The sequence below is a fragment of the Juglans microcarpa x Juglans regia genome, chromosome 8S (assembly GCF_004785595.1).
Source record: "Juglans microcarpa x Juglans regia isolate MS1-56 chromosome 8S, Jm3101_v1.0, whole genome shotgun sequence".
In the NCBI taxonomy this organism is placed as follows: Eukaryota; Viridiplantae; Streptophyta; class Magnoliopsida; order Fagales; family Juglandaceae; genus Juglans; species Juglans microcarpa x Juglans regia.
Window position 1 is genome coordinate 14,360,267 of NC_054609.1, and position 62,490 is coordinate 14,422,756.

General features: G+C 32.7%; 5 protein-coding genes across 6 annotated transcripts in view; 2 read left to right on the forward strand and 3 right to left on the reverse strand.

The window, feature by feature from the left end:
* LOC121245106 (synaptotagmin-5-like) overlaps positions 1–10,729 on the reverse strand; it is an 11,305-nt gene extending 576 nt beyond the window's left edge. The window contains exons 1-13 of the mRNA XM_041143419.1: positions 10,227–10,729; positions 8,158–8,232; positions 7,955–8,062; positions 7,287–7,319; positions 7,096–7,185; positions 5,791–5,916; positions 5,001–5,144; positions 3,850–4,269; positions 3,280–3,414; positions 2,386–2,604; positions 1,996–2,268; positions 1,070–1,204; positions 337–639 (exon numbers count right to left, since the gene is read on the reverse strand). Coding sequence (XP_040999353.1) covers positions 337–639; positions 1,070–1,204; positions 1,996–2,268; positions 2,386–2,604; positions 3,280–3,414; positions 3,850–4,269; positions 5,001–5,144; positions 5,791–5,916; positions 7,096–7,185; positions 7,287–7,319; positions 7,955–8,062; positions 8,158–8,232; positions 10,227–10,415 — 2,250 coding nt within the window. The 5' untranslated portion in view covers positions 10,416–10,729. The remainder of the gene's footprint in view (positions 1–336; positions 640–1,069; positions 1,205–1,995; positions 2,269–2,385; positions 2,605–3,279; positions 3,415–3,849; positions 4,270–5,000; positions 5,145–5,790; positions 5,917–7,095; positions 7,186–7,286; positions 7,320–7,954; positions 8,063–8,157; positions 8,233–10,226) is intronic.
* A 14,316-nt stretch (positions 10,730–25,045) lies between these two features.
* LOC121244245 (VQ motif-containing protein 20-like) lies at positions 25,046–25,519 on the forward strand. The gene has a single exon (XM_041142262.1). The coding sequence runs from the start codon at positions 25,046–25,048 to the stop codon at positions 25,517–25,519; it is 474 nt and encodes a 157-aa protein (XP_040998196.1).
* Positions 25,520–29,240: 3,721 nt separating this feature from the next.
* On the reverse strand, positions 29,241–36,277 carry LOC121245108. 2 transcript variants are annotated; one of them, XM_041143421.1, is made up of 11 exons: positions 35,877–36,277; positions 35,295–35,559; positions 34,955–35,202; positions 34,554–34,788; positions 33,832–34,001; positions 32,629–32,771; positions 32,234–32,411; positions 31,498–32,077; positions 30,994–31,106; positions 29,785–30,028; positions 29,241–29,575 (listed from the first exon to the last, which is right to left on the reverse strand). In XM_041143421.1, exons 3-11 carry the CDS (start codon positions 35,143–35,145, stop codon positions 29,348–29,350), a joined length of 2,082 nt encoding a protein of 693 aa, XP_040999355.1. In that variant the 5' UTR covers positions 35,146–35,202; positions 35,295–35,559; positions 35,877–36,277; the 3' UTR covers positions 29,241–29,347. The 2 variants fall into 2 exon arrangements, with proteins under 2 accessions (XP_040999355.1, XP_040999354.1); XM_041143420.1 differs by lacking the exon at positions 35,295–35,559.
* A 6,034-nt stretch (positions 36,278–42,311) lies between these two features.
* LOC121245109 (transcription factor BEE 3-like) lies at positions 42,312–44,147 on the reverse strand. Its single transcript, XM_041143422.1, has 6 exons — positions 43,674–44,147; positions 43,425–43,547; positions 43,254–43,319; positions 43,068–43,136; positions 42,893–42,970; positions 42,312–42,611 (listed from the first exon to the last, which is right to left on the reverse strand). The coding sequence occupies exons 1-6, from the start codon at positions 44,067–44,069 to the stop codon at positions 42,594–42,596; spliced, it is 750 nt and encodes a 249-aa protein (XP_040999356.1). The 5' UTR covers positions 44,070–44,147; the 3' UTR covers positions 42,312–42,593.
* Positions 44,148–59,072: 14,925 nt separating this feature from the next.
* LOC121245110 (myb-related protein 305-like) lies at positions 59,073–60,583 on the forward strand. Its single transcript, XM_041143423.1, has 3 exons — positions 59,073–59,331; positions 59,456–59,585; positions 59,882–60,583. The coding sequence occupies exons 1-3, from the start codon at positions 59,178–59,180 to the stop codon at positions 60,540–60,542; spliced, it is 945 nt and encodes a 314-aa protein (XP_040999357.1). The 5' UTR covers positions 59,073–59,177; the 3' UTR covers positions 60,543–60,583.
* Positions 60,584–62,490: the final 1,907 nt, after the last annotated feature.

Consider the following 62,490-nt stretch of genomic DNA (forward strand, 5'->3'; position numbering starts at 1 on the left):
GGTAAGAAAATACATAGGATATCAAGATTAAATTACTGAACCAGAACAATGAAATTTGATATATCTTAGGCCAACTTAGAAAATCTCGAGTATGAATCTCAGTGAAGTGTGATTTAAGTTGCACAAATTGTAAAGGCTCAAGTCCAGGAAGCTTCAGTAGATCAAGTAGATTGATTTCTATCAGATAAGCTTATAAGAGAATTTCAAACCAAGTCAAAACTTCATTTGTTCAAAGTGACTCAAGTACTCTAGGCTCATCTGATCATTGATGCATGCTAGAAAGTAAAACAAATGGCCAAGGAAGAACCAAATAAAATGAAACAAAACCACAATCACCTGGCTAGAAATTTGATGTGCTCGAGTCAAGGATGGTTCAGAATCTAAACTACGTTTCTTTTCAAGCTCTGGAACTTTTCTTGTAACTTGAATGTGAATCTCTCCCCTTTTCACCCCTTGGAGGGGTATCCACTTGTCAGACATCTGATTTGGAGGCAATCTTTGATATTCTACAACACAATCACCTATACTCGAAGTAGGCAGTACAGCGTTGTGGTCTTTAACGTGCAGAACCAGGGGGCTGCCATCATCAGGGAACTCTAAGGTCTGATTCCATCGGGGATTAAGAGTTTTGTACATAACCTGTAAGGTGAGAAATGGCAAAGCAGGTACGGATTGAGAGGGTCAGCTCCCCAAAGACAACATGCAAGTGCAAATCCTCAAACTTGCAGGACAGATGGTGGACATAAAATTACAGAACTAATAACAAATTCAGTTTTTCCCTGGACAAATGAAACTAACATTTGTTTAAAGAAATGAAGACAATAACAAAGTGAAGAAGGGGTGACCAGCTAGAATGTTTAAGAACGCATGCTTGTGGGAAGATGCTAAAATACAAGTACAGCAGAGAGGAATGTCCTCTGACTTCATATATCACAAACAGATAAAACTCTCTTTCCATATATCCGAACTATACTATTTCAAAAAATGATCACAAATGGTGTGAATAAAAACATCTGAACTAAAAAATATCTAGCGGGATCATAAATTTGAAGTGGTGGTTGTCTCAAACCTTTGTTCTTTTCTTCAAGTTTCCATATTGTACCCTCACATAAGGATCACTTGTTCCTCTGAGATCAGCGGCAACAAGGTCTTTCGCTTCAATGAGAACAAGTTCAATCCAGCCACTGCCAGAACCAACTGAACCCTGAACTTATACAACCAATAAAAAGAAGAGGACAGAAGAATATCAGAGTAGACACTTTGAATCTTAAATAAACTTTAGGGGTGGCATCATGTTAAAGAATTGGCAAGTTAAGCCCGATTAATACAAAGAAATTCTGACCAAACTAACTCGGAAACCTAATTTCAATGCTTGCCCTTTACATTGAGCAGGCTGAGTAGGCCAGACCTACAATTGAAACACCTGGTTCATACATGCAAAAAGTAACATATAGATGCATAGACAAACTGACCAATAGCCGAACAAGCTGATCTACCCAATGGCAGAGCCACAATAAGACCTTGGAAGCCATATACCCCCAAATTTTCTGCAATTGTTTTATCCCCTGAGTGATCTAATGACATTAGCAAGTCATCCTAAGAGAAATTAATACTTGGATCCCTCTAAATATTCTAAATTCTCCTTACAAATCTAAGCATGCTTATGAACAATGCCTAAAAATTTTTCATGGCCCTTAAATTGCAGAAGTGGTGATATATATATATATGTAATCTTTACACATCATATAGAAAAGTATTCCATAGGTCATAAATTAACGTGATTGAATTCACAAGGGTTATATATATTTGTTCAGTATTAACCACGACTTCCACAAACAAAAGTTTTTGGCTCTTCCCTTGACCATACGCATACTGAATCCTAGATGAAGAATTAAGATAGCCTAAAACTTTTCATTCGCTTAGTAGTTTTTTCTTTTCCATATTTTGATATTAAATTAATGGGAGAGACTAATCTTTTCATTCTAGAAAAAATACCCTTGATTCTTCATGGTCATCAACTCTGACTGCTTCTATTTGAAGCCTTAGCTCTCCTGAATTCACTTGTTCAAGGGGGACCCATACATCCCTGAGCGACCCTTCCACCAATCCTTCCAAATTCACTCGTGCAAAACCAATGTTGTCATCTCCAAAGGTTTCTTCATTGCAGCATTTAATTTTAAGATACTCACCATCTCCTATCTCATCGAATTCAAACTTCTGATTCCAGATAGGAAATGAAGTATGAGCAGTCCTTGTTCTATGGACGGCCTGAAAGGAAGGTTCAAAGACATATAAAATGTCACCATCAATAATGCTCGAATTGTAAATATATTTAAGGCCTTAGATAATCTATCACATAATGTTTTGAAAAAAATTCAAACCTACTTTTCCATAATGCAATTTTACATATGGGTCACACTTTCCAGATTTGTCTTTTGCAATAAGATCCTTTCCTTCCATAACAGTTATACTGATTTTCCTCCCAGTTCTTGACAGAGAAGTGGATGACCCATACAATGATTGACGTGAGCTAAGATGATAGCTGCTCAAGGTGTGTGAACCATCGGAGAATTGCCATTCTTTTAACACCAGCCTCACTGTCAACTGTGAAGTTTATTCAAATGAGGGAGAAAAGACTAAAAAATATAAAATACCCCTTAAGTTAAAGGTGCATACCTGACTAAAGCAGGCTACAGAAATTAATTAGCATCCATCTTAATATTATATAAAGTAAAATGAGCAAAAAAGAGGCATAATACCAGTTAAATTGAGTTTTGCAGCTCTGTTCAATTTTCAAGGTTTAATTAAACTTATTATTGGCCAAATAGCCAGTCAAAAACATTAAATATGTTTGGAGGAAAAGTGTTATAACTCGTCCAAAATGTGATAAAACATCAATTAAAAGCCAATTGATTTATCGGCTATTGCATGTATTACTCACAAGAAAGCCAATTAGAATGCTACTGATTCATCTAACAAATTATTAAATATATTACAGCCTTACAAAGTTAGAAGTTGGTTTTTTCTTAAACTGAATAATATCACCAACTAAAATATAATTCATCTCATTAAGCACAGAGGACGATCAGATGAATTCATTCAAAAACCATTTCAATGAGTATTCATATCTCGGTTTGGGCAATGATTTTGAAACCATTTTGTTTTCAAAACTGCTGATGTAGAAGGAAGGAAGAAAATAAAAAACCATGGGAGACTAGGATACAACAATCATAATATACGTAGAGAAATTCCTTGTTGTGAAACTAATTAAGATTTTACCTCCCCTGAATTGACCCCCTCAAATGGAATAACCATTTCAACTTCTTGCCCACAAACTTCAGTGTGCTTGGCTATCACACCAGAGTCAAGTCCAATTGCCCAAAATGTTGTGGAATCATCCGCTACATACTTCATCTGCTCAAAGGACACAAGAAATTAACTTAGCTGACACTACAATGAAGTAATGATATGCAAAGAACACATGATGAAGTAACGATATCAGATTTAGCTGACACACAACACATTGACATAGCCAACAGTAATGGCCTACCAGTTGATAAATGTGTTTGTTTCCTTCTTTAATTTGTGATTTGAATAAGTTCTCATAATTGCTTATGAGATAGCACTATCAGTGATTATCGGTTATCAACCAAAGCTAGCCATTTGTTGATGTCATGCCACTACTGATTAAAGAAAAAATGTATTATGTTACAAAATTTCATGATTTGATTTTTGGCTGCTGACTCAAGCATGTCAAAATGCATTTCAACTGCAGAAACTAACTATTTCATACAATGAACAGTAATGGCCCATGGCTTTATAGTTTGAGGCAACATTAGCAGATAGTACCTTAATTTCGCAGCTTGCTAGATAGTCATACTTCACATTGCTTGGGGTACACTCATAAAGATGGAATCTAATCGTTCCTGTCTCTTCATGTAAAACCATATTGAACGTTGAATTCCATGTGGGACCTGAGCCAGATCTCACATCTGTCCTCCTAGTCAGCTCTTCAAGTTCAACTTCCACAAATGTCTGAAGATCTTTAACAACAATCTGCTCTTCTGAAGTACCATTTACAGAACAATTTTGCTGTCTTCTTGATGAGTTTCCTTTCAAGCTACTTCTAGAAAGTTTGTTTGCCGAAAGGACTGTCACATGTATAACACCGCCAACTGCCTTCTTCCTTAGGTCTACAGCTGGCAAAGAATAACAACGCTGACGAGGTTCAACCATCGTCTTAACTAACGTGTCAGTGAGAATCTTAACCTGCATGAAAAGAAAATATTATTTAGAATAAACTACTATGCTTTGTAAAAAGTGTAGCTAGATGTCTCGTAGGACGATTTTCTAAAATATCATCAGACACAAAGTTTGCTAGTCGAAAGCAAGTCTGAAAAAAGAGCATTCACCAATTTCAGTGAGGAATGTATCATTACAACTGTGTGTTTGGCAAGTGAGAGTACTTGAGGTACTCTCACTACTATTCTTTACTTTATTATTACTTTTCACCTACTTTTCTACTATTCATTACTTTTCACCTACTTTTTACTACTATTCAATATTTTATTATTACTTTTTCATTACTTTTTTACTTCTATTCATAAATATTCTCAACACTTCTCAGGTATTTTCACTACCCAAACCATTAAATACCAATATCATGGAACAAATGAGATAACTATACATCTTAAAACCAGCATAATTTCCAGAAAACTGGTTTCATGAAAAGTAGTAAGCAATCTCCACCGTGAAAATTTCTAAATTAAATTCAGAAATTTTCAGTAATCAGGCCCCAAACATTAACTGGATCTTCCAGAACGATTTCTTTGAAAAAAAATAAAGAAACTTATTAATATAGAATCTGTGGCAGAACAACTCAATAAACCATTCAAAGAGGCAGATACCAAATCAAGATGAACTGAAGCCGGCTCTACATAACGCGATTCAGTCTATATCAATTGTTTTTGTGCTTGAGTTCAATCAGTTAAGAAACCCACCAGCCAAGAAGAAACGCCTGGCAATTCTGTTGCAGGCAGTGATTGGCTCCCACCACTTCCAAAGGCAACTCCAATTCTCACTTCAGGAATTGAAACAAATGAATACAAAACTTCCTTCCCATCCAGAACCGGAGTCAGTAGAAGCTGTAAAATGTAACTCAGTGAATGAATAACAACTAAAAGCACTGAAACTGCTTTCAGAATGATACAAAACAATCAGTGCCATCAGAAACTGTCAGACAGACTTTAGGAAAAAAAAATACCATCAACTATAAAATGAGGGCAAACCATTCTTTGTAAGAGCACGAACCACCAATTTACCATTAAAAAGAGACAAAACTAGAACTAATATGCATAGACGCTATGGCCCTTCAATGTTTTCCCAGGATTTGTGTAAAAGATGGAACCTACTCTCAACTTTAGAATACAGGAAACTTGACGCATGTTTCATCAGTAAAACCTTAAGAAGTGGAACAAACTGGGGAAAGCAACTCCAACTTTATTTATAATTGAAAATATTCATTCTATGATCAGTGCATGATGTAAACATAATAACTTCATTAGTTGACTTGCATTAATCTCTAATTCTGCCCTCAATGGGCATCTCGTGGTTTGTGGAAGATGCCTCGAAGGTTCCTTCCAATAAAATCCTTGGAACTCCTTTTGACCAAAATGCACGCACTATGAAGCTTATAAAATCATATCTACCATCCAGTTTCTTTTGGTGTCATAATACGTGATTTGAGCCATCATTTTCAAAACATTAGGGAAAGAGAGCAACTGTACTTACATCACCCTTGATATGAAGACTATTTATAACAATCCGTGCAGTCCCCATAAATGGCTTGGCAATCTTAGCAAGCAACAAGATACTCATATCAGTTGTGTCCCAGTCAAAACCCAATCGCATAATTCTCTGTCAACAGAAAGATACTTTGTGAAGATTGCAGGAATTTCTAACAAAATTTGACCACTTGTCTGACAGAAGATAAACCATTTTAGTGAATAGAAAAAACAGTAATAAAAATAAACCACACAAGCTGTAAGTATGAATATGCTGACAAGTTTTAAATTATTGTCATACTTGATTGGGCAGTCTGCTGGTTCTTTAGTCCCTATTGTTCTTATGTCATAACCAAAGCCAGAGTCTTGTGTATAACAAGGTCATTATTTCTTTGAGGCCACAAAATCAGACTATTTTCACCTGAATACTACAATTTTAGCATCCCAGCCAACTACAAAGGTTTATTTTTACCTTTTTTCAAACTTATAAATTTTGCTTTTACCTTTTTTCAAGTGCAAAATGATCGTATCTTAAGTTCCATTAAAGCACATTCTTTTGTACTTTGGTTATAAGTTATAACCTGATTCCTACACCTTACTTTCCCTTTATGGTATATTATTTGAACACTTTTCTTAATCAACACACACACAGTTAGAGAGAGAGAGAGATAAATATTTGCCAACATCTTTAAGATTACTGAAGTTGTTGTGAAGGATAATACTCAGTGACAGGACCAACATAAGTCAAAAGGTTAATAGTACATCCTAAAAAATCTATTGAAGCAACTATTCGTATGGATAACTCAGATAAAACTTTCTAAGAAGGCAATTGACAATTTACTTACTCGGTACTTTGTATTGGTAGAAATTGTTAAAAAGTTGTAGTTATTTCAGAGCTAACAAGGCATTGTGGTATAAACTCCACTTGGAACCCAGTGTTGACTCCTATCAATACTGAAAAATTATTCGACAAATATTATAAAGTTTTCTTTGGATAACACTAACATGCACCCACCCACCCACACACACAATACTGGCTGAGTATCTGACAAATAATTGGGGAAATTCTCCGTTCATTTGAAAATCCAACATACACCTTAAAAATGGACAAAATGCATGTTTCTATAATGATGACATAATGGTAAATTCCAGGTTCAGTAAACGTGGAAGTCGATCAATACCGGTATATAACTGTTCCAACTCAGGACAACCTTTCTAACAATAAAAACAAGTAAAGAGCATGAAGTAATGCATCTGATAGACCATTAACGGGGACACACAAAAAGTTCAGATGAAAAGTCAGAAAACCAACCTGATCTCCTGAACTTGACCAATGAATCCCATGAAGACCCAAGCTTGGTGGGCTTGAACCCAGTGAGCACTCCAGCAATTCAATTTTTTCCTACACCACAGCTAGCTTTCTTTCAGTACAGATGTAGTATACAGTTATCATCAGTCCATGGATACAAATTATTGAATGAAATAAAAGAGTAGATAACTTACGATAAGCCTTGATTTTCGTTGCTTTAAACGTTTCTGCACATATTTAAAAAAAAAGAGGTAAACTCTATCATTGAAATACATAAATATATCCACATATACCAATCAAAGAGGAGATAAAAGCACTTATGGTAACAAGAGTGAACACAATTTCTTCCAACATTAGATTGCAGTATTTCAATTACAAGGATTTTATGATGGTAGATGAAAAGAGAGTATCACTATCTTTTATCTCCTGTGAATTAGTCAGTAATGGAGCACTCATACTGAATTAGCTAATCTCGCATCACTTCCTGGAATCTTTTTCTTTTGAATTTTATATGATACCCTTGTAGGCCCCACCAATAGGGCTATGGATTCAACTTATCTGATTTAAAATAAAAGGTTGGTTTGAAGATACCATCATGATACAAATGCACTATACCTACTCTAGAAACTACAAAAGACACTATACATCCGTTACCAATCCTCAGGAAAGAAGCACTTTCAAAATTATGTTCATGCTAGTATGAATCAAGTACAACTCTGAGAAGTATGCTAAAAGAGTTGCGGAGGTATTAATTAAACAATGATAAAAACAATGCATATAGACAATATGTATTGTTTTTATCGTCTGTGTGAGTTGCATGAACAAAAGTAGATCTCAAGCATAATGAAGTACAGAACCTCACCCCAATAATGGAAGAGAACCTTGTTGAGAGCTTTGGGTTAATGTAATTAGGCCATACTTCCATCAACAGCTTATTGAACCATTCACAGTGCTCCAGTGGTGTTATAGGCTACATAAATGCAAATGGATAGAAATTAACTTCATAAATCTCATAAGACTCAAAGTTCAGATAAGCAAAATCAAATCAAAGATGAGTGAAAGTACTGAGTTATTCCGTAGAACACGCTTCCATTTTTCATTCAAGTCTTCAACAAGTATTCGTCGTTGATAACTCCCATACTGCAGAAATGAAAGTGATATTCATGTTATCACAATGTGCATGTTGCTGATATCCCTAAAACCTTGAGCTTATTAATCATGATATGGGTAAAAACTAAAATGATGAAGACTTGCATGAAAACATAAGTTCTGTTAAGTAGAGAATTAATGTGCAGTTAACTTGCAATAAAATAAGAGGAAAATGAACTAACCACAAAAAAGAATTTAAGATGGGGTGATACTTACAGGATGGAAAATTTACAACTGCAATAATAATTTTAGTAACAAATAGTTTTCTAAATGGCAGAAAAGTGAAAGTCAAACTTCAAAGCCTACCTTCAATATCCCAACATAAATATCTCAGCATAAACTAGAAAGCTATTCTAAGGGAGCAAAAAGTGCAGCTATAACTTGCTCCCGCACTAATGTTCAAATCCTACTGCCTATAAGTTCCGTATATGGTGTTCTAACATATCTTTTATATGAAACTAGTGAACAAGTATTTTTCTTAGTACGGTTGCTTGTTTCCATTCATTGAAGATACGATCTACAAAAGAAGGTCAACATGCATACTAGAGTTGCTCTCACCGACATCTACAAGCTCAATGGGGATAGTTTTTTATAGGTCAACATGACTCAAACAATCGTATAAGATTGAATTCATGACGTCATTTTTTTTCAGCCCTTACTTATAAGGAAGAGACTAACAACCACATAAGGAAAGCTTATGCCACATCCAAGCTTATTATGTGAGACTTGACACTCGGTGCACACTGAAACTCTTCGGAATCATAATAATATACAGTTCTGCCTAATAAAGAACTAATATGGGACTTAACACTCAATCTACATTTATCATACTCATTCACTTCTTTATTGAGTTCAGCAAATTGCATCTATTTGTAAGATGGTCCTTATTTGTCTCATGTGGTGCATTTGGAGGGAAAGAAATGACCAGAACTTCAAAGACAAGGAGCAGCCCTGGAGGATCTTTGAAGTTTCTTTTTCAAGACATTATTCCTTTGGACAATAGCTACAGATTTCAATGGGCTTAATTTCATGACTTACTTGTTTCTATTGCTTCCTCCTCTTAACTAGGTGTCTCTCTTGTATACATCCAGTGTACTCGGGCTGTGCCTATTCTTCTTTTAATAAAATATTTACTTATAAAAGAAAATCAAATTCATTCACATTTATCATACTTTTTCTACCCATTGTGAAAATGAGTGGGCATCACAATCTCCCGCACTCAATTCCTGACTTCGTCATGAGGAGACTCACATAGCACTGAACGCCCAATGCCACATGGACTTACTAGGTCCAATCTGATCCATTTGTAATAACCCAAGGAAATCTCAAGCCACATATGAGCTTATATTACAAAAAACTAGTCAATGTTACAAAGAGGAATATAAGAAACCAGCGTGAGACTTACACTCGATGCACCTTTATCATAATCATTCACCCCTCTATCCTACTTATGTCACTCAATTATGGTACTTAGTGAGTGGAGCATCACAGGAATTCTAGACCAGTGGCAGTTTATCAGAGTTTGATTACTTTAGAGAAGAGAAAGTTGATAATGCCCTGAAATATAGCAATCGTTAAAGAAGAAGAAAAAGATAACCAATCCAACAGCACTATTAATACAACTGAACCATAATATCCAACAGCATGAGATAACGCTGCTTTCTACAATAAGTCATAATGTACTGAAGTTATTTCAATGAGATGCTAACCCTGGTTGAGCAACAACTTTTTAGAGAAATGGTGTTTCCCCCCGACTAGTGAACTTAAAAGTTTATGTATGGGTAGGTATATGTTTGTATTGAAAAGAGCCACATAGAAGAGAATTTAAACTAGAAGGCTAAATTGACAATGACAACAGCTAGTTAAGGAAAAGAAACTTACTGGTAGACAAAATACATTAAAACTGAACAAAACAAAAACAAAGAAAAAGCTCTTTTAGAAAAAAGAAATATAAAGAACAAAAACGAAGGATCTTAGGATCGCACCTGTATGGTAGCCCAGACAGCAACGGTGAGTGGAACCCAATTCGAGAAAGAGATAACCCATCTCTCAATAGCCCAAGCAAGCACTATCAAAGGAATCAAGAATGGAAGCAGAGGCTTCTCTGCTAAAATATGGTGCAGAAAATCCGAAGCTTCATCAAAGCTGAAAGCTTTCCTTTTTCTCCTAACCATCTGGGCAACTCAAAGCACCCAAGTCAACAAAGTCCCCAACTTCAATTTCCCATATAAAGTCAAAAACCGCTCTATTCTATGGTTATGAAACCAATGAGTCCCATATAAAACAAGATCTGAGTGTGGTAAAAAACAGGACTCTCCCAGAACGAGGTATACTTTTTCGTCAGTTACAGAAGCCTGAACGGTGAAAGAATCTGACAGACAGAGACATTGGAAGAGTCTGAAATTGAATTATTTATATGCATCCAAAGAGAGAAAGAAAAGTCAGAGAAGTTGAAAGTTCAAAACCCAGAAGATTTTAGAACTATAATCCCGTATTAAGGACGTCTTATATATTTACTGTTTATAGAGGCCCAACCAACCACTAGGCAGTTTATTCCTGTGGATCCCACCCAAGAGAATTTTCTGAACCATTAGATCAGGTAGCGAAACAGTGAATCCCCCCAATTGATTCTTCTTTTTACACACAAGAGACAACATCCTACGGCTAAGAATAAAACATGTGGGAACCATAAATATGTGGGCCACTCTGTCCACTTTTGTTGGTAGCCTCGAGAAGGCCCAGTCGCCCACCGGCGCGTGTGATCACAGGCTTATGGCAGCGTGCCCTAAAAGCAGGCGATTTTTCCGAGCCCCCCAAAACCGGGCTAAGCAGTGGCAGCAGAGGTACCTTTCTGGGTGCTATGATTGGGTCGTGTAGTCACGCACAAAGAAACCTCGGATCTCGGTCTCGTGTCTTTCCGTTTGGGAACAGTTAGATTCCAAGTACATTTGGTAATTCCCAGGTAGAAATCCTCTTCAATTCATTGGATAAAATTCTGGTGAATGAGAGACAGGATTAAATATAAAATAATTTATAATGTTTGTTTAATAATTAAAGCTGGTCCCCACTGATTTTTATTTTAATTTTTTCATAGGAAATATTTGATAAGGTTAGATACTAATTATTATAAACACTCTATACTCATTACTTGACAAATTACATGTGCATGTTGTGTTTAAAAATTTTATTGAAAAAAATTTTTAAGAGTATAAAAAAATTAAAAATAGTAAAACAAGAAAATATTAAAAACAAAAACAAAAAACTAAAGGCTATAAAAAAAAAAAAAAAAGATAGCCATAAATTTCTTAAAAATGTGAAAAATAAAAGTACTTATCTATGTGAAACAATCAATTATCAAACGATGGTCTATTACATTAAAGACAACAATCTCATCAATCAATACTAAACTGATGGCATGAATGCATAGTTTCATTAATCTTTATATCAAGTATCTTTCAACTTCTCAATCTTTATATCGGTTTTTTCAGACTTGATGTTCCGTTGTACTTTCAGAGTGGCGCATATCCCTCACGCGCCACCACAATCTCGGTGTTTACACTTTTTATTTCTTTTAAGGTTGAAATACAGATCTACAACTTTCTAAGCTGTAATTCACTATTTTCTCATGTATCTTTTATGTTTTATGTTATTTCCTTTATTTTAGGTTAATATATATATATATAAAACACATTCTCTTGGATTTTTGTCCTTAGAGTGTGTCCTCTACTCCATCTTGAACAGAGTGTGAGGTTTGTCAAATCTATCTTAAGATAGAGTGCTGTCTTTCAGACGGTTTGTCTGTAAAAAATTACAACAATGAATTAGACCATATCAATTACAAAGAAATTTGTATATTAGATAGTCTTAAAAGCAGTAATTGGCTTGTATTTTATATGTCTCAGGTCAAAATTATAATATCCTGTTATGAATGAATGGAGTTTATTCTACCTTCAAAAAAAAAAAAAATTATGAAACCCATGGAATAAGAGGATGAATAGAAATATAAGTTCTACGTCAAGATAGGTAAGAAGAATGAGTCCAACTTACCGACAGAAGAAATCATGATTATAAAAATAAGAGAGATAATATTTGTAATTTTGGAGTGTGCAGTCACCGCATATTTTCTTTAAAAAAAATAGATAAATCTGGAACTCTCATATTATTTTTTTAATAGTGATCCTCACTTTTTTTTTTCAAATAAAATACATAAAGACTACATACTTAAAGACTGTATATAGCATTACCCTAAAAATAATGATAGAAAATTGGACTAGGGATTGTGTTATCACCCTTTTGTATTTTTCAATTTTTATACACGTGGCATGTAAGCCATGACATGTGTCCAAAGTCACTAACCCTCATGTGAAGTTTTAATTTCACAATTTGATAATAGAATGGCTAATTTGTCCATTAAATAAATTACAGATCTATTTTTGTATTTGGGTGACCAATACATAAAGTTAGATGTTGAATTCCATTAAAAAATATTGTTGATTATGATATCTCATTGACATTATTGGCTAACTTTCTTTTTGTTACACTCCTTCAAAGGCAACAAATGTGGCTAATATGGCATGGATTGCGCTCACAACTCACACGATGTTATTGTCCTTTTCATGAATAAGCATATGCTGCAAACCATTTTGTCATCATGTAATTATGATCTTAAACCTTACTATATACACACAACCATATGTTGGGCAACACAAATTAAAAGCACACAAAACTAAAGCGGTCAATGGACCACTACTGCGCTCTATATATTGGCTTTAAGTTGTTTTTTTAATATTATTATTGTTTTAAAATTTGAAAAAATTATAATAATTAGATCAGTTGAGATGAGATGAAACTGTTTCTGTATCTAAACACGATCTAATTCTTTATGGTTTAGTATGGATGATATTAGTTTCATCTTGTGATGACCCCTTCTACAAATTATCTTGACCTATGGACTAAATATTTATAAACCCAACTTTAAAACAATTTAGCCCAAACTGAAAATAAAACAAATAAAACCTATCTTACACAAAACAAAAAAATAAATAAAATAAAACTATCTAATGAGATGATAACATGTCTTACCTACCACTAAAAATAAAAGGATAATACTAGTGTATTGGTTTTTTTTATAAAAAAAAATGTTTAAATATTTTTAAAAATTTTTTAAAAAAAGAGAGTCTATTTTACACTAAGAGCATACCAAATAAACAAATTGAGAGAGTATAATACCACTACTCAAGATAAAAACAAGATTTCGGATGGTTTTTTTATTTTTTATTTTATTTTTGGAGCTTAGTGGAGACGCACACAGGATAACTTTTTTTTTTTGCTCTACTGTCAGAAAGGTTGGAGAAAATGTACAAGGCTACATAGACAAAGGTCACGCAAGGGATAAGGCTACGAGCCTGCAAGGTTTGGCTTGCCTTCTTTCTTTGTTTTCCTTCTTTTTTATATTGATGCTTGATTGGTTTTTTAATATTTGCTTAGGTGGGAACGTGGGTTACATGATTTGTTTGGATTTGAAAATGAATTGAGATGTATTAAAATAAGTTGTAAATAATAATGAGATGAATTATAAATAATAATAAAATTTATGAGTTAAAGTTGATAAATAATAATAAATAATAATGAATAGTAATAAGATGAGTTGAGTTGAAATGAATTAAAATAGATTGCGAATACAAATCTGTCGCATTCTAATAATTCATATTGCAGTGAATCCTATTACAATGATTCTTTTAGATTATTTACTTTTAGTAAGAAAATATATATTATTTGGCTTATGAAAAAAATATTCATATCTATATATTTGGATTAGTTATGTAAACAGTACCCTTCGTAAATTTATTTATAAAATTAAGTCCTATTATATCTTGTCTTGTCACCTCTAGTTTTGACCACTAACTAATTTTTTTTTCTATTTTTGAAATAGTTTAATTAGTACTTGATTTGGCTAAAATTAACTCTTACTTATTTCGTTGTTGTAATTTGACTTTAAATTAATGTCTCTTGTCTAGTTTTATTTTATATCTATTTTCTTGTAATTTGACTTTAAGTTTAGATTCATGAATTATGTACAAATTAAAAATTATTGACTTATTCGTTAAAAGAAAAGAAATTGACATTCCAAAACATTCTTCTAAAATTCTAAGGTTTGAACCCTATGAAGATCCTCTCAAGTCTCCAATGGTGGGGTCTAAAGAGATTCCTTTTACATTTTCTGAAACGGTCCAGTCTCAGAGCTTCAGGAGTTAACTTCTGACACATAAAATCACCTCTCATATCATAATTACATTTGCTCCAGAGGCTCCATAAAATATAAATTTATTTGTCCAAACCAAATATATATATTTTTCCATAGAGACATCAAATAAACACATCAATATAACAAATTAAAACCTCCATAAAGACTAAAAAGTATCCACATCACAAAATACCCAAATCATCATAAAAGAATCAATCTACTGAATAAAACTATATAATAATTACTTGTACCCTTTTAAATTTATTCCTCTACGATTATCTAATCTTGCTCATGCTTCTTACTCTTCATTTCCAGTTGAATCATCAAAATTATCTGAAAAATTTTGTAGAGATAAGGGGGTGAGTTATCAACAACTCAGTAAGCAGATAACATATACTACAGCAAAAGTCCATGAGAGTTCAGCGTATCTAAAAAAAAAAAAATCAGGTCATCTTAGTCAATACACATAAAAGGGTTCAAATATTTACAAGATAGCTACACAGCAAAATAATTTTTTAAGGGCAATCTTGTAAAAAATTATAACATGTGGGTAAAAGTCAAAAGCTAGGAACAAGTTATAGATGAACTACACATATTGTGTGAGAGAGAAAGAGACCATGCCATAACTCACAGAGAGAGAATAGGACACGTGGCAAAGAAGGGGCTGGGCGGAAGTCCAATGTGGTCAGCATGGCGGCAGAGCACTGAGAGAGGGGGGATAATATGTGTGAGAGAGAGATCGGAGTTGTTAGTCCGAGAATCAAAGGAGCAGAGGAATAAGGAGATCTTGGTGTGGGCTTACCGAGAGAGGATACGGAAGACTTGGAGTGGCGTGAAGTGCCTAGCGACACTTTTTGTGCAAGTGGAGGCAATTTTGGGGGGGGTAGGCGACGTGCGATGGCTTCCCAAGATGCAGTGGCAGCTAGTTTACGTAAAAAAATACTTTGTTTTGGGTGTAGCAGAACAAAACACTACCGTTGGTAGTTTTTGGTGGCTATGTGACAGTGGATCTCAAAATGAGACGTGTGAAGATGCTTTTCTATTTGTTGTACCGACGGTTTAACGTGGTTAGAGATGGTTATTTTCCAAGCTGGGATTAAGTTGACGTTATCATGGTGGTGTTCATCCTTTGTTGACCGTGGGAGGTGGCATGGTGCACTGCAGTAGGTTGCGATGGTGCTTCCAGTGGATGTAGACACTGGTTTGCACTATTTGCTGCGTTTCAAACAATAGTAGCTTACTACGGCTTCGTCATGGAGGGGTCGTCTTGTGAGGCAACGGCTTGCCCCCTTGAGAGGCTGCTATTTTGTGTGACAGAGGCTAAGTAAAGTAGACAACAACTACGTGGAAGAGGAGTTTCACTGAAGACTCAAGCCTGCGACAACCCTAGCTTGAGAAAATATGAACATGCAAGTTACATGTGCATATATATACACCTTGTTGTGAACCCTAGTGGGATGGAGACGTGCATGGGCGTGGAGTCTGGACTTGGTTCTCACGAGCTTGGGTTTTGGACATACGCGGTTTTGGTCTTTTTGTGAATTATGGAACTTGAATCAACTTCTAAAATAATTCAACTAGTCCCATAAATTTTTCGAGTCCATTCCCAAATAAACAAATTCCACTTTGTCCCTAAAATATCAATTGATTTTAATCTAATTATCAAGCCCAAAAATAAAAATAATCCATATTCCGCCAAAATAAATTTTGGGCTCATAGCTTATTCCAAAATTACCCGTAAAATCTCAAATGGGCTTCCTATACATTATAAACTGAAAAAAAAAATAGAACTAGTGTTTGGCTTGTGCTTGGTGTAGGTCTGGGTGTTACATTTTCAACACTTGATTCTAAAGAGGCTTATATATCTTCTTTACAACAAGATTTATGATTATGTCCTCTAATTTGGGACTATCCACTCAATCACTGTGATGAAATGTGACTTATTTGAAAATGAGTCCATATCAAACATGTCGAGTATTCTCAATTAAAGAATGTTGCATATTGTTTACCATGTTATTTTTTTACAATGAAAGCATTTGGATGTCTTAAATGGGATGCATTCATTATTAAGGGATTTAGAAGTTGGAAGAAGATTAATGATGGAAACATTTTCCATTTTTTAATCATATTGGAGATGATCATTGCTCTTATCATATTAATATTGTGAAATCTTGTGAGGATTTATTAAAATGATCACAACATCTTGATAAAATAATGAATATACAAAACTCCGAATAAGTTCTCAACAATGAAAACATTTTTTGATATTATTCAATGGCTTGCATTTCAAAAATGTGCTTTTAGAGGTTATGATAAGACTCCAAATTCAAAAAATCAAGGTAATTTTCTTAAGATACTTAAACTTTTGGATAGGTTGCAAAATTTATTTTGAAAAATGCTCCTAAATTTTAAAAGTATACTTCACCCAAAATTCAAGAAGATATTTTGGAAAAACAAGTGCGAAATAAAATTCGTGAAGATGTTGAGAATTCTAAATTTTTCATCATTGCTGATGAGTGATGAGGCATGAGATGGAGCAAATGACTACAATTTTGAGATTTGTTGATAATCTTATTTTATACAAGAACCTTTTTTTATTCTTTTTATTTTTTATTTTTTTTATCTTGTACATGTAAATATACATTGACATTGACTCTAAAAAATGAAATATCTGTAGCTTTTTTTCATCATTGTCTTGATATTCAAAATATTTATGAACAAAGATATGGTAGTGCCAATAATCCGCATGGTGAATGGAAATGATTACAAGCATAGTTTCTTAAAAATTGCCCATATGCATTTATGCATATTATGTTTATTGTTTTGCTCACCGATTACAATTAACATTAATTGCTGCATCTAGACGTTGGAGTATATTGACTATGTAACAATGTTGGGAAAGAAAAAGGTCATCTTTGACAAAGTATGCTTCAACCCCAAGAAAGTAACGCAAGCTGCCAAGATCCTTTAGTGTAAATTCCATACCAAGTGAGGTGATGATATTGGACAAAACATGAGTAGAGGAGCCAATGATCACAATGTTGTCTACGTATAAAAGCAAATAAACGGTAACATGTGAGTCTCAGTATACAAATAAGGAGGCATCAGACTTGGAGTTGACAAAGCCTAGTGCTAATAATTTGTCATTGAGTAGCGAGTACCATGCCCGAGGTGATTACTTTAGTCAATAGATTTTTGTTTTGCAAACTTGAGTTGGAAACTAGGGGCGAACAAACCCTTATGATTGATTCATATAAACATCTTCAAGTAAAAAGTCATGAAGGAATGCATTATGGACATCCAAATTGTTGGATGCACCATTGGCGGCTGACAGCATGAGCTAGAGCAAGCTGGATGGTAGTGACTTTCACCATGGGTTTGAATGTATCATGGAAGTTGAACCCAACTTGTTGGCAGTACCCTTTGGCTACTATATGAGCCTTATAGTGGTCAAGGGAGCCATTGGATTTGCGCTTGATCTTGTAGACCCATCGACAACCTAGCTACATTCATACGAGGATTTGGCTGGACTAGGGAACCAAGTACCATTTTTTAGCAAGGCATCAAACTCCATAGACGGCTTTGCGCTATTGAGGATGCTTAACAACTTGAGTATATGAAAAAGATGTCATGTCGAATATGTTAGAGGTGGCCAATAGAGCTTTGAGCAAAGGATAACAAATGCAACCATCATTAAACTGTTTGGGTTTGCTGATTTGGTTTTGTAGCCTTATGTGCATTGTATGACAACGAGGAGTTGACACGTTTTTTTAGAAAGGTGTCAAACTCCACAACCATAGTTTTATGCCACTGAGGATGCTTAACAGCTTAAGTATAGTAAGAAGATTCTATTTTTGATATGTCAGAGGTGGCCAAGAGAGCTTTGGCAAAGGATAATAGATGTAATAATCATTAACTTGTTTGGATTTGTTGATTTGGTTTTATAGCCTTGTGCACATTGTATGAGACAAGGAGAAGCGCTAGGAGCTGGAGTCAACACGACTGTAGGAGGAGCGAGGTCTTGTGAGCTGTTGGTAGTGAGTGTAGGAGACATGGATTGTTTAGGACTTGGGAATGAGATGAGGACACGTGTGGATTAGTGTGGACATGTGGAGTGGTGTCTACTTGTAGTGTTAATGATAGTGGCTAGTATAAATATGACACCTAAGTGGAGGACTTGGGTAGTTAAGGAATTGAAATTGAGTTTCAAGGAAAATAACATGTCTTGAAAGAAAAATACTATCGAAAAATCGATCAAGACACTTATGGGCATAATGGTGGCTACTAAAATCAAGAAAATACATTGTTTCGACCAAAAGTACATTCTACAAGAGTGATATAGACGTAGGTAGGGCCAGCACACGTACCCAAACACTCGGAGTAATCGGGTGCACATTGAAAGAGTTTTTCGAAAGAGGATGAGTAAGATAAGACTGGAGTAAGAAGATGATTAATTAGGTAGCGCACCATTTGGAAGGTGGAATCCTAATATTTATAAGGCACATAGCAAGTCCAGTTTCAACGATATAAAGATACTTTCGTCAACCGAGCCATTTTGTTGGTGTGTACAAAGGCAGGTTATGTGATGATGAATCCCAAGAGAACTAAAAACATTTTATGCAAACTCCGAAACTCATCACTCCAATCGGTTTGGACCATTTTGATTTTGTAATCAAATTGCCACTCAATGTGAATATAAAATGAATGATAGAGAGGTAGAACATTAGACTTTAGTGAAATTGAAAATAGTCAAGAATATTTGCTAAAGTGATCAACAAAGATCACATAGTATTTATTGCCTTCATAAGGAAGATAAGGGGAAGGATACCACACATTACTAAGAATAAGCTTTAAAAGAGCTGTAGACATAAACTTAAAAAGTTAAAAAGGTAATTGATAACTTTTGCGTTGTTGACAAGCATCACAAACTGGACTAAGGTAAAGATACATGTAGCAATTTTTTTGAAGAGGAGACACATCTAGCAATTTCTTCAAAAAACAATTTTCATAATGTAAAGACAACTTAGAGGAGCCATTATGTCTAATACACAAACTTGTGCATAACCCATTTGAATTTAATTAGAACCATGATCAGGCCAGCTTAATAGATTTTGAGGCCTAAGGCAAGAAGTCAAAATATGACATTTTTCTTGTATCGAAGTATATTTTTATTTAAAAATTATTCTTCTTGTCTTTTGAAATGCAAACTTGCTAATTAAATTTTTATATTCAAGTTCTTCTAATTTTTCATACTCAATTGATAATATGACTAGAATATTCTAACTATGCTTATGAATATTCTAAAATAAAATAAATATTAACATAAAACAATTGAACCTGGTTTACCAAATGGGCTTCACTTTTATATAACAGATGAACACCACTTTTATAAATAATTATTAATCTGCACAACAAAATAAAATATATTAAAATTAATATTCAAAATCAAGAAATAAATTATACATTGTAGAAGTTGAAAAAAACAAAATATGACAAAAAGGTCAAGGAATACGTGGCCCATGGGCCATGTAAATTCAATTTTGAAACCTCTTGTTGCCGTGGTTGGTTGAAGTCTTGAAGAAGAAAGACAAAAAAAAGAAAAAAAAAAAGAAGATGTCTAGAGACTAGAAGAGAAGTCACGTAGTTGTTTTATTGCCACAAAATTTTATTGTATATATATAACACAAATTTTTCAGTTTTACCTTTACTTTCATCGACCATAGCACAACAGAGATGCCCCACTAAACGTCTGCAAGCACGATTTAGAGATGGGAGAGGCTGCCAATGCCAAATACGAGGAAGATGGATGCAAGAAAGTTAAATATTAGAAACTGTAGACTGGAGCCTAGAGTACAAGAGAGATAAAATAAAATTTGTAAATTTCAGGTATAAAAGGAGAGTTCGAGATATTTTGAAAATTTTTTTGATAGATAGATTGAAATGTCTTTTCTGAGATTTTTTTTTTGACTTTTGGCTTTTCTAAGTGAAGTTGTAAAGTCTATATAAAGCCTGTTAAGGTCTATTTTTTTTACTATGGAGTTAAGAATTGATTTTTTTTAATTTTCAAGGTTAACATTATTTAGTTTAGGTAATCTTTTTTATTAATGTTTTTAATAATTAACTTTTATTATTTTTTTAGCCTTCTTTCATTGCGGGGCCTTAAGCAACCGCCTAACTTGCCTTATGGAACAGCCGGCCCTGACCATGATAAGCCTCAACGTGCACATTTAGGTGTTGAAAATCGTTGGTAAGATGATTTGTGGTTTTTGTGTCGACATACCAAGATGGATTTGTGGGTGTGTTGTTGGAGGCTACAAAGACTGTAGGACTCTCTCCTCACTCATGCAACGGCGCATCTCTCTCTCTCTCTCATCGCGATTCGCATAACCAATTCTCCATTTATAAGTTTCGCACCATTCGCGACACTGAAGGGACACCGACGACCGATCGGGATTACGCCGTAACCGACGTTGCCAGTTTCCTCCCCCTTTAAGCCAGTTTCAACCCGTTCTAACCATGTGTAGTGTTTATCGGTTTAATTTCGATTTTGGACCGAAACCTTCAGTTTTCACCTCTAGTATACACAACTTAAGTATTGCATAAAAATAAAGTTAAATAATCACCATGAATAAAATCATTAATTAAAACAATTAGAAGTATTTGGAAAGAATGTAAAAAGTTGATACTCAATTTGAGAAATGTTCGTTGTAATTCTTCCAACCGTCTGAACTCATTTCTTAGAAATGGATGTTGCATCACTTCCTCTGCCATCAAACGTTTTAAAGTGTTCATAACATATAAAACCACATTAAAATTACGAAGATATCAGTTCGTTCATGATTCTGATATTTTCTTTTTGATTAAAATAAAATTTGAATTTATTCTAAACAAAAAAACAACATATACAAAACAAAAACATGAAAATGGAACAACAGTAAACGAGTAAACATTTAAAACTACATAAACTCACCAAAATACAACTTTGAATGTTGTTCTTAAATGAATGCACTCCTGTTTCTACTTTCTATAAAAAGGAGTGCATTCATTTAAGCTATATTGCTTATGTATTCATTAGGGATATTGACCTTTAATTTCCTATTTCAACTCGATTTCTTCAACACTTCTTCACGTGTTATGCTATGTTATTGATAATGTGATAAAATAGTTATACATATGTATCATCTTATACAAAGTGAACAACCTAGCACAATGATAGCATATATGGACACTCTTCAGTGGTGGACTCATCTAGTGTAGAAACGTGAGCTGCTTGGATTGATGTATGATGTCAAACATGTGGGCGGACATAGGCATACGTACTGAATTGCGAAGATAGAATTCTTTTTGTATTTTTGTTCATATCTTTTTATGTATCCTAAAATAAATTTATACTTTTTCAGACAACATATGCTAGTTTCATTTCTTATTTTCATTTATGTTTGAATATTGAACTTTTATTTTCTAAATGAATAATTTTACTTATCATTCCCACACACAACACACTTCATTTATTTTAATTTTTTTTTTATTTTTCTTATAACAAGTATGTGATGTATGGATGATAAGTAGAGTCATTCAATCAGTTTAACAAGAATAAAATAAATAATAATAATAATAATTTTAAATATATAAAGTGTGTGATATGAAATGATGAGTAGCATCCCTCTTTCTAAATATGTTAACCTTACTACAAATTATACTATCAAAGCCTTACAAACTTTAATTGGTTGGTAACAACACATCACCAATGTAATAAATATTAGTTTGACTTATTTCTTCAGTTAAAATTTTAATTAATGATACATTAGTTTCTAAAGCTTATATTGTAGATATTTAGCATTATTCTTTATTTTTCAAGTATATTTATTTCTATTTATTGTACAATAATAATGTTGCAATAAAAAGGTCAAATAAAATGAAGTATCCAACAAAAAATATACCCTAATAACATGGAGTATATATATAACATCCGAATATAACAAATAAAACATTCAAATGTCAAACTCACTTTAGAGAATTTATGTTTAAATGTTAATATTTAGATCGAACTTAGCTTAAAATACACTTGGAGGTATACAATAGATAATTTATATTCGAATCACTATGACTGTTCATCCGGGTTTTGGCTCGGAAACCCAGGTATATCTAGACTGGAACCCGAGTTTCAAACCCAGACCGGGTTAGCCTAGGTCAAACTCTGGCCGGAACCCGGATGAATTCGAGCTTTTAAACCTGGATTCCAGGTTGAACCCGAATTTTTGTTTTTGTTTTTTCTAATCAATTTCCTTCTCTCTTTTCTTAGCTACATTTAGTTGATTTCTCTTCTCTTATCTTAATTAAAAATTGAAACAGATTCCAAATGTTTTTTTTGTCCTGGAATCTGCACATAAGTCATGGCCCACGGGAGTCATTGATGACACGCACTCTTCATTCTGAGCTCGTTTACAATTATTTCAGATCTAACCATGTAATCAATTTATGTTACTTTAACTATGGTAGTTCATCTTGCTTAATTTTCTATTGTTCCCTATGGAAAACTCCTAGTCTTTGATTATGAATAGATTACATAATTTTTGAAAATGTGTGGTATCTCTAATAGCACAACTTAGATCATTGCTGCTTGTTTCAATGCTTCCATTGATGAGGTGAGAACACCATTTAAATGGTGTAGCAGATCATGCTTTGTGTTGCTCCAGTAAACAAATAAGGTTGTGTTCATTTTGATTTAATTAATTTTGGTTTTATACCAAATGAAAGCCATAGAGAAACTAATCGATGGAAAAGAGATTAAGTTAAAGGAGTTGGAGAGAAGAGCAAACCAGGCCCAGATACAAAAAAAGATGCAATGTAAAATCTTGTTCAAGTTCACTTCGTGCTGCTTTCAGTGACTAATGAAAAACGACTTGTCATTTTTTTTTAGCACTACAAGATATTTGGCCCAGAACTAGGAATATCCACAATGCAGATGCTATTACATGTCGAATTGCTACTCAAGATGCCTTGTGAGAAGATAGACTTATATTTTGTTTAATATTTAGCTCATTTTGTTTTCTTTGATATCCACCATCTGTGTCACCTTCTCCATTGTATTCTCTTATTGAATGGAAGTTTGTGCTTTGCAATTGAAACATTCAAATTGAAAAAAAAAAGGTACTGGTTGTAAACCCGGGTTCTAGGACTAGGTGTACCCGGGTTTTGCAACCTAGGTTCCTGCTTGGATTTGTTCCTGGCGGAACCTGAAACCAGAATCTGGTTTTTAGGGGCCAGAAAAAAATTCGATCTAGATGAACAGTCCTACGAATCGCATTTACGCAACGTATACCTATGCTCAAGTATATATTATGTATTCGCATATTAGGTTGACACTTAAATGTGTTAATATTAGTTTGAACACAAAGTCCTTTGATTTTCAGATGTTTTAGTGTTAAGTTCGAATATATTTAAGAATTTTACAACATTTAGTGATGGTTTAAAAAAATAGCACAAAAAGTAATAATTGTGATAATTTTTGTATCCTCATCGTATCCTATCTGTCACACATACTCAAATTTGCTTGAGTGATATCGTAGGGCTGGTTGGTTCAACACCAAATGGGAATGGCAATCTATGAGGTGGCCAGGATGGTCTATAAACCCTAGACCACCCTTGGAGGGATGGGCAACCACCCACTTCTCTAATTATTTACATTTTTTGATTTCATATTTTAAAGGATTTGATTTAGAAAAGTGCTACAGTCATAAAGAAATCTCATAAAAATAAACCCACAAACTTACATCCCTTCATATGATATGTTGAATCTATTTTACGATAAAAGTATATTTACAATTTAACTTACCATATCAAACAACATCAGTTTGTAGATCAACTTTTGTATGATCTTTTTGTGATTAAAGCATTTTTTTTGACATACTTATGTTCATTTTAGACTTCAATAAAATAAAAACTGATGTGTAAATCTAAATTGCTCAAGTAAACACTATATTATTCGTATTGAAGTATCACATACGGACAACCAAATAATTACTTTTCATTGTACTAATTACAAAAATTCTTTGCATTATTTTAACATGATTCTTATTAGATATTGCATATGATAAATAATTCATATTAAACAGATGGATGCAAAAAATGACATATATAGAATATCATTCAGTTATTTTTTTCTAAAACAAGTTTTGCGCATTTTTCCTCCTGCTTCTATTAACCAAACTTTATTTTTTTCCCGATAAAAAGAAAGAAAGAAAAAATGTCGAACAACAGATTCGATGAGGAGAACACAATGGAATAACCACCCACAATTGATTTCCTATAGTCACTCCTATTTTGACACGTCAATATAATGATTAGTTACATGACACTTATTTTTCCTATTTCGTTAACCCACGTGCATGACTCCAAATGGCTAAAACCATTATGTGCCACACCAAACAAATAGTGTCGCCTACACCAGAACATTCAAACCTTCCCTGTATAAATACACTCGTCCCATTTTCAATGTTCAAAGGCCTTGGAGTTCCTATTATTTCTGTTTCTAACCTAAGTAGTTTCATTTCTATAACAATGAGCCTTATGCAATTCCTTGCCAAGACAGAGAATGGCTTGTGCTCATCGCCATTGATCAAATGGAACAAGGACTCTCGTCTCATCAAGAAATCATCTTCGGAATCCTTGTCATCATCAGCTTCTTCGCTCATCACCAGCAGGCCTCAACAACATCAACGCCATGGCCCGGTTATAATCTATACACATTCCCCAAAGATCATCCAGACACACCCCAAGGACTTCATGTCGCTTGTGCAAAAGCTCTCTGATTTGTCGCACCCTAAGGAGGAAGGCTTCGTTAGACATGGACATGAATCCTCTGACATGACGACGTTGTCAAACGGGGAGGACAATAAGAATACAAATATGATTCAATTGGGAAACGATGATACCGAGTCATCGTCTGTGATTACAGACGAGAATTGCACCAATGTCAACAATATTAACGTCGACCAAGTGAACTCTTGCTTTGCATGTGTTGCCAATTTATGAGCCTCCCCACAACCCTTACATGGACAATATACCCGTTTTCACACTGAATTCAGATGAGTTTTTGCGTTGTAACCAATCTTTATATGGTTGCACTGATTCTTTGTTTTTTCACGCCTAAACAATAAGGTGTATGGCTATTCATTTTCTTCTTTCATCCTTCACTCAATTTTGGAAATGAGTACTTTTCTATTTATTCGATTTTTCATTTCTATCGTGCAGTATTAATTGATAGATATCCATAATAAGAAAATGAAAAATGCTGTCCTATCCTTTCAAATTTACCACTCAAAGTTACAGCCATTACATTTGTGGCTGTTTAAAAAAAATACACAAATACATTAGCGATAACTTCGAGAATTGTTTCATTTGTTTTTCATGGTATAGATAGAGACTAATAGAGATGTAAGTAATTTTCTTTTCTTTGGAAATGTTAATTTATTTTCTTAGCTTAAGCAATTAACTATTGCCAAAAGAGCTTTGCTATCCATCATCCCCACACATCATACGCCAAACACCACATACCACATTTATCTTTATTTATTTATTTTTATTTTTTATTTTATTCTTCTTAAACTAATTGTTTTCTTTTACTCTTCATTTATACACTGCACATTTGGTAATAGAAAAAAGTTATATGTAGTGTGTAGCGTGATCAGGATGATGAGTAAAAATTTTCTTGCCAAAAATACTTACTTTTCATTTCCTCCCAAACTTGAGCCATATAACCATTTGCTAATAGCCATTCATCAATGGACTTATTTAGTTTTTCTTAATAAAAGAAAAAAAAATTATAAATATAATTTATAAATATGAAAGTCCAAAAATGAAAAAGAAATCTCGTTTACAAAACCCTAAACAAATAACACATGAATTTGTTTTGTTCTAAAATTATAGCACAAGTGACAATAAATAGCCATAGTTGTACTACTAGTGGGTTGAGGCAAAGTGTTACTTCCTCATCATGGCGTGTCCTTGTTGAGTGCCACATAGAGTGACACATCAGTTTGTACAAGAAAAATGTTGTAAAATCTCTAATAAGTCTAGTATTTCTCATTCTTTATCAAATCATGACATTCATGCGTTCAAAATAGAAAACAAGAATTAAGGCTATGTTTGATTATGAAAAAATTATAGAATTTTTTAAAATTTTGAGAATTGTTTTAGGATTAAGTTTTTGAAAGGAAGAGAGGAAAGTTTTGTATTAGAGTTTGTGAAATGTAAAATGTTAATTATTCCTCTCAGTATACTACTTAAAGTTACCGCTAATGCATTTTGTTTTATTTTTTTAATTGTTTAAAATGTTACTACTTGTGAATTTGTGTGTTTATCTTAAATGTTTATAAAAAAGGAAAAAAAATGAAGAATGAATTAGTGGTCATGCCCAACGGTTAGAGATGGGTAGCTGACTGGGAGGACTCTTGCACTTTTGAGTTTAGGTAATGATTAGGTAAAAAGTTGAAACGTCTAAATAATTTTTTTTTATATTTAAATATGTTTAATTTGATTTTAAAAAAATCAAGAAACTTTTAAAAAACTTTTGTAACCAAACATGGCTTAAAAGACTAATTTTTAAAAAAATAAAATAAAATTTCTAGTTTATAAGATTTTTACATTTTGAAATTAGAAAAGTTAAAAAGGAGGACCAATTATAATGTTTTAAATCCATTCCGTTTCAGCCCGAGTTATCGTTCCGGTATAGTGGCTGGTATGTTGCACTTCCCTGTTCTGCTCTGTGGTCAATTCTAGTGCATTTCGGTCAATTTCGGCAAATTGCGACAAATTCCGTCCGAAATATAATTAGTGGACATGAGTATAATAATACATGAGAAAAAAAAAATACAATAATACACTGCTACAAAGTAAATATTTATTTTAATGGGAGCTGTTAGGGTCACCAATAATTTTTACAGAGGATTTCTATCGATAGTGTAAATTTTTTATTTTTATTTTTTGTCTATTTTTTTTAAAGGAAATGATAGTTGTAGTCGTGAATGTGTAAGCGCCATGCAATTACTTTAAAAAAAATAAATAAATAAAGAATCCAAATGAAAAGAAATTAATTTTTTAATAGTAAACCTCATTATTTTTCAAAATAACTGTACAATACTTACACATTTTACGATTGTATGCATTATTCTTTTTTTTAGCATTTTTTTCTTTGTATCGTTTTTAAAAAAAAATAATGCTAAAAATAAACACATTCGTTTTGTCGGTAGGATATTTCAGTGGATACAACATTTTCCTATTTAATATAGTTTAACTTTAAAGATCTACTGCCTATGGCTCCACAACTCTCGTGTGACGTCCAATTTAAAATATAAAATTGATTATAGAGAAACAATTAATTAATTTATGCATCAAGGCAACAATTCAAATTGTTAAACAATAAATATAAGTTTATAATTTCATTTACATGTCCCTTGCTTATTAAATTTATTATTTTGTTCATGATCTCTCTCATTTTTTATGTATTTATATTTAGCTCTTAATATCCAAGATACAATCGAGAAATTAAAACCTACTAAAAGAAGAGTAATGTTAGATACAATCATGAGTTATGCAAGCACTACACATTCTTTTTTAAAAAGAGTAGAGTGTATTGTTAAAAAATTAATTCTTTCATATAAATCTTATATTTACTGATTTTTTTCAAAAGAAGTATATGCCTCTTACGTACTCTATGAATGTAAATATCATTTCTCATAAAAGAATAGCACTACTAACTGAATGGTCCGATCCTATGGTTAGCCGCCATGAACATTCTTGCTAGAGCAACCCATTGATTGGATTGCTTGAAACCCCTATTATAGGAAAATCTCACAATAGGAAGGAGTGTGCTAAATTTAAAACATTGTTATGTAAAATATTGTGAAAAATGACGTGTATTTATCATTCAACAATTTACAAATCTCGAAGTGGCTGTAAAAGATATCTAAACTCCTTTCTTATACAATTGTGGATATGATTAGGGACAAACCATTTCTTGACAAAAAAAACACCAGCGCACTTTTGGGAAAGTGGTGTGACAGTTGGGTATTATGAAAATGAAGATGGAACTTCTATAAAGCTACATGATAAGTGTTATAAATATAAAGAGATTGTATAAAAATAAATTTATAAAATGACGTATTTTTGTGTGATTCGTTAGATTTATTATACAATAAAAGTAATTTTAAAATCTAACATACTACATTAAACTACGTCACTTTGTGAATTTATTTTTATATAATCATTTTGTGACTAAAGTATTTCTCTATAAAATAATGATAGAATTATTACTCCATTACTACCCATTTACTACTTATAGTGTATTTGAAATTTTTTATTTTTTTATCATTTTCTTTTAAGTATTTTTTTAACATCTTTAATTATTAAGAAAAAATTAAAAAAATATATAATTTTACTAATAATCACTTCCTTAACCATTAAGTAAAATAAAAAATTAAAAAAAAATCAAATACAAAAAAAATAGTAAATGGGTAATAGGAGGACACTTCTCTATATATATGGAAAATGATATACCTATAATTTTTTTTTTACAACTATTTTACTACTCACTTCAAATCAATTAATATAATTGTGACACTTCGTTAAAAAATATTTTCAATTGTACATAATTAACATTCATTTTAAATAGAGTTATAAAATAGTTGTAGACTAGTTGTAGTTTATCATTTTCCATAAAACTATTGCAATGGCTCACAAGTATAACAGGAACTGCTGAGGTTTACAATCAATAGATGCATTGAGAAAAAAGAATCCCATTCCAAAAACGTATATACACTATTGCAGGTTATTACATAATTCACACACATAATAATTACAACATCACTTCCTCTTTTTTTCCTCTCTCTCACTTTCAAGGACAACAGGAGCTGCTGGTATGCTGAACCACCATTCTCTCAATCTCCTCATCCATCTCTCTGTGCTTGCTTTCCTTGGAGGTGAATATCTTGTAAAAGTCTCCAAAAAAATTAGAAGAACGATGAACTTACTAGGTACAAAGGCCATAATCAAGGCTGCAATCAACAGCGCCGCCGCAAATTTTTGGCTTGCCTGATGAACGGATAAATAAACAAAATGAATTGGCAATGTGCTAGTGACTGTTCCACTAATAGAAACTCATAGGACTCACTAATCTTCTGTAAAGTGTGTTTATCATTTTTCATTTTTCATGTGCCTATGATAGATAAGAAGAGACAAAGATGAGAAATATGGAAATTGGAAGGTGCAAAAGCCAGTAGAACAAAGGAAGAATGAAAAACCTGAGGGAAAATGCACAGCAACAAGGCCCGCATCTTGAGAAGAAGAATGTTACCGTCCTGGATGAGCCCTTCAGTTTGAGAGATTGCATTTTGAACTGCCAAGAGCTGCTCCATTGTTTTCGTTGCCGGGGGTACTATCACCTTTACATGATCAACAGGCTTTCCTTGGCCACAAAATCGGTTGAGTACCATGAAAATCGCAATAAAGATCAGCACTAGAGCAAAGGTGTAACCCAGCCATCCCCTGAAATGCATTCTGTAATTATCAAAAAATATATCTACCAGTTTGATGTGTTCAAGAAACTATAAGAGATAGCACCAAATTATCAAGCCAAACTGACCAAACCGAGGGGTGCATGGGAGAGATGGAGGGAGGCAGGGGGGCAATCTATCTTATATTACGTCAAGAGGCACAAATATTGGCTGCATAAGAAGTAGATATTCCCTTTTCACTTAAATATAACCTTTGATACACCAAGTCATCACATGCCTATCTCACTACAATTTTCAAAATCAGGTTCCCTTTATAGTTGTCATATCGTTCAGATAAGCTGCTTCTAAAGAAGTAAACAGAATGCAATCACATATCAAGAACCGCCCTCATAATCTTGAAACATAATTGCATAAATATATTTCTGAATGAATTGCTAAACACAAAGAAATGGAATATTTAACCTACTTGCTGTCGTTTAATTTTAACTATCTTGGTAGCAGAGCAGTATTACCAGTTTATTAAGCAAAATCTTTTAATTTTTCAACAACAGATGGTCTATTATTACCAGTTTTGTGTTAAAGAGGTGCATGTGCGATTATTTGCACGGCCCCCGGGGGGGGGGGGGGGGGGGGGGGGTGGGGCGTGGGTGGGGGTGTGGGGGCGGGATCCTTGAACCACAGTTCCTAAAATCACAGCTACCATAATTCCTCCCTTCCTCCATCCTACCAGTTTTATGTTAAAGATATTGGTTTTTTAAGTGCACGGGAATATTTGTGTAAAGGTGAAGGCGGGGGTGCCAGGGATCCTTGTACCACAATTCCTAAAATCACAGCTACCATAACTCCTCCCTTCCTCCATCTCTCCCAATCCCCCCCCCCCCCCTCCCCGGCCCCACACACAAAACCCAAATCTCTCTCTCTCTCTCTCCCTCTCTCTATGAATTCACCAGATATAGTCTGTAAAGCACAATCAAATTGCTCAAATAAGAGTTTTACCTGAAAATGATGTAACTGAAAAATAAACAAAATACCAATGACTTCACATAATCATCCCAAAACGCCAAAGACAGAAGGCACTTCCCGAGTTCCCTCATAGGAGAGAGTAACTCCTGCAAGTATACAATCAACTTAAGATGTTAAAACTGTATTATTCTAACTTGAAGATACCCTGGTTAAGTGAGAAGCATATCCCAATATAGACAGAATACAAGCAAAGCTGACTATTAGACAAGTGTTTGTTCACTCTTTTTTTTTTTTGTTACGAAACGATTGATGATAACTGAGTGTGCATGAGAAAGAGAGCGAGCTCTTTAACTGTGCTTTGTGCCCATCACTTGATGCTAGTAAGTACATACGTGTTCTACAACTTCCATCAACCAAATCCTTATAAATAGATTTTAAATTGATTTTATCTTCACCTTTTTTTTGGGGGGAGGGGGGGAGTGAGGGCCACACAAACAAAGTCAACAGAACAAATTCTTTAACCAGCATAAAAGATACCTTCATAACTGCTAAATTAGTGTCAATGCCATCCACTTTAACTCCGTCAACTGTTTCTTGTGCTAGCACCACTTTTTCATAATTGATTTTAGATTCCTTAACTGCTCTTTCCAAAGAACTCATCTCTCCCACAGTTATCTCCCCCACAACAAGTCCAGCCTCATTAGGATTATTTGAACTTGTTCCAAACACAAACCCTAAGTTAGAGACCATGTCTAAGGCAGAGACTGAATGCATTTCACCTCCAGCCTTCAAATTGTTAGTCCGGTCCAACTCCCTGAGGCTTGTCATATTTGCAAGGGTTTCCAATATCAAGTCTCCACCTGGAAGTTGGTCACAAAGATTGAACATGAGAAGAGTCTCACACCGTAGAGGATTAGCCAAACTAATATCCTGAATGGCTTGTACTCGCAAAATCCCGAGTACGGCTTTTGAAAGTGCTTCAGCTCGTTCAACTCCCTTGATCTGGAACTTGTTTATAAATCTATGAACATATAAAATTTCTCGGATGATTCCTAGCCAGTAATCACGGCGAGTATGCCCCTTAAGCTCAGGAAACTCGAAGACAACTGATTCTGATCTACAAGGGAAAACTAAAAAAAGTTATGGCCACTATAATGCTTAAAAGAGGGTGACCCAGAGTAACATAATGGAAAAATCTTTGCAAGATTGAACACTAAAAATAATAAATAAATATTTTACAGCAATAAAATAAACAGATATGCATCATACTTACAAGGAAATTGATTTATATGACACTGCCTTGTCAAAAAGCCGAGTACCCCATGGTCCAGTCATCTCAGGTTTAACAACTTGTTTCAGATCATCTGCTAAATCATACGTTTTTGCCTTGTCATAAGACACAACACGGAGAGCTTCAAAGTAAAGAGCATGGTCCGTCATAACTAACCGACCTGCATACACATCACAGCAATGAGCAATCACATAAAAATGTCAGAGGACTTTAATCTTTAAACTCCTATTTTATAAAATTTATGTTGATGTTAAGTATGTTCTTTTAACCTATAAAAAAGTAGATAACACCATGGCTACAGTCAATAAGAATCTTTTATTTAAGAATATAGGTCATGTGAATTTATCCAACAAAATATCTTCATCCCATGAACCTACCAGGCCATGCAGACATCCCTATATGCTCAAGAACTGGTTGGGAGGTGACTGTTCCATCCACTTCAAGAACCTTTTCTCCTCTTGCTGATCGAACAGAAGAAATAAGAGACGACTCTGATTGGTTCTTCATTTTTCTAATAACTCTGCAGAAATTATACCAAACAAAATTTGAGAATGGATAACTGTAATCTTGACAATGGAGTAATTTGTGACACTTGAACTTAGATGTAGTTAAAGAATACAAAAAAAAAAAAAAAAAGGAGAGAGAGAGAGAGGAGTTTCAAAGTCCAATAACCTAAACACATTACAATCACTTAGTGACATTCTTGATCATATCATTTATGACGCTCAGTATTTTAATGTTCAAGGCCGATTGCAATTTTATATGCCCATTTCAATCTCTATAGTTTCCATATGTAAGTTTTGAATAATTAGCATATCAATCATTCCAACATGGAGAAAAAAAAAAAGGAGACTATATCCTGAAACATCCATTGCATGTCCAACAAATCTGTCAAATACTGGCTGAGCGGAGGAAGACAAACTGAAACATAGGTTGATACAGCCCCGACATAGATAATAGGGCCCAAACTCATGGAACTTTGCTTTTGAATCAACGTGAAATGGTCCCAATGTCCTTTCAGGGACTTTATCTCAATATAGACATTACATTTTTTATTTTTATTTTTTTTATCTAAGCTGTTTTCGACTTTTTTCCATTCAAATAATAGTGGACTGGCCATATTATTAAAAAATGATTAAGCATATCATCCATACTATAAAGCTTCATTCCACTCATTTGGTTAGAGAGCTCCTCCCATTTTGTTTAGTTGCTTCAGTTATCAGGATAAACTGCCAAGTGGCATAAAATTTTCACTTGTCCACGACTAAAGATTTGAAATAACCAGACAAAATTCCAAGGAAACGATGATAATCACTAGAAGTAAAACAGCAACTTCTGTTTATGAAATTAGAGAGGGGCGGGGGACACGAAGAGCTCTAAAATATCTCCAATGTCATCCACCTTAAGATTAGCTTAGATTGGCATGAAAAAGACCAAAATGGTCAATGGGAAAATAAAAATAAAAATATCCCCCTACTGCTGCCATCCCCCCAAAACCCCATAAAGAAAAGAAAATCCCAAACGACCTGAAAATGAAAAGAAGTAAAAATAATAGCAAACTAATATGGAGATGCAATTACCTTTCTAGTCCACTTAAATACTTTTCGTAGATGGAAAACTGAAGCCGGCCACCAGTTGATTTGGTAAGCACCTCAAATAGATTTTCACTAATAACCACATTTGCAATAATAGGGACTGCTGAAGCTATTCTTGAGAAGGCCTCTACCCCAACAGATGCATCCTCTTCAACCTGTAGATAGATTTTGCCCATGCACGGCAAAACTGTCAGGAAGCAACAGACTCATAGTACTAAAGACACCAAAGTTTACAGAAAAACTCGAGATAAGGTTATAGTACGTGAATCTAAATTTCAAGAGGATCTCCAAAAAGTGAAACAATATTATTAATTACATGAGAGTATGTGTGAGTGAGTAGGGGAGAGACAAGAGAGAAATGTCATAATTTTTTGATGACTAGATTAACTAGGTTTTATTTTAGTGATTTAAATTGTATGTTAATCACCTCTGCCTCCACTGCAGTCCGCATGGAAGGAATGATCTTCTGATAGACATGTTATGAGTCATGGAAAAACACAAACCAGCCAGGCTATACTTGTGTGCAAGGAGTTTCTCGGGCACAGGGTTGGTTGGATGACTCATGCCTCTGTGTGAGTGTGTGGGTGAGTGTGTGTGAGTGAGAGAGAGATCTATTAAACCTATAATGTGGAGAGGTCATAACATTACATGGTACAAAGGCACTTCCACTGCAGAGTCCACAACTTAATTAGACAAATAAAGCTTACATTGATTAAAGGCTGGCTGGCAGCAGCCGGAGCCTCCCAAGCTAGCATCATGTCATACGTTAAGCGTCGAAACCTTTTATCGGCGAGATGACCTGTAACTCGTATTGACAAGGCTAGTGTCCGGAAACAGCAGTATTCCAACAAGTTCCTTGCGTACCTTGATGGATGCTTTATTGATTCAGCAGCCTCTGCATTGAAGCTTTCTTGAAGCTCAATTGGAGGAACACCAAGGACTCTGCATCATTGGATTTCTTCATTGGAATAAATATAAATAATAAAAAATAACCACATTTGACAAACAGAAGTAGCACAGAACACTAGAATGGAAGTTTTACTATATTCATCTAATATTCAAGAAAGCATGTAAAATTAGAGTACAAGATAGAAAGTAATAAGCTTACTTTGAACATCTACGAACAACCAGATTTGCAAGAGGAGAAAGCTGTGGTATCCAATTCCTCTGAGCAGATGGGGACCTTCCCATCTCTTCAAATTCTTCATCGAAGGAACTGCGTTTGCCAAGTAACCATTTGAATGATCCTTCTCTTACTAGACCTTCAAGCAGATTTCTTGTTTTGCTACCCACAGCCATCTCCAACTTTACACTCACTATCTTCTGTAACTGGACAGAAATTCACCTCTCAAATGCCTGTCATAAATCTTGCATTCAATTAGAAAACCTCAATTTCATCGATACCACTGTCCAAGTGAGATATATTTGATGAAACCTGTGCAGATTACCTTTTAATTTGAAGTTCAAAATCAACTCTGCCCAATGTGACACATAGGAACCAATATAGATCACCCACTCAAAACCTTTCAATTTCTTCTACTTAGAAAAATCATTACAGGTTTCTCACTCAATACAATTTAAGTTGAAGCCCCAGCATCAACTTCAGCTACCACTCTTAACTGCCAGACACTTAATTGTTCAAAACCTCAAGTATCAATCTTCAACAATGAAACTTCTAATACCTTTACTTTGCCAGCAGTCCACGGATTTTTCCTGAAAAAGAAAAATACCCTTTTCTACTCAAAAATCAAAGCCCAAGGATCGAAATATTTTAACATCCTTATCCCGAAAACTTTTATTACCAACGAAGAAGAAAACTCCAAGTAACACTAACGAATCCCAAGTATAAAATTATACACCGACACTTTCAACCTATTCAACTTGATAAAAACCCATAACGAATTCCTCATAAGAAATAAAAACCAAATAATCCAAAACCTAAGAACCAAAATTCATCAACAACACAATCCCAACAAGTTTAGTTTATTTATTCATTGTTTGCCAGCAAAGCTCAACATAAGGAATCTTACCGCAAAATGGATGTTCCTAGCCCTAAAATGTCATCTTTTGCGTTCAGATTCTCCACGTCCGAACAATTCTCTTCGTTTGCTTAACATTGGAAGAAACCCATCTCAGATTATAATTATATGTCGCATTATCTTACAAACCCGTTTCACCAATTTGCGAAACTCCAAGGATTAAGCAAACTGCCAAAGCAGGGGAATCATATCGGACAATTTCCAATACAGACATCAAGGTTCTGGCGTGATAGAAAGGAAATGAAAAGTGTAGGTAGAGAATAAAGCGACAGGGAGAGATAGGGTGGGAGAGTGATCGAGGAGGAGCTTCCACCCTCTGAAGCTATCTGTTCGAGTTTCGTGCTTGGGAGAGATGATCAGAAGATCTCGGGTGCAGAGAATAACGACACAGTCACACAAGTGTTCATGTCGAATTGGTATAAATAAGTTAAAAAGTCAAAATAGTCTATTACTCGAGACTCATTCCCACGAAGGATAGTGAAAATATAGCGAAAATAATTTATTCCTATATCGTCTTATTATTATAAATTTTTTAAATTTTTATAAGAAATATAATAAATAATTTTATTTTTTAAAATTTTAAAATAATAATAATATGTAAAATAATATTTTAACAGTAATCTCATTATTCAAACTGCAACTTAAGATGAAATTTTTTTTTCATCATTTGTTTATCGGAGTTTGAAATAATTGATGTTTGAAATAAGGTTAATGATGCACTTATATTTCTTTTATTATTGTTTTACGATGTAGTTATTTTTTTTTTCTTTTGTTCTTTAAATTTAGATTAAAAATTTTAGAATATGGTTTTTTGTATAATTTAAAAGAAAATAAATTTAATCAACTAATATAATCATATAATTTAATTAAAATTAAATTAAATTTTATAAAAATTGACCTTCTTTTGCTCTATTTTTATAAAATTAGATTTAATTAAATTAAATTATATGATTACATTAATTGATTAAATTTATTTTTTTCTAAATCAAATAAGAAAGTTATGTTTTGAAAGTTTTAATTCAAATTTTAATAGCAACAGAAAAAAAAAGTTAGGTAGTAAATGAAGTGTAATGATAACATTATCTTTGAGATAAAAACTTTTCTCAGAGATTTTTCTTTTTATTTTTTGTAAAATTATTTTTCATTTTAGTATTTTTCTTAAATCATAACTAATTACATGAAAATTACTTTTGAGAGTTAAAAATTTAAAAATATTGGTTTGATCTGTAAAAGGTATTCAGATTTGAAATCTCGTAAAAGTTTTTATCCGAATTTTATAATCTAAAATTGGAAAGCAATGTAGACTGCATTTAGATATTGAATTGAACTCAGTTCTTTATAAATAGTAATAAGTTAAATAGTAGAGAGAGTTATGTGAAGCCATCTAAATTGACTAATTGAGTTTAAAATATGTTTAGATGTTAAGATGAATTTATTACTTTTTATGAGAAATTAAAAAAGGTTGTGGGTCCCACGTATAATGATATGTTAAGTTGAAAAATATTATAGATCTCACGTGTAAGGAGGTTTTGAGTTGAGATGAGTTCAGTAATTTTGAAAGTTGGATATTTTGACGTTAGATTTAGTTTAAAACTAGACTGAACTCAATTGAGATATACAACCAAACGCAGCCATAAATTAGACCCTAAAAAAAGATACGATTACAATTATTTTTACAACTTTTATATAACCATGTGTTCAATAAAGGATATTTTTGTAAAATAACTTTTAAAAATAAAATCACTTTACATAAATGTCATCAATTTAACACATGATTATAAATAAATTATAAAAAATAGTTATAAGTGTATCACTACATGTGTTTGAATGGATTTGTGAACAACATTCAACAAATCTTTTAGGACTTATTTTATAGGGTAATGCTACAATGCCGACGGCTGCTGGCTGGCTTTTATCATTGAGCATGCCCGCTAGTACAATCAGCATTTTTATTCAAATATTTAAAAAAAATACCTAAATTATTAGTGGTAATTTTTTTAATATTTTAGAAAAATATTAAAAAAATAAAATATTCTAGGGGTGCATGTAGAGGCAAACTAGTATTTTCCTATTTTATGTCTATTTTTTCCCGGAGTACTAAATTTTGGATAAGATGTTTAAAGAAAATAAATTTGTCAAAGACACTTAAATTAGAAATTAAATTATTTTCCAAATAGAATTTGGATTTTTTAAAAGATTTATGGTTCCCAACATTAAGTTGTGTTTGGTTGTTAAACTAAATTCAACTAATCTTAAATCAATCATTAAAAGATTCACATTTTAACTTTTCATAAAAAAAATTAAACTCATCTCGATCTATTTCATATATTTCAACTTAAAAATATTAAATATATTTTAATGGGATTCAAAAAATATTAATATTTATAATTCAATTTAATTCATCTCAACATCCAAACGTTAAACATCTAAACATAAATTTAATCTCAAAAGAGGAGAGATAATGACTTTTTATTTTTTATTTTTTATTTTTTTATTTTTTTGGGACGTGGCGCCTTTGCTCGATTCTTTTCTTAATTCGTACTCCATCGGGACTAAAAGGCCGAAAAAGAGAAGGAAATATAAAACAAGCCAAGAACTAAAGCCTAAAAAATGGGCTTAGCTAACCCAATTAGGCCAATTCAGTCAGGCCTTGGGAGTACATAAACCGGGCTTTTGAGCAGACATGTTGGCTTTTGGGCCCTTTGTCTTAAGATTTGATACTCCGTCACTCTAGCATAAAATAATGAGAAATGGTTCAAATCTTTTAGGGCTCGTTTATTTTTAGAGATGAGTTAAAGTTAAAAAGTTGAATAAAATATTATTAAAATATATTTTAATATCATTTTTATTTTAGAATTTGAAAAAGTTGAATTGTTTATTTTACTTTGTATTAGAAGTTAGGAAAGTTGTAATGACTAGATGAGATGAAATGTTTTCTGAAAATAAACGAGGCATTTAGGCTTAGCCACCTTGATGACATGATAAAATAGCAACAGCGGTATCATCAACATAAAATAATGAGAAATGATTTATAGATAAATCAGTTTTATAAAAAAATAAATTTACAAACTAATCTATTTTGAAGTAATATGTCAGATTGTAACAAAAAATTAGTATAAAATTACTTTTATGAAATTGATCTAATACTTCTCTAAACTAATACATAAGTATTAAGTCTTGAACATTATTTAAATTCAAAGCAAGAAACTAACATTTTCTAAACTTAAAAAGCATAATAACTCAGAAAGAAGTTTGTGCTACATTTAACACTTTCTAAGAACATCCTCCTAGAGATATATCCCATACTCCAAAGCATTCTAGACTCCTATGCATTTTCACCTGCATATGTAAGGAGGAAAATAAAATTGGGTGTGTGAAAACTTTAATAAAAAAAAGACACCCATCATTACAAGAAAATTATTTATTTGTGACCAGTTATTTTATGTGAAAATAACTATTTCTTGTTAAAATGAATCTATTTTCATCATAAATAATTATTTTTATCGTAAATAATCCATCACAAATACTCTTTTTTTTATAGTGCATCCAGTTAAAAAGGGTCAACGTAAAATTTTTAGATAATATTAAAATTCATTTTGATGGTAAGAAATACACCTGCATATGTGAATTTGGCATACAATTACACCTCATCATGTTGGAGTATTCCCACTTCCTCTTCAACTATATGAAAAGATAATGTTACCCACGAAATTAGCAGTCACTACTTATCCTAAAAGTTTAAACTGATAGAGAGGGGTAAATTTTATTATTTATATATTATCACACTGCAACTCCCCTTGATCACATGCAGATTACATGTAAAATATTTAATTAAATAGATAAATTAAATAATTTACAGTTTATTTATTTTTAAAAAAAAAAAAAAGAAATAAATTTTAAATCTTTCGTGCCACAAAACTATGAATGAAGACATGTTATGGTAAATAAAATATGTTTTGCACTCAAACTATGAATGAAGACATTCGAGAGTATTGTTATAGAAGAGATCGAAGTTCTGGAGTTGCAGATGACAAATAAATCGAGTGGGTCACTCGTGGAATTGCAAGTAAATCTAACTTATTGTCTGACATCTACAACAGATATGGTTCTACTCGTGGGTCACTCATTGAAATAGGCAAGTAAGGCTAGGTGTCCATCCCATATCATCTCTATATCAACCTAAAAGATTTGCTGTGACATAATAAAGGTAAAATGAAAAGAGTAGAACACATCCAGATTTCTAGTGTAGTTTGTGAAAAGTTAGAATCTATGCAGTCATGGGCTTGCCTCAACTGGATGAATAAAGTAGTAAACCTAATTTCAGCTAAGTGGATTCTCGATAATGCTGGAGGTAGTGCAGCATTGATTTCCTTTCTTGCATTGTACTCTTTTCAATGCCCAAAAACAAAGAGGTTTGTCATATTCAGTTGAATTTTGAATTTAGAAAATATGGCATACATGCGTATTAGAAGGAGAGAAGTGCTCCAGTCATAAAGATATCTTATAAAAATAAACGCACAAACTGACATAGCTTTATGTAATACGTTAGATCTACTTTATAATATACAATATAATGTACCACATCAAATCACGTCAATTTGTGAGTTTACTTTTGTGAAATTTATTTGTGGCTAAAGCATTTATTTAAGAATAATTCCTTTAAGTTTTGCTCTAGTAGTGGGGCATAAATTAATATTTGGTGACCATCTAACAACTCTTCCACTTCTGAAGATTGATGATCAATGCATGCCATGTACTAGGTAGGATCCGTGAACTCGCCCATATTGGTCACTATTCATATCTCCAACTCCAACTCCAACTAATATCATGTGACCCTCAATCTAAATTAATAATATGAAAATCTATCCATTTACTTAACATGGGACCCCTTAAGGGTTCTCTTCCCTTCTCTTAGTTCATGCATTCTCCAAGAGACAATTAGCAAAGACTTGGTCAAAAGGGGGTCAAGGAAGAAAGATTTGAGTGGGGAGGAGAAACACAAAAGTGGCTTTAAAGGTACAGAAGCTCTTATCATTTTGGAGGAGTTGAGAGAACCCACATTGCCCATCTTCTTTAGGGCATGCCCTGGCCCATTTCCGGCTGTCCTCCTCTCTTCCTCCAATTTCATGGATGCAAATGCAATGCATCTACCATCGCTTTCCTTTCTCTTTCTTTCTTTTCTTCTTCTTTTTTATTTTTTTTAACAGAAATTTAGATACAATAACTTACAATATTTTCTATCCCCTCCAATCATTCTCTTCATGGATTGGCAACATCCTTGAGATTTTATGCATTCATCTATTTTGTAGGATCTTTATGCTTTTTGTTCATTTGAATTCACCATATAACTTTCTCATATTGCACAAACAGGGTCTTTTTTTGTTTGTTTTCCCTTTTATTTTTTCGATACTGGTTGTTGCCAATAATTTACTTGCCATATATTAAGACCCTACACAACATGGGAGTACCCAAGAAACTTTCAATGACAGCAGATTGTGCTGGTATCGATTTTAGGTAGCAATTGGATTTTTATTTTATTTTATTTTTTATTTTTTTGATAATTAGGTTGCAGTTGGAATTTACATCCTTCCTGATTACATTTGAGATATTAAACTCTAGATTGGACTCTTTGTTCCTTATCTGATTGTAAGGTTCTATGGATAAGTACCAACCAAATATGATGGGTAGCTTGGAATGAATCCCATCAAAATTGATGGAAAACCTTTTATATGACCAAATCATTTTAAAATAGAGTAATGCTAGATATAGTTTTAGGATGTGCAAATTTTGCATATTCGCTTCGAAAAAAATGATTCCACCATTAAAAAAATAATTTTTTTCATGTGTGTTATAAATTATTCACTTTTTTAAAAGGAGCACATGGAGTTTGCACACGCTAGGATTGCATATATCATTTCTCTTTAAACTAATTAGTATTAAGAAAGACACACTGTCTTTTGTATATTAAATATTACATCTCACAAATGATTTTTTAGAACGATTGTAGGAAACAATATTGTAGACATCCCAACAAATGTTACAGAACCGATATGGAAGGTTTTGAGTTAAAACACATGAAGAAGCCTTGAAATAACTTCAGCATATTGTGATTGTAAGATGTTACTGGTAAGAGTCATGATCTTCTGAATCAGTCTTATCAGGCTCAAATACATGATGCATGCATGTCTGGCGCTAAGCTATTTCATGTCGGCAATGATCAGTAAATCAAGCACCTTGAGGGTCTGTGTCTTAATTCATTTGAACACAAACCAGACATATCACATTTCAAATCCAATCACGGATGGTTTATGTCTAATGTTGCTTTGGATTTTATGTATTCTTAGGCATAAATGCTGTTAGAGTATCCCATCATATTTGCACACAAAATTCCAAAAACTATGAGGAATTCAACTCTACTTTGGAGTAAAAATTTAAAAAAAGTTAAGAGCCTTTTTATTGATTGAATTTCCCAATTAGTGAGGGCTTGTATCAATATCCACTTTGCTTTGTGCAGCATGAAGTGGTGACAAATATAATTCTCAAATTGGAAAATATTGGGAAATGAAGATGCATCTTCATGTTCATGTATTGCAGTGAGTAACATCCAAAAGTGAAGTCACAGGGGGACCATTAATCAAGTTGAGTGCAAACATGAGACTAGTCCTCCATATCCTTGCTTCCTTCATCAATCTCCTCAACCTCTTTTGCCTAATATGCCTTGGCCCTCTGCAACATAAAAAATTTTCAGCATCCATCATCAGTCATAAACTCGCATCCGACATTCAAACTAATCTATTTGCAATGGTAACGAGCAATGCTATACTCCCTACTGTATTTTGTTATCCTCAGTCATGTTTTATTTAATATATGATACAACGTGATTCGAGATGATAAAATTCAAGACGCATTTTTGCAGTTTTAAGTGGATATTGCAGCAGTCAGATTTTGCAATTAGGAAGTGAAACAAAAGACTTGGTTTTGGGTTATTTTTATTTTAGAGGAAGTACCTGCATTGTTTCCAAAGCATCTGACTCTGAGCTGAAGTCATAAAATGAGCTTGCTGCTGTAAGCTTCATAGAAAGGAACTGAACATGACAAATTGAAAGAAATGTAAAAATATATCAAATCAATCCTTAATTGGTAACTTAAAAAGGCAAATAGGTGATTATAATTTTGACTCACCTCGACCTGATTTTGTAAGGACTGGACATAATTAATTATCTCATCCAGCATCACTGCCATTCCCATGCTCTGTAATCCAAAATGCATGCATTTTTAAGTCAGAAAGTCCGTTTTTTTTAAAATTTAACCCAATAATAAACTATAATTATCTTCTATTTTGTTCTAAAATTTGGTTATTTTCTTTACCTTATAGCATCCAGGGACAATGTCTTGCAAGCATCTGAGTCTGTCATTGATCTTTCCTCTTCTAACCTGAATGAAAACAATGCATTCATCAACCCCAAAATCACTTTCACATCATAAATAAATAATTTCAAACTATGTTAATTTGGGGGTGAAGGTGGTGTAAAGATTTACCCTTTCTGCTAAGCTGTGACTATCAGTAGCTTGGCCTCTTCTAGCTCTAACATGAACAACTTCCTTTGGTTTCTGATCTTCTTCGTTCTGGGTGTTTTTCACTTTCTTCCCTCTTCCTGAATTCTGCAAAACATACAAAACAAACAACCCATGAAGCCAAAAACTGGTCAAAATAACATACTATTTCCTCTTGTCTTCTTTCTAGTGGAAAAATATGCAGGGGAAATATCAAATATAACAAACCATTACATTTTTCCTTTTACTCCCAGTTTCTGAAACTTGAGGACTTGAGGTTCCAGAGCTGCTCTCAGGCTTTTCCATTGATTTTCTGTTCTTGCTTTCATGGAATTCATTTCCAGCTGCAGCATTCATTACAGGCTGAGCAGGCACCAAATTCTGGCTGAACTCCTGGAGAACAGAACCGAGAAGATTTTCAGCCAAGTTTCCTGTGAATTCAGGTACTTGATGGCTGAAGAAATTGTCGTTGCAGAAAGGCATGAAGCACTGGAAATCAAGCTCTGGAGTGGTCAGCACACTTGGGTTTATACCTGCGTATTGGTTTGTCATGATCTCCATGTTTGGATCAATATCTGATTCTGGAAATTGGGCACTAAAGCTTTGAAAACCTGCTGTGAATTCAGCCATGGAATCTGAAAACACAGGGCTTTTCTCTTAGAGAGGATTACGAAAAACTGGGTTCGTGGATAATGAGAGCGGTGTCAGAGTGCTGCTGTATTTATAGCGTGGGATTAACGTCCAAGTAATGAACTTGGCGTAAATCACTCAGGATTTTAGTAAATTATTTTCATATAATAATAATAATAATAATAATAATAATATGATGGTGAAAAATAAGGCATTATTTGTAAGAGAGCACGTGGCAACTCCATCTTCTGTGGTTGTGTTTCCTAACAAAATCTCTGCAGTCAAATTTTATAATATTCTACTAATGTAATTGATTGAATCACTTTTTTTTAATATAAAATAATTATTTTGACCAATTATATCAGTAAAGTGCATAAATAATACGTAAAGATGATTATATATTGTAAAACTCGTTTCCTAATTGCCTCCCTTATTAATAGATGGATGATGCTGCTGTCGAGCATGTCCGTTAAGCGCATCTCTATTGTAATTATATTTTTTTAAAAAATATTTTTTAAAAAAATGTACAAATTTATTAATAATCACTTTTTTAAACACTAAAAAAAATAAAAAAATTAAAATACACGACCGGGAACAACCTAATATTTTCCTTCTGAAGATATATCCAATAACAAAATGGGCCCATGATAGGCTTTCGCCTCATAACCAAAACTATTTTCTCTCCTTTTTTTTCATTTTTTTAAAGATAAGCTTTTCTAGCTACTTCAAGAAGATGTTGAAATTACCCTGCTAGCAGTAGGACTATAATCGAGTCGAGCCAGATTTTGACTTGTCGAGCTCAGCTCGATTCAAATACTCGGGCTCAAGTTTAGAGATTTTTTTTTATTCTTTGTTCGAACTCGACTCAATAAACTAAACTCTTAACTTGAGCTCGTCCCACAAACGAGTTTTAGTCGAGTAGAGCTCGAATTGTTTTTTTTTTTTAATAAGATTTAATAATTAATAAATTAAATAAATAAAAAAATAAAAGAGTTAATATTGAATTATACAACTAACAAGTAAAACCTCTATTGAATTATAAAATTTTACAAAATTTATAAATAATTAATATCTAACTAGTTGATATTTATTCAAAATAATATTATATCATATGCCTACATATATTATTAATACATACACTTAATATGATAGTATATATCTATTTCATATATGATTCTCACATACTAGTATATGAAATTATTAAATTTTATTGATTAATTATTATACAAATTAGAAAATATAACTATGAAGTATATTCACTATATAGACATAAGTAATTAGATTACATATTATATATTTAATTATCAAAGTTGTATGCTTATATTATTAGCTAATACATATATATGTATATATACATAGGTGTATCTATATATTTATCAATATATGAATGAGTTTTAATCGAGTCGAGCTAGCGAGTCGACTCAAGCATATACAAGCGGGCCTTAGCTGAGTCGAGTCGAGTTTTGTCAGGTATATATCATTTACAAATCGAGCATGTATCTGTTTTCACGAACAATATTTTTTTTTTTTACAAGTTGTGTTTGATTCGAGTTTAACCGAACGAGTACCGAGTAGGCTATCGAACAAACTGGTTCGCTTACATCCCTAATTAGCTGGTATGAGTTTTTGAGTTTGGAGGCATAAGAAGTGTTTTTAATAGTTTTGAAAAATTCACGCAGATAATGTTACATTTTTAAAAATACCACCATATCTAACTCTATTTTTTACCACAATTCCGAACAGACATCTAATGTTAAAAATTTACTATCTTTCTAATGGGGTTAAGACTCAAAAGTGGTTCTCTATACTACATGATATCTCAATCGATTCTATTAATCATTATTTCTTGACATAATATTAAATTATTAAAAATTATTATATATATTTTTTCATTTTTTATCAATTATTTTATGCTATTTCATAAACAAAAAAATCTATTTATTATTATTTTTATCAGTATTCTTTCAACATTTTTTGATATGATATTAAATAATAAGTTCAAAAGTGAAACATAATAAATAGTTTCTAATAGTTTAATATTACATCATGAAATTATGAGAATATGATGATCGTGAATAACATTACTCTTTCATAAAATGATAAAAAGATAATAAAAAATATTTATCATTGTTATAAGATTAAAATATCATTAAGAAAACGAGATTTTATATTAATTGATGATTGATCACACCAGTTTTTTGCTAGTTGTGTAGAAAAAATATCATCAGCGAATTTTCAAATTCGATCAAGAACCATAGCACTCGACGAAATTAGAAGAAAATCATTTTTATTCTTCCTTTTTTTTCCTTTTTCCAAATAAAAACATTGGCTTTAGTTTATCTCTCAAACGAAATATTATATTTTCATTAATTTCCTCCTAAAAAAAAAAAATTAGAAAAAAAAAAAAAAAAACTTATATTGAGGTGAATGAAATTTTGCTATATGGACGAGGGCTAGAAGAAAAAATAAATAATATTAAAGAATAGTCAAATATAGTGAAAAGCTACAAATATGAAATTCTTTTGCTAAATTTTAGCTAGTCCGATATGGGTGCTAGTATATAATTTTGAAAGCGTCTATTTTGTTTTATTTTGTTTTTATTGAGGCTGCGTTTAGATGTTGAATTGAGTTGAGTTAATATGATAAAATATTATTAGAATATTATTTTTTTAATATTATTATTATTTTAGAATTATAAAAAGTTGAATTGTTTATTATATTTTGTGTTGGAATTTGAAAAAGTTGTAATAATGAGTTGAGATGAGTTGAAATGAATTTGAAATCCAAACTCACCTTAAGAGTAGTACTACATGTATTTTCAATTTTACGTAAAAGACTCATTTTATAAGTAGCCTTCGAATTTCAAATTATATAATTTTAAGCATGTTAATAGTTGAAACGTGAAGAAGTAAGTTTTTTGTAAAATTTTCTTAAGTATATAGTTAGCATTTTTCTTTTATTAAGTTAAACTCTAACCTTCGTAAATGTCATTATTTTTTAATGTCAAAACAACTTCATTAATAAAACCAAATTACAAATGATTATGAGTCCAAATAAATTGAGAGATAAATCTGGCAATGGCTCCCACCATACATTGATATTATCCACATTCCAAACGTTTCTAGCAAGCTCATGAGCTGTTTCATTGGTGATATTGAAATTCTCTACACCAAACCCCTAATATCTTTGGTGATATTGCCCACGAGTGATCTTGATTCACCAATCCCTTGGATTTCTTAGACCATTAGAAGAGAATCACTTTCTAAAATAAGCTCATGTAATCCTAGATGAATACACATTTGCAAACCCCTTAGCATTGCTATAAGTTCAATTTCCGAGGCCTCAGTTACTGCATATTCTATTTTGCTTGCTGCCATTATAACTTCCTCTTGGTTATTGCGAAGGATGATCCCCACATCTGCGTATCGTTGGTCATGGAACATAGCACCATCCACATTCAATTTCATGGCATCTTGCAGTGGAGGTTCCCCTCGACATCACTTATCTGTCTAGCAACATCCACAAAATCTTGATTAGGATCAGTACTATTTAATGCAAGTAAGTGTCTGATTCGGCTCTCCTTCAGGGTTGGGTAGTGATACAAAGCATGTACTATATTCTCCACTGCATTGGAGCAAAACCAGCAATTGTCTTCATCTAAGGCTTTCCTCTTCTTCAGATTAGATTTTGTAGGTAATCCATTCATACAAGCTATCCAAGCAAAAACCTTCACATTGTTTGGAATTTGCATGTTTCATATTTCCTTCCATATGCGTTTCCTACCATCATTAGAGCTCTCCTTTTCAACCCCTCCCTTTCCCATCATAGTAAATTTCATTATTTAATAAAACTCTAAATGTGTTCAATATTTTATTATTTAGTATAATAGATCTTTTAATTTCCTTAACCTCCTCTCTTTTTTTTATCTCCTTCAACAAAGAAAAATGTGTCATTCTATTTTTAAGTCCGCGTAGAGAATATATCGTCCGTATTATTGATGTGGTATGATTTGATTTGCAAGATTTAAATCTGTAAATTTTTCTTACAAATTAAATTATGCAACATTAGTAGTATGCAATGTATGCACCACTCCGGCTTATAAATAAAAATTTTAAAAAAAGAAATACAGGTAGTTTTATGATCTTGTCCAATGGTAATGATCATTGTTAACTACACAGGTCTCTGTAAAATGCACTAGCAGAGAAATTGACTCTTCTCTACTCCTAACATAAATGATGTTAAGTGTACATTACATTTGGAATGGGATCCATAAGATGAAAAGTCAAATCTTTAATAGGGCTCATTACATGCATGTGGGATGTGTGTTTGGCATTTGTCAATTTCATTCAATTTACTTCAAGGCCTACATGTATTCCTAGTGCTTTGGATGTCCAAATGCAATATATAGGCATTGAAAATTAAAGCTTTCCCATCCTAAAAAAAAAAAAAAAAAAAAAAAATCCTCATTTATTTGGTAATCATTTCACTTACATTAAGCATTGATGCACATGTTCTTGTTAAAAAATTGAATGCTTGACAAAACTCATTTTTAAAGTACACACGTAAAACTGAGATCATATTTTAAATTTGGATATTTTAATATATATATATATAGAGAAAGATAGGCACAGTATTAAATGTTGAGTAATGTTAGATATAATTTTAGAGTATACAAATCCCGTGCATTCTATCTGATAAAAAGTTTGGTCTATCATTAAAAAAATAATTTTTTTTTCATGTAGTTTCCAGATTTACCCATTATTTTCAAAAGGAGTGCATGAGGCTCACACATCTTAAGATTGTAAATGTTATTTCTCTTAAATGTTTATTTGTGGTTCAAGAAATTTTATACAAACATGATTAAATGCTAGAAAACCTATATGATGTATTTCTTTCTTCTGAATTAAATCATTTGATTAGTTAAGACAATTACAAAAGATCTGATCAATTGAAGTTGGAGAACCGTACGTAAAGACCTAACCGTGGCTCGTTCAATAATTTCAAAGTCCATCATGGTTGCTATATTTAGGTGTTAGAGATCATCACTTATGGTCCAAAATTCCTATCTTACCGGTGGGATGGGGACTGATGCCACAGTTACCTCCCTATCTTCAAGACAGTTTGAAGAATTAAAAGTTATGGTTCTCCATATCAATCTAGAGATGACATGATTAAGCTAGGTAGGAGAACTATGATTCTATCCAAGCACTAGGCTACACGGCTATGTTTGGATATTGAGATGAGTTGAATTGTAAATACTAATATTTTATTGGTCCCATTGAGATGAGTTTAATTTTTTAGATTGAGATGGGTTTAACTTTTTAGGTTAAAATCTATAAAGTATGTTGAGATCATGAGTTTAACTTTTTTATGGGAAGTTGAAAAAGTAGTGAGTCTCATCAATAATTAGTTTGAGATAAGTTGAGTTTGATTCAACTGAAATATTTTTAATGGCAGTACCAAAAGATCTGATATATTGCCAAAGTGATGCGTTTGAATCCAACTTCATTGACTCTTATATATGCATTACCATCTATGATGGAATTATCCGACGATAAAAAACGTCGAGAATTTAAGTTGGATAGATTGCGATTCTTATGATCAGATTCTAATTGTACTATTGAGTAGTCTTTTTAAAGTAGAGACCTATATGTGACTTGAGTCTCCCTTACATTATAGAGTGAGCATTCATCTTTAACCAAAACAGCCTTTCAACGGCTGCAAAAAGAAAAAGAAAAGAAAATACAGCAGAATTTCTTATGATCTATGATGGGTTTTTGCAGCAATTAGCTTAGTTCATGGAACTGCACAACAACTAAACAAAAATGATAGTTAAGTTAAAGAGCAATGCTATACTCCATACTCTCATCTTATTTTCATCCTGCTATGTAAGATGTGACATATTTATTACTATTAGATAATAAAGTAAAAGTCTATTGACTAGCTAACATGTATATCCATTGTAATATGTATGCAGTAGAGGCAATTGGAAACTTCAAACTTCCATATACATTATATATTGTGAAATTAGTTGAAATAGCGCATTGGATCTGAAGTTTGTATTTGAATTTGAAGTTCACAAGTAAGAAAGAGAAAGACATATAAAGTAGAGTAACACTAGAGCCACCGTTGGGGGCTCCCGCCGAGCACTTGCTAGTGGATTTCATGTGTTTGTTTCTTTTACATACATTTTTTAACACTTTTACAATATTTAAAAAAAAAATCACAATATCATTTAAAAACACTTCCTTAATCATGAAGTAAAAAAAAAATTAAAAAAATCCCAACTGAAACCCCCAACGGGAAGACTATTATTGTTTTTAGATCATTTATTATTGTCTGTATAAATATTTCAGACAGTATTAAAGCATGTTTTCCAACAAAAGCACTGCTATTGATACAGAAGGAATTACAAAGGGTATATTGAACAAACTTTATACATATACATATACATATACGTGTAAGTATATATAAATAAATAAATAAAGGAAAGCCCTTCAATAGTAAGCATATATACACTGTATAGCTGGGGATTAATTTCTTTATTTTTTCGCTCATGTATATTGAAAGGTACTAAAAAATAATTGAGGCCTTCCAAATAGCAAATATATATTATTTCGAGAATAAAGGATCACTTGATCACTGTTGTCTATGTAGACAGCCAAGTCCCATGGAGCTCTGAGGCCCAGTCTAAAGAGGCCCATGATGACAAACAAGGCACCTTACATAATAAAATTATTATAAGTAATAAGCTCGCACAAACTAAGGCTATGTTTAGGTATTAAGTTGATCTCAGATAATTTGAATTGATTTGTAAATAATGATATTTTGTAGGTCTTATTGAAATATATTTAAATGTATGAAATATGTTGAGATATGTGTTTGAATGTAAGAAGTATGATAAGATATATTTAACTTTTTACGAGAAATTAAAAAAGTAATGGATTTCATCAATGATTGGTCTGAAATACGTTGAAATGAGTTGAGGCTCAAACATAGCAAGGTGAGTGAGATGTTATCAAGGTAGAGTTCACACAAAAAATATCTCCCACAAGATAGCAATAACAGCAAATAAATATTTAACATTACACAAAAGTAAGTCTACAAAATGAAATTGTTTGATGTAGTATGTCAGATTATAAAGTTACTTTTATCGTAAAATATATTTAACATATTACATGAAATCATGTCAGTTTATAAATTTACTGTTATATAAATTTACAGCAATTTGATATCTTTATCATGAATTATACGTATTTACAAAAGAGTAGTACTGCATATACCTATCCATAATTTTATATAGAGTATATAGCCGACACCAACAATATTACTCAAATATATATCTACTGTTTTCCAAATGAAATGACAAGGCCGTAACCAAATTCTTCTCATATACATATTCAAAGATGTTATGTCATGTATTTGTTTATTTATATATATATATATATATATATATATATATATAAGTATAAAACGCACCGTTAATCACGCTTAAGTCTTGTTCCCTCGTGTTATTGTCGTCGTTGTCCCCAAGTTGTTATATAGAGAGTAATATATAAAACTTGACCCCAGCAATTAGATCCATGTCATTGTATCATCGTCACCATTCTTGTCTCTGCCTCTCTTATCTTCTGATCTTTTTAACAGTTTGATATGAATTTTTTTTTTCACATCAATGGCTCTCGTAGAATATTTGACTCATCTTCATTTTCTATATCTTGTCAACAACCATAGCTAGCCCATGGGGTGGGTCGACCATGGAAATTTGTGGAGAGAACAGTTGGTATTTAATTTATCACTAAGATATATACAGTCTTAGAGAGTATAATAAACTCTGCATATATATATATATTTTTTTTTAAATGAGATATGATATTTATAGTCATACAATACGATATGCAAACTTTATATATTCTATTTGAAAAAAGTAAATAAATTTTAGAAAAAAAATTATTTTTTCCATTTTTTTCTAAAGAGAATAGTCAAATCTTGCACGCCTTATAGCCTTAAAATTATATCTAGTATTACTTATACTACTCTAGGGCAGGTTTGTGATAAGATGAAAATTTTGTGTTTTGTTTGAGAGTTTAAAATATTGTGTTTTAATATTATTATTATTTTAAGATTTGAAAAATATGAATTGAGATTTGAAAAAATTAAATTGTTTATTATATTTTATATGGAGATTTAAAAAATGTATAATGATAAGATGAAAATTTTGTATCTCATTGCCCAAACCCGCCCTAAAAGTAGGCAAATCTAGGAGCTAAATATATTAAAAAAAAAACTACTTTTTAATGATAAGTCTTACTATTTTTTAAATGAAATATTATATATAGAAGCCACTGTTTATTGAAGCTAATTTTGCACACATTAGGTGTCAAAATATACACCACATGTTTGAGAGGGAAAACGAGAGAGAGAGCAGAGATGAGAGAGAGAACGAGAGAGCGAGAGTGACAACAGAGATGAGAGAGAGAACGAGCGAGAGATGAGAGAGAGCATAGATAAGAGAGAGAGAGTGAGAGCAGAGATGAGAGAGAGCGAGACGAGAGATGAGAGAGAGAGCAGAGAGATGAGAGAGAGAGAGACCGAGAGCAGAGATGAGAGAGAGAGAATGGAGATGAGAGAGAGAGCAGAGATGAGAGAGAGAGCGAAGATGATGAGAGAGAGTTGATGAGAGAGAGAGACAGGAGAGAGATGCTACTGAGAGAGAGATGAGAGAGAGAAGCCAAAGGAAGAAAAAAAAAACAATTGGATGAGAGGCATTCACATAGTGTGTGTATTGTGTGTGCTATTATAGTGGATGCCGTATATCACTTCTCTTTTTAAAGTGAATATGCCGCACGAGACTTGTATATTATAAAAATATATCTAACAGTACCCTGTATCTATATATATATATATATATATATGTCCTATTTATTTAGAAAAGTATGTTTTTTTATTCCTTACCATGCGCAACTGCCAAGTGCTTGTCTCTATGCTAATGGTTTGGAAATTTATTCATCAATCGTCATGTCTGTCAAAACAACGAGATATCCTGTCACTATTAGTTATCACGTGTGCCGCTTTGAATATATTTCCAAGGAATTGATTATAGTGAGGGATGGTATAATTTGTGACGGCTTTCAAATAGTGTGTTATTGTTAGCGGCGAGTTGATGATAAGTACTTTTGAGTGAAATTAGGTTGCGTTTGAACGTTGAGTTGAGTTGAGATGATAAAATATTATTAGAATATTATTTTTTAATATTATTATTATTTTAAAATTTGAAAAAATTGAATTATTTATTATATTTTGTGTTAAAATTTAAAAAAATTATAATAATGAGTTGAGATGAGTTATGTTTGGTTTAGTTTCCAAACGTACCAGCACAACTTAGTTGATTAAATGTATGTTTGGATAATAAGATGAGATGAGATTGATAATTATATAATTAGTAATGAAATAATTTGTGAATAATAGTGAAACGTTTTGAATTAAGATATTTTATTTAGTTTTGAAAAATAAGAGAGAAAATGTTGAATAAAAATATTAAAAAAAATTAAAAAATTGTTTAAATATAATTTTTTAAAGATTTAAAAAATTTATATTATTTTTTTTTATTTTGTTTAGAAATTTGATAAAATTGTAATGATTATGTAAATATTAGATAAAAAATTTAAACATTTAAAACCAACCCCTTATCCTAAGTCAATGCTTCCCCATCATTACAACTTAGAAAAGTGGTGTTTGTTAAGGTAAAATCACCCAACAATTGATACTAAGGATATGCTCTTTTTGTGTCATGAGAACTTTACAATTTCATAGCAATTTGTGTAACAATTCATTCTATCATCAGCCTAATCCTACTTTTGCTCAATCTCCTTAGTTTGGTTTGTTGTGGTACATTATATTATAATTCTCCTTTTTACTATATAAGAGAATTAGAATATTATATCTAGTTATATCAGTTTATAAATTTTAATTTTGTAAACAAGACATTTTTCATATATATGGGTTAATTGTAAAATTAGTACCTAGATATTTTCACGTTCTTACAATCAAGATTTCAGTTTTTGAAAAGAGAGCCGCTTCACATTGGTCAGGCTGGTTTTTTCACAAAAACAACCTTCTATTCATCTCAAGCCACGTAGGATAAAACACTCTAAGATAAATATATCCCACCACAGACAACCACCTCAAACGTGCTAGCCTTCTCTTCCTCAGCACCGTCCTCTACCTTCTCTTCCTCGCTGGTCTCTCTGCCCTTAGTCCGACGCCAACGACGACGCCGACACAAGCATCTCAGTCTGACGTCAACACCGACTCAACCATCTCAGTCCTACGCCGACAAAAACATAGCTCAGAAACACCCCCTCAAATCGCACCATTCTCTTCCTCGCTGCCCCTCTCCTACTTCTCATTTGCACCGCCCAATTTCAATCCAACGCTGACGCAACCAATTATCCACAAGAATTTTTCACATGAAAAGAGTCTGAAGACATGATGCTCATAAAAAAAAGCCAAGAAGAATACACCACAAATTGAAAATACTAAGAACCAAAAAAGAGAACTGCCGTGAACCAAAAAAAAAAAACATCGGGAACCAAAACAATGCACAGAAACTACCAAGAAGCTACAAATCCACCACAGAAAGTTTTGAAAACCTTAACCCCTTAATAGAACCTGCTGAAAGGCAAGAAAAAATACAGCCAAGCAAAATCAAAGGCCACAAATCCACCACAGAAAGTTTCGAAAACCTCAAACCCTTCACAAAACCTGTCGAAAGCCAAGAAATAGCATAGCCCAGCAAAATCGATAACGTTGTTCGGGTGTGACGACAATGTTGTTTGGGTGCGATTCGTGGGGCAGAAATTAGCTTGGAGAAATCTAGAAGAAGAGATTGCATGGTGAAAGGGTTCTATTTTCTAAAGCCTAAAATGACAAAGAAATAGTCCGTTTCTGATATAGTGCTGGTCCAACATAAATGTAGCAAAAGTCTTAAGTATTGATATATGATTGATAGGTTATTATTTGACTATAACCACCTCGACTGGTCCTAAGAAATTCATTTTGAAAAAATTAATACCCGAACTTCAAAACATTTATAAGTATTCTCGTCAATTTTTTTGTAATGGAGGATTACCACGTCACATACCAATGTCACGTCCTTATTTTTGATTGGTTGATACATGAAATCAGTATACCACGTTAGCCAATAAAAAACCGACATGTGACACGCTAAATTACTGAGAGAATTTAAATCCCAGTTGAGGAAGATATTTAATTGCAAATTTTTTTAGATTGAGATAATAATTTTAAGTTTTGATAAGTTAAAAAAGGAAAATTGGTGTACTATTTTCGAAACTAATCCTCAATATTATGAGAAATGTTTCAGAAAAGTTTTATATCATCACATCTATCTAATTAATGTGTAATTTATCAATATAAAATTTTCTCCATATTTATTTTTAAGAAAGTTATTCACATCAGCCGGTTTAAAGATTTCACACCCTACACCCTACTGTCAACCGGATTCATTAAGAAATGAACCGGTCCCAAACTCAAGTTTCTCTCTTCTCTCTTGCCTGACACCCTCCTCTCCTGCCATTTTCTCTGACGGACGGTCAAAACTTTCATCAACTTCGTTTATGGTGTTTTGGTATTCGGCTTAATGGGTCGATTTTCTTGATGGGTTTTGCAGCGCCGATGTTGTTCAAATGGTTATAGCTTGGATTTTGTGCTAAAAAGTAAAGGCTGAGACATAGGAAAACATTCCCTTGGGCTTTTGGTTTATTTCTCAGAAAGGTTACTTTTAAGTTTTTGTTGAAAAGTTACACGCTTAATCAAATTCTTCCTAAATTTTATAAGGAATTATCTATTCTTTCTATTAAACTTGTTATGAGAATAAATTGATGTTTCTACATTATATCAAAGCATGTTAACTTATGATTGAGATTGGCTCCTGCGACTTATTCATGTGAGGAGCGTGTTGAGAAGTTCCACATGACTTAAAAACAAGCTCATCCTAAACTTTATAAGGAGTTACCTTACTCCTATTAGATATTTTATAAAAAAAAAATGAATGTTTTCACAGTTTTTAGCACCTATTTTGAAGTGCAAGTTTTAGAGATTTTTTTATTCTAAGGGTTTTCAATTTTGTATTCATGGAAATTGTTGGGTTTGAAATTTTTATGCTGAGAATTGAAACGAAGAGAGATACTTCTGTTGTTGAATTAGGTTTAGTGTATTTTTTTTTGTGGAAGGGAAGAAAGGAAAAGGATTTCTGGGTGGAAAACCCATCTAGAAAATCGTGATTGAACGGAGTCTGTGGAAGAGAATCCATTTGTCGTGTTGGGGACTTTAAGCCGAGTTGTCTCCTGAGACTTTAAACCCATTTCGGAAGATCGAAAAAGGGAGGAAGAAAAAAAGAACTGGGATACGTAATATTCTCATTTTATTTTATTCTTACTAAATAAAATGTGATATATTTATTATTATTAGTTGATAAAAAAATATTTAATAAATAATTATTTAATAATAATAAATATGACACATTTTACTTAATAGGATAAAAATGAGACAATAGTATATAGTATATAAAATTTTCTTTTAAAAAATAATTCCTTCTAAACGCACATTTCACAAGTGGGAGAAAAAAATAAAAAAAAAAACAAATGCAATGTCATGCGTGTGGTATGCTTAAGAACAATAGATTGATGTATAGATTTACGAGTGATTTGAATTCAGAGATAAGTTGAGATGGATTGAGATGGTTTGTAAATAATAAAATAAAAATTGAATTATTTATTATATTTTGTATAAAAATTTAAAAAAATTATTTTAAGATTTGAAAAAGTTGAATTATTTATTAATATTTTGTGTAAGAATTTAAAAAAATTATAATAATAAAATGAATTGACGTAAATTTTAAATGTAAACGAGGCCATACTCTTATTTTTATGAGAAATGATTTGTACAAGCTCCAAATAGACAAGTTCCATACAAATTTTTGTAAAAAAATAGATTCCATTTTAAAAAAATGTAAAAAAAAATATTATTTATTAATGAGACTCATTATTTTATAAAATATTTATATAAAACTTATCTATTTAAAACTTATACCTAACATTACTCTATTTTTATTCCCATCCATTCATCCATCCACCGTCCTGTTGCATATATTTTTCAAGTCTCGAAAGTAAGATGACAAGTGATAAAATAAGCAGGAAATGTACATTAATCTAGAGTCAAACATAGCTGCACTGACAAATGTTGCAGACTTTTCAAATGATCATCTGCATCAAAAGGCGATAGGATCTGGAGAAACAGGAACCACATAGGGAATGGGCAGTACGTACCGTTATCATGCGTAGTGTGGGATATCGTATTACAAAAAAAAATCTATTCATCATTTTAATTTTTATTATTTTATAATATAATATTAAATAATAAATTTATAAATAAAATATAATAAATAATCTCTAATTATTTAATAATATATTATAAGATAATAAAAAAATAATAAAAATAAAAATAATAAATAATATTACTCACGTACCACAATCAATCCAAAACCTCATCACTTCACAAAGCCAAAACCAAAACATCATTTATTTTTATTTTATTTTATTTTATTTATAAACACCACGTTTTTCAGTTGTTTCAGTCAAGCACGTTTCGTTTTACCCATCTATAAACAACATTGCCTTGATTTCATTTTCAAGAAAACAACTCCTCCTTTTCATGACTTGTCCCTACCCTACAATGCACCAGATCATCATCGTCTTTTGAGTAAAAGAGTAGAACTCTTGCCACCAAATCTTATATTATATATTTTTTTAAATGATTTTTATAGCTTTAAAATATATAAATTTCATGTATTTTATTTTTTTTTAAAAAAATAGATAAATTTAACATGAAAAAATGATATTTTTTAAAAAATAATATGCAGAATTTACTTACCCTAAAAAGCTTGTTATTCTCCCTTTCAAATGAAATAGATAGTATTTATTTAATTTAAAAAAGAGATATTTTAGTAAAATGATGTTATTTTTATAAATTAATTTACAAAAATAATATTGTGTAAAATATTGTAAAAAGTGATATGTATTTATAATTTTTAGCTAAAAAAATACATTTGGATCCTTTTCTTCATTGCCAATGAATAATTAATCTAGGCAAGGACTTGTGTGTGTGATGTTGATTTCCTAGCTACTTGATGAACAAATGGTCATTGAAAGCTTCCAATATGTCATCTTCTTCGTTGGACGTCTTCTATAGTGCATTTATATATATATTTTTTTTATTTTTTTTACATACTTATAAAAATAATATATTCAAATTTATTAATACTTACTTTTTTTTAACTATTAAGTAAAAAAAAAAAAAAAGACAAACTGTCAAATCGAAGGGACAAACTCAAATGACATAATATTAGAGCTGGTTAGTTAATTAGAGACCACGTAATTGACCAATGTATAATTATTTTATAATTTTTACACACCACTTCAATAAAATATTATCGTTTTTTTAATGTATTTGAATTTTGTTTGACTTTAATGGATTGAATTAAAAAACTAATAATATTTTATTTTATTTAAAAGTTGTAAGAAAGTTGTGTCTATATCATTTCTCGTCAATAAATATGCAAATCCCCTCGGTGTATAGAACTTTTTTTGTAAGATAGTTTTTCAAGAAAATATAGATAATTTTTATTTAACTTTTCAAACAAAAAAAAAAATCATAAAACTCAAAACTATTTATTTTTATTTTTTAAAAGTAAAATCAATTTCATATATATATATTTTAATTTAATAGGATAATTTTGTCTTTTTAGTAAGTTGGGAGACAGATGAAAATAAATAAATATATGTATATATATATATATATATATATATATATAAGTTATAAGTGTAAAGTATGAGAGTAAATATTGACTGATACATAATAAATTTTACATATATGCGTATTGCGTAGGAGGGCGAGAGTCACGTGAGCCGGGTAACATGATATAAATGTTGGGTTAGGCTGTGATTTGCTTCACTTCAGCTTCAAGACTCCAAAGCTCCTTATTATATGCATATTTATGGTTTTGGGGCACTTTGTTAGCAAGAATCCCCCATGTCTACTTCTAGTAAGAGCTTAAGCAGTTCTAGTGAAGATGATAGCGATCAGCTTCGCAGGGGGCCCTGGACTCTTGAAGAGGACACTCTGCTCATTCACTATATTTCTCATCATGGTGATGGCCGATGGAATTTGCTTGCAAAATGTTCAGGTAATCTCAATGATAATTGATTTCTACCTCAAACTGGTGATTGAATCGGAATACAACAGTACAACACTTTAGTTTCTTGATCATTAATCTTGATATCAACCGTTTTCTTTCATCTGTTTTTCAGGATTGAGGAGAACTGGCAAGAGCTGCAGATTGAGATGGCTAAACTACCTCAAACCAGATGTGAAGCGCGGAAATCTATCCCCACAAGAACAGCTTTTGATTCTTGAACTCCACTCCAAGTGGGGTAATAGGTATTTATCCAATATCATTTTCATCATTTTAGTAATCGTCTTCTCGTGATAACATTAAATGATTGAAAGGATGACGAATAACACTTTCTCTTTTTGGATAGAGACAGTTGACGTGTCGTCTAGATAAAACTTTGAACATATCACTCTGTAAAACTCCTTGTCACTGTCCTGTGAACTGTAATTTGGTTGTGCATTGAGGGTGTAATCTGATTGAAATTCGGTTCATGACCACTGAACTCCATAGGTTTGAGTTTTTGTCTCCCTTTTCATAGATTAATTTTACCTGGTAATTTTAGGTGGTCAAAGATTGCACAACATCTACCCGGAAGAACAGATAATGAAATCAAGAACTATTGGAGAACTCGGGTGCAGAAACAAGCAAGGGTTTTTAAGATTGATACAGATAGCACAAGATTTCATGATATTATCCGGTGTTATTGGATGCCAAGGTTAATTCAAAAGATAGAAGAATCATCTACTTCAGGCATGGAATTCCAACACTCAGAAATCTTTCAGTCTATTGACAGTGCCCACAAACATTCAGTAGCAGAAGCACCAGCACCAGCACCAGCACCAGCACAAGTTGCTGTACAGGGACCTCTTGGTTTCAGCCAAAGTTTGGATCTCCATGCAGTGCAGAATCAAGACTCAGAGCCCTGCACCAGTTCATGCATTTCCTCAATGGATACCTCACACATTTCTCTAGTTTCAGAGTATCCAGCTAGTCCATTTGATGCCATGGTTAACAATGAATATGAAACATTTTTTAAGGCTTGCTGTTATGCAGACAACTGTAACTATGAGATGGAAAACCTCAACCTGGAAAGTATACCACCACCAGCAGGGCATTTTGAGAGTTTTATTAGCAATTCCCATTCTGGGGAAAGAAACTGGGGTGATCATGATCTTTCAGGTAGCCTGTGGAACATGGATGGACTATGGCAAACAAGTAACTAACAAGGGCAGAACTCAGGGTCTTGTCTTTGGGAGTTCCCCCCCCCCCCCCCCCCCCCCCCCCCCCCCCCCCCCCCCCCTTTTATTAAGTTTGTGGGAGATAAGTTTCCAGTATTATATCATAAAGGTCATGATATCCCATGGTTAATTGTATTATTGTTTTCATCTAAATGGGAAAAACATCAAAATTTGTTGATTCCAATCTTTGACTTAACTTATTCCATTTTGTTGCAAAAGTTCTATTTACAAGTCGGTATGGATAGAAAATCATCATCCACACTACTGTCGTGTTAGAATTAAAAACTTAAAATTCAAATTAAGGGCATGTTTGGAAGCACAACTGTTTTTAGATATCTTTAGATTACTTCATTACTATTCACAAACTATTTACTTCTATTTGTACTACTAATCACAAAGTATTTTATTACTATTCACAGATCATCTGAAATACTCTTACTATGGACCTTCTCTTGCAAATAAACTATTATCATGTCAACAAATTGCACCATAACAACTTGCAAGAAAAAAACTAAAGAATTGTTAAGGTCAGTAAACTGTAGCAAAATCCAGGAACAGGTGGGAATAGGTGTAATTCTGACCTCAGGGCAAAAGACAGACATGCTAGTTTTCTTGAAATACCAAAACTCCTTTTCTTTCTTCTTTTAAATATTAAAGCTCCAAACTTTCAAAGTTTTTCTTTTTTTATTTTTTATCTTTCCAATGTTTCTATATTTTGTGCAAGTTGTGCGATGGTGGGGAATTATTTACATAGATTTTAATCATTTTCTCATTTGCTTTCATCGATCCGACTAAAGGCATCAGAAATGGACAGAAAGAGAGGAAAAAAAAAAAAGGGGTGTGCTCTAGTTACTTGAAAGCTTTGATTTTTTCCATTGTTCTTTTGTCAAAGTAGCTTGATCATTCCCATTGAAGCACTTGGAATTTACTTCACTTCCAAATCCACCGGACTCCAACCAACCAAATGGGCCAAGTCTAGGAAACAAAATCTCCTAAATTTTCTAATAAATGCAGCTTAGACTTCTCATGGAAAGACCCCACTAAGACTAATAGCAGTAAATTGATTAGAGATGACATGGATGTAAGGAAGGAATGATTAACTAGTAGATATTTTTAAAATATAAACATGATATGATACTAGAAGTTTAAGCAGTGCCGTTCAAAACTTGATACCCAAATAAATTATCAGTGATCCTGAAATTCTAAATAGACAAAAAGGAGAGCAGATCTTAATCATTTTTATAAATTATCTTTTAACCATATCTAATTCTGTATGTTTTATGCTGTCAAAGCCTTACAAATTTATTGCCATTGAGCCTAGCTAATCTCACTAGATAAACTGATCCATCCTTGTGCTGCACAGTAGGGCTGTACAGAAAATTGTAAAACCGGCCGAGACCGACTCAGACCGACCGCCGGAGCTCGGAACCGGCCGAAACCGGTAGGGAACCGGTCGGCCGTCGATGATAAATCATCAAAACCGGTTCGGTTGCTGTTTGAACCAATCAAAAACCGAAAAACCGGCCGACGCCGTATATATATATATTTTTAAATATATTCATTTATTAAACGACGCCGTTTCACTTAAATAAGTGAAACGACGTCGTTTTCATCTTAAAGTTAGAAAAAAAAATAAACCGAACAGCGCCATTTCAGCCCTAGGGCATATTGTCCCTGTCGCCCCGAGCTGGCCCCAACCCCCAGACTCTCACTCTCACTCTCTTTCCGCCTCCCTCTCTCTCTCTCTCTCTCTCTCTCTCTCAGCTAACGATTTTGCCGTTTCGGTCTCAGACTCTCACTCTCATTCGACGATTTCGAGCCTCGGCTGTCCACGATTTCGACGATTTCGAGCCGTGACGCCGCATCGCTGTCCACGACTCCAGCCACTCACGGCTCACCGACGCCCAGCAGTCCACCGTCCAGCAGCGGCGAA

Bases quoted from the DNA above. Each gene is read 5' to 3' on its own strand.
- LOC121245108 (XM_041143420.1), bottom strand. From the start codon at position 35,145: ATGGCTGTGGGTAGCAAAACAAGAAATCTGCTTGAAGGTCTAGTAAGA. The intron at 34,002-34,553 runs GTAAGCTTTATT...ATCTATCTACAG, and splicing joins CCAGCCAGCCTTTAATCAAT to GTTGAAGAGGATGCATCTGT. The intron at 32,078-32,233 runs GTAAGTATGATG...TTTCCCTTGTAG, and splicing joins TCATATAAATCAATTTCCTT to ATCAGAATCAGTTGTCTTCG.
- LOC121244245 (XM_041142262.1), top strand. From the start codon at position 25,046: ATGAGCCTTATGCAATTCCTTGCCAAGACAGAGAATGGCTTGTGCTCA.
- LOC121245110 (XM_041143423.1), top strand. From the start codon at position 59,178: ATGTCTACTTCTAGTAAGAGCTTAAGCAGTTCTAGTGAAGATGATAGC. The intron at 59,332-59,455 runs GTAATCTCAATG...TCTGTTTTTCAG, and splicing joins TTTGCTTGCAAAATGTTCAG to GATTGAGGAGAACTGGCAAG. The intron at 59,586-59,881 runs GTATTTATCCAA...TGGTAATTTTAG, and splicing joins CACTCCAAGTGGGGTAATAG to GTGGTCAAAGATTGCACAAC.
- LOC121245109 (XM_041143422.1), bottom strand. From the start codon at position 44,069: ATGGCTGAATTCACAGCAGGTTTTCAAAGCTTTAGTGCCCAATTTCCA. The intron at 43,137-43,253 runs GTAAAGAAAATA...TTTGGATTACAG, and splicing joins TTGTCCCTGGATGCTATAAG to AGCATGGGAATGGCAGTGAT. The intron at 42,971-43,067 runs GTGAGTCAAAAT...TGTCATGTTCAG, and splicing joins CCTTACAAAATCAGGTCGAG to TTCCTTTCTATGAAGCTTAC.